Source organism: Populus alba, chromosome 16 (genome assembly GCF_005239225.2).
Source record: "Populus alba chromosome 16, ASM523922v2, whole genome shotgun sequence".
Classification (NCBI taxonomy): Eukaryota; Viridiplantae; Streptophyta; class Magnoliopsida; order Malpighiales; family Salicaceae; genus Populus; species Populus alba.
The window spans coordinates 11,231,941-11,302,252 of record NC_133299.1 but is presented as its reverse complement, the minus strand read 5'-3'; the positions used below and the strand labels follow the sequence as shown (position 1 = coordinate 11,302,252).

Sequence of the window (70,312 nt, the reverse complement as noted above, 5' to 3'; positions counted from 1 at the left end):
CAGTCACATCAGGATCTGAAGTGAAATTAGAAAGCAGAGGCTCAAAACCATTTGCTTCCATAACCATTTGCTGACTCCTAGGGTTGTTCTGGACAATGGTGGTTACAACTTCAGCAGCCTTTGCTCGAACACTAGCATGGGTGTTCTTCAGAAAACCAAGGAGAGGGACCAAACCTCCGATCGAATGAAGATCTGCACATATGCATACGTAACAGAATCTGTACTTGTAAGAGACAAAATCAACTGATTTATTGCATATTGACAAGTACATATCCAAGGAAAGATGCAATCAAATTTTCGTATATAGTAATAACATCACAGGCACATTCATTCCAATTTGTCAAAAGATATGCAAATCATAAAACATGTCATCATGCAACCCATGCAAGTAGATACTCAACAAATTTCCAACTTAATCAGAAAGATCCAAACTGTCACAATTTGCAATAAACAGAAACATAAAAAAGAGCCATAACATTTTAGAGATGTCTTGCACAGTGTTACCCGCAGTACAAAATATTCCCTGCCAAGTGCCAACAATATCAAACTACTAAGATGTTGATAGAGAAAAATATTGACTACAGGGCTGGGAGAAGAAGGGACATAAAAATATGGACTACAAGAGAAAGGTATCAAAATGCAAGGAGCATCCCGATGCTAACCATACATACTCAGATGAGCAGTTTCGATATGCATAAGAAAATAATAAATAAATAACAAAGCCAGCCTGAGAAATGAAATAAGAGAATAGGTGAGAGACAAGTGGGTAGTTGAGGTTGCCAAGATATACTAAGACAAAACGTACCATTGGCCATGTCAATGGACTCAACGTGTTCTTGCAGCTCATCCAACAAATCTGCCAAAGAACAAGTTCGTTACATAAGTAATTACAAATCCAAATCATTAAGACCCAACAAAGAGTACCTTCAATATCAGCAGGAGTAACTCCTTGAGATTCCAACACTTGTTCTGGGGTTTGCATCACAAGAGTTATCTCCTTCATTCTCTTTACCACATCAACGCTCTGTGATTGCATAGCTTCCGTAAACCATCTTCTATCCTCCTCACTGTCATTACACAAATTCAATGCATTTTTCAATCTTTTTCTATAAAACAAAATTAAAAAAAAAAAAAAAAAAAAAACTATTTCTTCTCAACATCAACAAATGATTACCTGAGATTGCGATTTGGAGCAGTCCCATCAGAATGGGCAAGGCTCCACTTGAGCAATCCGTCCCAGTTGGGTCCCTCTTTTGCCATGCCTCTTCCACTTCACTAATACCTACTTCCTTCAAACCCTAAAACTTGTTTGCGCTTTTTAAATTGCGGAAATACAAATAAAGATCAAGGGTATGGAAATAAGCATAAATAGAAGAGAAGAGAGAAGACAAGAAAAGAAGGCGAAGCAGACGAACACTGATTGATTATTTCGGTAACACTCTCCAGGTTTCCAGTCTCGGTCAGATCAGTCCACACAAAAGCAAGGGCTGTGAGCGGTGTACAACAAAATATCATGGGCCTGTTGGGACGTGGGGTCTTGGATCCAAGGCCTGTTAGAACGTGGGGACTTGGATCCAAGGCCTGTTAGAACGTGGGGTTGTCATGCTGCCCGTGTTTTTGGGTATCTATTGTCTATTTAAGAGTATAATTATAATTATTTTTAAAATATATTAAAATAATATTTTTTTATTTTTAAAAAATTATTTTTGAGATCAGAATATTAAAACAATTCAAAAATATAATTAACAAAAAAAATTATTTTTTTTGAAAACATGAATTGGCTCGCATTTCCAAATACACACTTAGTATAGTCTGGGATATGCAATTAATTATTAGGTTGTTATGTCAAAGCACAGTAATTATTAATTATGAGTTGTTAATTTATGTAAGTAGCGGGTTGTTGATTAATTGTACTCTTATTTAAGATGTTATTATGAATGAAAAGGTGTCTAAAATTTCATTCAAAATATGAGTACTTGGAGGACTTAGCCCTCTCGAAGTGGTTATTTATTTATTCTCTATTAACAAGTCTCTTACAAGTGGTAACAGAGTCGTTCGGTCCATGGTTGAAGAGTACAATACACATGAAATATCTTTTAAAAACCTAAATTTAAAAAGAAACATAAAATAAATAGACCTGAGATAACCTGGGTTATTTTCAAAATCAATAAAAAACCTTATGGAAAGCAAATAAAAAAAAAAATAAAGAAGATGGATGATCTCCAACTAAATAAATGTTGAAAGATAAAACTAAAAAAACATGAGCCTATTTAAAAACAAAAAGCAACCAAACCCGGTGAATCACTTAAATCTGGATTAATCTCTAAAACTTGCAACCCATGCCTGTATTCAATTATTAGGCTCAATTCCCTATCAATTTAATGTAAAATGATGAAATTGAAAGAAAAAAATCAATTTAAAAAAAAATATCAAAGTGAAAATAATAGCAATTAAAAGAATAAGGATCAAATTTAATAGGAAAAAAACTTAAGAATGATGAAATTATAAAAAAATAAATTTAAAAATTATCTCAAATAAAAAAATAGTAATCAAAATAATATGGGAAAATTTTAAAAAATAAAAACCTAGAAGGGGAATGAAATTGAAAGGGAATTCAAATTTGATAAATTATTCTAAATAAGACAAATAGTAATCAAAAGAACTGAGACCAAATGCAAAGAAATAACAAATTGAAAGGCTAATTTGAAATTTTAAAGAGATTGACCTAAAAATTAAAGAGGAGAGAGGAAAAAAAAGCCATAGAAGCTAAACCAAATGATCGTAAACTACACGAACTGCCTCATAACTAAAGAGATGCTGAGATTATTCAAACATGGCTATGAAAGGTGGTGTTTAGTCAACGAACAAACCAGTACTTGTTGACACGTGTACCGTATGCGTCAACCATTTTTTTTAATATTAGTAAACTATAAAATATCCCTTTTGATGAGAATGCAAAATGTCATATTTTCCCCCTTAATGTTTAGTCTTTTATAATTATTTGGTGCCTAAATGTATTCCTTATTCTTATATTTTGATTTAAGATGTAAATGGACGCGTTAAAAACAAAACAATGCAAATTGGATAATTTTGGATGGTTTCGACATTGCTTTATAATCTAAGAATAATTCTCTCATCCAAGCTCCAATTGAGATGGTTCAAAATGATATGGAACACTAAGCAAAAGCTCTATAACTTTCATGTGTTGAGTTTTGAGAGATACTGACTGTATTGAGGTAGAAATAGGGCATAAAATTGTTGCACTTGTACTACAAATATGTTGAAACGTTCTTTGGCTTGTAAATCTAATACATAGACCTAATATGATTTATTCTTGAAAGCTTGCAGATTTGATGTATAAATTTTAGCTGAAAACATCATTTCCCTAGATATATTAGGACTCAACTTTATTGTTTAATATTTTTCTTAATTATTCAAATTTGGTTGTTATTATTTAAGGATAACATTTAGAACATTTTAGGAGATTTAAGGGGCTTCTAATATATGGATGAACTTTAAAAGGAAAAAAAAAAAAAAACAGACTAGGGATCTCATTCTTCCCTCTTCCTTAACAACTGCTACAAGCTTTCATTATGGTCTTGCATGCCTGAATTTTTATAATTGGTTGGAGGCATACTAGTGTACTATTCGTTGTAATATGCTACTAGATTAGATATCAAATCCATAATTATTTGATCCCTCTAAGTTGTGAAGCAACTAAAATTTAATGATTTGTTGCGTCAGAAATTATTAAATTTTAAGAAAAATAATCGACTAAATTAAATGCAATTGCTTGTGCTTATACTGTTTTATTTTTATTGATCTCTCTAATTGTTAAGGCATGCTTGTCTTTGAGTTGTTTTAGTAGTTATAATTAATCAAATCACTTGTTTATAATTAACTACACTGATGAAAATAATTCCAATGGTGAAAAATTCAAAGTGTGAAGTGTTGCATTGATGATTAATTGTAAAAATTTTGATGGTGGATATTGAGTTTGTGAAAACTCGATAAATTATAATTTGAACAAAATAAATAAAATATTAAATAGAGTAAATAAAAGGATTTATGGGATACAATAGAATAAAAGAGAAGGTGTTTATAGTGTAAATTAAGTAAAAAAAAAAAAGAATTGACAGACAAAAATAGAAATAAAAAGTAATGAGGGTCATTGTGTAAATATATAGAAATTTTAGACTATAAATGCTTCATTTCTTCTCTCTTGGCCGACGGTTTGAAACAAAAAGAATGAGAGGGTTTGTGTGAATTTTTTGTACTTAAATTCTTGTTGATTTCACTAATCAAAGTGTGTAATCAGAGTGATTAACATAGTTAAACATCAAGAAGAGTGATTTTAATGTGGTGAGTGCTTTGGAAGAAGAAATTCAAGCTGGGTTTGAAGAGATAGGAGAAGAAAAACTTTGATTTTTTTTTTCTTACATTCTTTCCTTGAATCATTATCAAAGTGAGCTAAATAACATGCTCCAAGTGATTAATTTCTTTAATTTTTAAGTTTGATGAAAGATTATATAGAATTGTGATTATGTAAAAATATGGGTTTATGATATAAATTATGGGAATAATGTAAATTATGATTGAATCATGTTAGAAAGCATGAATTATAATTGAGTATGTGTTTAATTTTGAATAAAAAAAACAAAATTCCTTTCCCTTTTTTTATTAGAATTGTCAGCAAAAGAATAAAAAAAGGTGATTTAAGGTTTTTAATGCAATTGTTTGGAGAATGTAGGAAAATAAAGGTTTGTAAGTGTTATTATATGAAATGAGTAAGAATTTTCAAAGAGAAAAAAAAAAAAACCTAACTTTCTTTTTTAGGTGAATTTTGGCTAAATGAAGAAGAAAATTAGGATAATTGAGTTTTAATAAAATTATTAAGAAATCTTGCCATATTATAAATAAATTGATGTATAATAGGTTAATTGAAATAATGATTTTTTGTAAAAATAATTAAAAACACAATTTTATCCTCCTTAAATTAAAATTTTAATCAAACGTAATTTAAGGTGTTTGGGTTTAATCAAGAAATATGTAATTGTATTAGAATTGTATTGGTTCAAATGAATGAACAATGACATAGTAAATTGTGTTGGTATAGAGAAGACTGCAGGACCTAATCAGCAATAAGTGACCTCTTTATGCGTACAGACATGAGGTAAGTGTTTGACACCTTAAATTAACTAAATAGCTTTTTTTTAATGATTGTAAAATGATTTTTTTTTAGATTATAATTTAGTGTAAGTTTTTTTTTAAAAAAAATAGAGACAATTTAATGCCCTATTGAATAAGCGAGTTTAGAAAATTATTTCCTGGTTATTGGAAATAATGTTATGTTGAATGGGCAAGTTGAGAAAGATTATTTCTTGGATAAAATGAATAATGAATACATGAGCAAGTTAAAAAGAATTACTTTATGGGTTAATGGGATAAATACTTGGCATAATAGATAAATTGTAAAATATATGGGTTGTTAGAGACACTCTTGATATTTTCATGAATTTATTTTTATCTGAAAATCATATTAAGAATTTATGAAATTATAAAATTACTAAAGATAAGATAATTTATTTAATGACATGAGAATTACTTTAATATACACGAATAGTTAGTCTTTAATCAATTATTTATCAAAATGTGCAATTTTAATCATCTTTAATATGACCATGTGGTTAAGCACATCGCAACTTTGGCCTGAAAGTAGATGTGTGGATAGATTAATTTTTTTAAGAAATTGATATAAGTGGAAGAAACTATTATTTTGTTGTAATATACTATTATGTTTAAGAATTGTAATGTTTAACTTAATATATATATATATATAACTACAAAATATATGTCATATAATTTGAATTTATATAATTGGGGTAGTTACAGACTTAAACCAAAGTTTGTTCTTTTTGGTTAATTTCGATCTTTTAATTAGAATTGTTTTCAAATTATTTTTCTTGTAATTGTTTTCGTTATACTTGTAACCCCCCTCATCCTTGTTCACTTAGCAACACTAGACTAGATATTCTTTGTGAGAAGGATCTTTACTTATACCACTACATGTATTTTTAAAAGTTTAAGTTTTATATTTGGATGCCTATAACAACACATCAAATCTTTTAAAAACAATCGTTAATTTTTTATAGTTATGGTTTTGACATAATTCTAATTTTATTGGAACTAGGCCTTGATTTTATAGTATTTTAAAGGTAAACAACATTCCAAGCAAGATTAGCTTGCCTTTTATGCCATTAGCCCCACCTTCTCGAAGCCAAATTCCATTGTTTTCTAGGATTTTTAAGTATTTTTGTGTTTTTGTATAGAATTTTTATTTATTTTAATCACTCTAGATATTTTTTTCTTGATTTGTTTTTCATGGTTTATTAAAGTTTCCTTGATTGTTTATGATTGTAACTCAATCCTTTAATTAAGAAGATTTGTTGTGTGATCTAAAAATAGAGAGAACCTTGCACAAGTTAGGGAGGGAAGCTCGAAAAAATCCTGAAGAAAATGATCTAGTTTTTTATTCCCTTTTTGCTAGCGATTTTGATCTAGAAGTAAAGGAAGTCATGTTTGGAAATTGAACTTTGAAAGTACTTATCGCCTCTGATTTGAATCAACAACCCTCATGCATAATATTCCTTACTTTAGATGCTGCTAGCAGAGGAGCTTTGGTGGATAAAACTCTTGAGGCCATAAGAACTTAAGATCAAGATAATTCAACAGAAAATAAAGTGAAAAAATCACAAAACTCAAGGATCAATAACTTTATGTCACATGATAAAATTGAAAAAAATATTAAAAAAAAAGTCAACCAAGGTTAACTCGATTAACCTATGACTTTAGATATAAGATTAGAATATCCATAAAAAAGGCAAACAAAAAAACAATCGTGAAACGTAAAGCCCAATAACCTAAATATTGAATGATAAAATTGAAAAAAAATTAATTTAAAAAATAGACATAAGTTAAATCAAGCTACTCTTCAAAATTAATGACCTTAGATCATAAAAGAAAGATTACTCAATAGAAGGTAAATAAGAAAAAATCACAAAGCAAAATTCATAATCATCAACAATTTAAAAAAATATATATCAATTAAAATAATGAGAATCAAATTTAGTACAAAAAATTAAATGAAAGAAAATAATGAGGGACTAAATTGAAAATAAAATCAATCAAGAAAATGATAAAAAAAAACAGCAATCAAAAAGCATAAAAATCAAATTAGATACAAAAAATTAAATGAAATAAAATGCTGAGGGATAAAATTGAGAAAAAAAATCAAGAAAATAATTTTTAAAAAATAGCTATAAAAAATGATAATAAAATTAGATACAAAAATAAAATAAAATAAAATACTTAATAACAAAATTGAAAAAAAAAATGAAGCAAAACAAAAGGCAAAGACCAAAATTAATGCAAATATAAACTGCTGCATACATTTTAATTTTTGAAAAAATTGGTACAAAATTCAAGAGGTTGAAAAAAAAAAGAGGAAAAGAAAAATTCAAAGGCTCTGATACCAACTGATGCGAACCTCGTGATCACGTGGTCACGCAACCCACAATCAAGATTGAAATCTGATCCCGGAAAGCCGAAATAGGTCTGATATGAGTGTGACACAATGGAAACCTGCCCCAAGACACCAACACTATTGGAATGAGTAGAATGACGCCACGAAGCCAGTTAATCTTCGATAAGTCAGATTCAGTTCGTTCAAGAACTGAAGAATGCAAGAATCACTCTCACACGTTAGAACTGAAAAATTCAGAATAATAATCATCAAAGCTGCCGAAATTTTGGCCTACATGAGTTTAAATAGTTCTTGAAAAGTTAACCCTAATGGACCCTTTATGTGGACTTATATGAGGTCCACTCAAAACTAGCCCAAAACCCTACAATGAAAAGCCCATAACTTAATCCAAACAAGCCTTGGATCCTAGCTTAAATCAAAGTATGAATTAAGCCCAAACAAGCCTTGGGCTGTAGCTAACAAAATAAAATAAAGCCCTTATCTAATGGCCCAAATAAGGTTGTATTGGACCCCTCTTGCACATGGATAAGATGTACTAGGATCTCCTCTTGATACTCTAATGGACCTTCCAATTCTGACTTGGTGGAAACCTTCAAAACCAATGCATTCAATGCGTCTTTCAATGTCTTTGCCTTGAACCGAGTCATTGGTCCATTTGGAACATGTAATGGGTCCTTGCTGGTGTTTCTAGGCTGGTCCGCATCATCCCCTCTCTCCTCGAAAGGATTCGACCTCGAATCAAAATCTGTGTCAAACAAAGTAAGATCAGCAACATTAAAGGTAGCACTAATACTATACTCACCTGGAAGGTCAATTTGTATGCGTTGTCATTGATTCTCTCTCTAAAACCTGAAAGGACCATCACCACGAGGCTGTATAATTTTTGATTTCCTTTGGTTAGGAAATCGTTCCTTATGCATGTGCACCCATACCCAATCACCGGGTTGGAAAACAACTAGTTTACGTCCCTTATTTGCTTTAGAAGAATAAAGTCTGTTCTTTTTCTCTATTTGTAGTCGAACTCCCTCATAGAGTTCTCTCACCATCTTTGCCTTCTTTTCACCATTCTAAACTTACCCTTTCTTCAAAAAAGGTAAAGGAATTAAGTCCATAGGAGTTAGTGGATTTAAAACCATAAACAATTTTAAAAGGAGAAAAAGTAGTAGTTAAATGCACAGTTCTATTATAAGCAAACTCAACAAAAAGGCAAACATTCTTTCGAGGAGAGAGGGGATGATGCGGACCAGCCCAGAAACACCAGCAAGGACCCATTACATGATATTATTCTGAATTTTCAAAAAAAAAAAAAAAAACAGTGATTCTTGCATTCTTCAGTTCTAGAACGAACTGAATCTGACTTATCAAAGATTAACTGGCTTCGTGGCGTCATTCTACTCATTCCAATAGTGTTGGTGCCTTGGGGCAGGTTTCCATTGTGTCGCACTCATATCAGACCTATTTCGGCTTTCCGGGATCAAATCTCAATCTTGATTGTGGGTTGCGTGACCACGTGATCACGAGGTTCGCATCAGTTGGTATCAGAGCTAGGCTCCGAAACAAGGTCATATCATTCTGTTATTTTCGTTTTTTTTTTTAGTGTTCCCTTAAGTTTTTCAGTGTTTGCGTCCATCTTCTTGTTCTTCGTGTCTGTGTCATCTAAGCAAAAAAAAAAAAAAAAACAAGTTTATATTTTCATCTTGTTACTGTCTCTAATCATATCAGTTTGTTAAAAAAAAAATCAGAAAGAAATAGAGAAAAGAGTGATTAGTTGAAATTTGAAGGATCATTCAATTTTTGTCGCAGAAACACAAATCTTGGTGAACCATAAGCAAACCACCTCGGAATCAATTTAAACTTCATATTCAGTCTATTGGGGGTGGGATCGCATCATATATCAAAGGTGGGCTATTCTGATATTATTTGCTTGAGGTTTTAATTCGAGTTTCAATTCTGCCGCAAAAACACTACTCTTAGTGAACCCTAGGTAAAACACCTTGGAATCAATTTAAACTTCATATTCAGTCTATTTGGGGTGAGATCGCATCATATATCAAATTTTGACATATTTCGATATTGTTTGCTTGAGGTTTTAATTCGAGGTTCAATTCTGCCGCAGAAACACTACTATTAGTGAGCCGTAAGAAAAACACCTTAGAATCAGTTGAAACTTCATATTATGTGTATTGGGGATGAGATCGCACCATATATTAAATTTGGACATATTTTGATTCCGGCTTCTGGAGGTTTTAATTGAAGGATCAATTCTGACGCAAACTGATCATACAAGGAGTTTGGGTACCTAGAAATAAGAGAACGACCTTTAAATTTATTTTTGTTGATGTTCATTAGTATTGTAATAATACAAATTAAAATTCAAGGTCATTTGGATATCGGTTTCTTTAGGTTTCCCGAATTAGGTCTTGTTTTGTCGTAACGGGTCTATTTGGTGTTATCTTTCAAAACTTGTTTTGTTTCTCTTGATTTCGTTCCTGCCATTATACTATCATCATATTTTGATATTTGGCTGTTGTTTGAGTCATTTTCATCACCCTCGCATTAGTTTGTTTTTCGATAAGTTCTGGTCCAAACAAAAGTCAGATTTGTATTCTCGAGTCTAAATCAATGTTCTTCATGCTATAAACTCTATTCTTGTCGTCGTCTTCTTGTTTTTTTCCCCTATCTGTGTCATGTATTCACTAAGGGAGAGGGAACAGAGGAGGATTGTAGAATCAACGATGCGAAATTACTAAGCCATGGTTTGGGGGTTTCTAGAACGAGAAGTTGACAGTAGAAGATTATTCTATGATCTTGAAGTTTCATGGGAAAAAGAGGTACAATGCCAAAAGGATGAAAGACGAAGGAGAGTTTCTTGACTTGTGGACTTCCTATTTGATTAGGATTCTTTTTCTCCAAGGATGTGGGAGCTGGTTTTGGGAATTTTCTAGTTCCCCAAGGATCTTTAATGAGTTGCAATATAATCTCCTAGTGTGGCAAGGATTCATTAATGTTTCAGAATCCTTTTCTTATAAGGATTCCTTATTCATCCTAGCTACATAAGGAAAGAAGGGCTGGTGGTATTTAATGACAAGTTACTTATTTTTATTATTTTCTTTCATGTTTGGGCTTAATTAATAGTTTGTTTTCAGCTAGGATCCAAGGCTTGTTTGGATCAGGTTATGGGCTTTTTAGTTTAGGGTTTTGGGCCAGTTTTGAGTGGACCTCATATAAGTCCACATAAGAGGTCCATTAGGGTTAATTTTTCAAAGAACTATTTAAACTCATGTAAGCCACAATTCAGCAGCTTTGATGATATTATTCTGAATTTTTCAGTTTTAACGTGTGAGAGTGATTCTTGCATTCTTCAGTTCTTGAACGAACTGAATCTGACTTATCGAAAATTAACTGGCTTCGTGGCGTCATTCTACTCATTCCAATAGTGTTGGTGCCTTGGGGCAGGTTTCCATTGTGGTCACGCAACCCACAATCAAGATTGAGATTTGATCCCAGAAAGCCGAAATAGGTCTGATATGAGTGCGACACAATGGAAACATGCCCCAAGGCACCAACACTATTGGAATGAGTAGAATGACGCCACGAAGCCAGTTAATCTTCGATAAGTCAGATTCAGTTTGTTCAAGAACTGAAGAATGAAAGAATCACTCTCACACGTTAAAACTGAAAAATTCAGAATAATAATCATCAAAGCTGCCGAAATTGTGGCTTACATGAGTTTAAATAGTTCTTAAAAAATTAACCCTAATGGACCTCTTTGTAGACTATATGAGGTCCACTCAAAAACTGGCCCCAAAACCCTAAACTTAAAAAGCCCATAACCTGATCCAAACAAGCCTTGGATCCTAGCTGAAAACAAACTATTAATTAAACCCAAACATGAAAGAAAATAATAAAAATAAGTAACTTGTCAATAAATACCACCAGCCCTTGTTTCCTTGTGTAGCTAGGATGAATAAGGAATCCTTATAAGAAAAGGATTCTGAAACATTAATGAATCCTTGCCACACTAGGAGATTATATTGCAACTCATTAAAGATCCTTGTGGAACTAGGAAATTCCCAAAACCAGCTCCCACATCCTTGGAGGAAAAGAATCCTAATCAAATAGGAAGTCCACAAGTCAAATGGAAGTAAATAACAAAATCCGTACAGCCTCTGTTGACCAGTATTGGGTGCCTTACCGATCTCCGATTGACCTGCAAATTTAACCCAAGGTAGTAAGATATGTCTGGAGAGTCCACATAAAATATTAGCCCGATCCAACGGTCGGATTGAGAATTATGACTGTTGCCGTAAACCTGGACTATTGCGTTTTTTACGCCAAAATCCGAATCTGACTGATGCGAACCTCGTGATCACGTGGTCACGCAACCCACAATCAAGATTGAGATCTAATCCCGGAAAGCCGAAATAGGTCTGATATGAGTGCGACACAATGGAAACCTGCCCCAAGGCACCAACACTATTGGAATGAGTAGAATGACGCCACGAAGCCAGTTAATCTTCGATAAGTCAGATTCAGTTCGTTCAAGAACTGAAGAATGCAAGAATCACTCTCACACGTTAGAACTGAAAAATTCAGAATAATAATCATCAAAGCTGTCGAAATTGTGGCTTACATGAGTTTAAATAGTTCTTGAAAAATTAACCCTAATGGACCTCTTATGTGGACTTATATGAGGTCCACTCAAAAGTGGCTCAAAACCCTAAACTAAAAAGCCCATAACCTGATCCAAACAAGCCTTGGATCCTAGCTGAAAACAAACTATTAATTAAACCCAAACATGAAAGAAAATAATAAAAATAAGTAACTTGTCATTAAATACCACCAGCCCTTGTTTCCTTGTGTAGCTAGGATGAATAAGGAATCCTTATAAGAAAAGGATTCTGAAACATTAATGAATCCTTGCCACACTAGGAGATTATATTGCAACTCATTAAAGATCCTTGTGAACTAGGAATTCCCAAAACCAGCTCCACATCCTTGGAGGAAAAGAATCCTAATCAAATAGGAAGTTCACAAGTCAAATGGAAGTAAATAACAAAATCCGTACAGCCTCTGTTGACCAGTATTGGGGTGCCTTACCAAACTCCGATTGACCTGCAATTTTAACCCAAGGTAGTAAGATATGTATGGAGAGTCCACATAAAAATATTAGCCCGATCCAACGCGTCGGATGAGAATTATGACTGTTGCCGTTAACCTGGACTATTGCGTTTTTTACGCCAAAATCCGAATCTGACTGATGCGAACCTCGTGATCACGTGGTCACGCAACCCACAATCAAGATTGAGATCTAATCCCGGAAAGCCGAAATAGGTCTGATATGAGTGCGACACAATGGAAACCTGCCCCAAGGCACCAACGTTATTGGAATGAGTAGAATGACGCCACGAAGCCAGTTAATCTTCAATAAGTCAGATTCAGTTCGTTCAAGAACTGAAGAATGCAAGAATCACTCTCACACGTTAGAACTGAAAAATTCAGAATAATAATCATCAAAGCTGTCGAAATTGTGGCTTACATGAGTTTAAATAGTTCTTGAAAAATTAACCCTAATGGACCTCTTATGTGGACTTATATGAGGTCCACTCAAAAGTGGCTCAAAACCCTAAACTAAAAAGCCCATAACCTGATCCAAACAAGCCTTGGATCCTAGCTGAAAACAAACTATTAATTAAACCCAAACATTAAAGAAAATAATAAAAATAAGTAACTTGTCATTAAATACCACCAGCCCTTCTTTCCTTATGTAGCTAGGATGAATAAGGAATCCTTATAAGAAAAGGATTCTGAAACATTAATGAATCCTTGCCACACTAGGAGATTATATTGCAACTCATTAAAGATCCTTGTGGAACTAGGAAATTCCCAAAACCAGCTCCCACATCCTTGGAGGAAAAGAATCCTAATCAAATAAGAAGTCCACAAGTCAAATGGAAGTAAATAACAAAATCCGTACAGCCTTTGTTGACCAGTATTGGGGTGCCTTACCGAACTCCGATTGACCTGCAATTTTAACCCAAGGTAGTAAGATATGTCTGGAGAGTCCACATAAAATATTAGCCCGATCCAACGGTCGGATTGAGAATTATGATTGTTGCCGTAAACCTGGACTATTGCGTTTTTTACGCCAAAATCCGAATCTGACTGATGCGAACCTCGTGATCACGTGGTCACGCAACCCACAATCAAGATTGAGATCTAATCCTGGAAAGCCGAAATAGGTCTGATATGAGTGTGACACAATGGAAACCTGCCCCAAGGCACCAACACTATTGGAATGAGTAGAATGACGCCACGAAGCCAGTTAATCTTCGATAAGTCAGATTCAGTTCGTTCAAGAACTGAAGAATGCAAGAATCACTCTCACACGTTAGAACTGAAAAATTCAGAATAATAATCATCAAAGCTGCCGAAATTGTGGCTTACATGAGTTTAAATAGTTCTTGAAAAATTAACCCTAATGGACCTCTTATGTGGACTTATATGAGGTCCACTCAAAACTGGCCCAAAACCCTAAACTAAAAAGCCCATAACCTGATCCAAACAAGCCTTGGATCCTAGCTGAAAACAAACTATTAATTAAACCCAAACATGAAAGAAAATAATAAAAATAAGTAACTTGTCATTAAATATCACCAGCCCTTCTTTCCTTGTGTAGCTAGGATGAATAAGGAATCCTTATAAAAAAAGGATTCTGAAACATTAATGAATCCTTGCCACACTAGGAAATTGTATTGCAACTCATTAAAGATCCTTGTGGAACTAGGAAATTCCCAAAACCAGCTCCCACATCCTTGGAGGAAAAGAATCCTAATCAAATAGGAAGTCCACAAGTCAAATAGAAGTAAATAACAAAATCCGTACAACCTCTGTTGACCAGTATTGGGGTGCCTTACCGAACTCCGATTGACCTGCAATTTAACCCAAGGTAGTAAGATATGTCTGGAGAGTCCACATAAAATATTAGCCCGATCCAACGGTCGGATTGAGAATTATGACTGTTGCCGTAAACCTGGACTATTGCGTTTTTTACGCCAAAATCCGAATCTGACCTTACTTGGGTCGTATCACAGGGCTGAACCGTATAAAAAAAAACCCTCCGCCATCTTGAATAAAATATCACAACTTTGAACACCATTAAAGTGTGTTTGGTGTTGTGGTATCTGTTGTGATTGTGATTTGAAAAAAGTTGTTTTATAAAAAATACTTTTAGTTGAGATTGATTTGAAAAAATGGATGTTTGGTTAAAACTGTGGTTGAAATTGAGGTTGAAGAAAAAGTAGTTTAATGTGTTTGGTTAAAAAAATACTTTTCAAATTGAGGTTATATAAATCGTCCAGACTCATCGTCAGCAGCTGCTGCCGATTCTGCCGACTTTGCCGATTTCGTCGGAGCTGCCGATTCCAACACTGCCCGCTGTGTCTGAACAGCCCCTGTTCCGTCAGCGCACCCCCTTGACGAATTTTCCTGCCTGGCCTGGCCTGGACAGCCCAGCGTCCAGCCCTTGTTCGTCAAAAAATCTGCGCTGCCGATTTTCCCCGACGGGCCTCCAGGTGCACAAATCTGCGCTGCCGATTTTTCCCACTGTTGGCATCGCTGCCGCTGCCCCAGTGTGTGTCCAGGCCCCCAGTCGTTTTCGTCAAGCCTGATATCAAATATTTTTTATTATTCCATTAAACTATGTGCAATGTCATCACATACGAAATCTATCCAACAATGACTATATTTTTCATGGTTTCTTAAGCGCGCAACAACAAAAACTGAATTTTTTGTTGCGTCATCAAGCAATCTCCTTCTAATTTTTTGAATAGAACACAATAAAAATAAAAGCTGAATTTTTTTTTAACTGGGCCAGACCCGGCAAGAACATAATTGGAATTGCGATCAAATTTCACAAATGTTACGTCATCATGCGATATCCTTCTAATTTATGTAGTGTTATTAAATAATATTAAATACTAGTTTTTCGAGTAAAACACAATTTTTTTTAAAAAAAAAATCAACAATTTTTATGGCAATTAAAAAAAAAAAAACTATTCACGTGAACAGTGAGAGTGAATTAAAATTCACTCGCACTGTTCACTTAGTGAACAGTGCGCAGTGGAGCCATCCTCCACTGTTGAGTCCCTTTCCCACCACAAGAAGCAGCAAAATGCTGCTTCTTAAAACCTGCGGTTCAATCTTTGATTTTAATAGGTCCCACCAACAAGATGCATTTTGTTTTCCTTAACCAAACGCTATCATGTGTGGTTGCGGGTGAACCTCACCCACAACCACACTCTAAAAAAGGTGGCATTTGAGCCACAAGAGATGTCATTAGCGCCACTCAAAAAGCGTGGCGTCGTATTCACATTGTTTATAACTAAAAAGCCCTGATAAAACTACAAAAAAAAAATCCCCAGATGTATTTTTATTTTTTTTGGCTTTTAAAAATAATGAACATTTTATTGTGCTGGCCAAACATTAAAAAATTGAATAACCACCAGGACCTAGTTTTGTGTCTTGTTGTGGTGTTCTGATGCCTTTGTTAATATTATTATATCGAAAGTTGTCTTCGAATCATGTTACCTGTCCACGGGCAACTTCAGGTTTAATGTTACATCTTCAACAATACAGTCATCATCAAATTTGAATCATAGGTAGCCAGTGACTAAATATGGAATCAGCATGCATTCACAAATCCATTAAATCCCCAATAATAGTTCTACAAAACCAAGATGCATCTAAAAGACATGTCACATGAAATCACCCTCACAGATTTTCACCAGCAGCAGATATGGGACAACCAAATTACTTCAATGAAAGTGGCACGCTATCCAGCCATCAATCCACGAAAATTTTCATAAGAAAAATCCAGAGGAACTTTGAAGTACATAGCAAAAGAAACATTGACGAAAGTTATTTCCTATTCAAAAAGACATTCAACCAAATTCATGAGTCAAAATTTACGTATTATCCTATGTGCTGCACTTATAAAACTCTTGAGTCTTGAAAAATAACAAAACAAAACTCATCAACAGCTCTTCAGGCCTCTGTGATGGGGAAATCAAAAACCACATCTTTCCCTGTAAGCTTCCTGTAAACTCCGGCAAATGACTCCAGCTTGTACTCGGTGTTATTGCGCTCCTTGGGATCCAAGAAGATCTGACAAACAAACAAAAAAATAGAGAATAATGAGAAGGGCAAAGATTATGGTGATAGAGAATACAATTCCAACTATAATTTTCTGTTCCTTTGTCTTAAAGTGTGAAAGCTACCTTGCTAATTTTGGATCCATCAATCCTGTATCTGGTGCGCTTTCCAACAATCTCAGCAGGATAAACTAAATCCTCAAGCATGGCTTCATGCACAGCAGTTAGGGTGCGGGAGCGGGGGCGCTGAACAGCAGAGCCTTTCTTGGGTGGACGCACAATCCTTCGGGTAGCAAGCAGAACAACATCCTGCCAAAATATCAGAGGAATTGAAACATGAATCAGAATTCAGATTGAAACAAGTAATGAATTGAAGCTGGGATTGACATAGTATATTAACCACGACGAGGAACTACAAATGTTAAGCACCTCCTTCTATGGACTTGAACCTTCAGCCTTGAGGTTGCAAGCTCTAAGCTTCATATTCCCCCTCTATTATACATGTAGAAAACTAAGAATCTGAAATAACATTACCTTCCCACTAAACTTTTTCTCCAGCTCTCTAACAAGACGAAGATGAATCTTGCGATAAGCCTTCCTTAGTCTATAAGGAACATAAATGACAATAGCTTTGCGATTTCCAGCAACATCTATTTGACTGCAAAATTTGCGAAGTTTAAATTTAGCAAATAGACCTGGCACCAGAGGAAGAGCAGAAAATTGAGAGAAGAGAATGGAAAAGTTTCTTGTAGGGCACACATAAAATTATGTACGTACACTGCAGAATTTATGAAGAGATCCTTTAGATCAGTTTTCAGTTCTGAGCTGGTATTTTCCAAATCAAATAATGCCTGCAGAGAAGAAAGCATTTAGATTTCAACATATTTAATTTGTTTAAACCACGAATCCAAAGAAACCAGATTGAATAGTAAAGAACTAACTTGGGCAACAGTCTCCTCAAACTCGGTGGGTTCTGCATCCTTGTCTTTCTGGATCTTCTTCCTTGTGGTGAACATCTTCACAGATCTGGTTAGCAACAGAACGAGACTAGATTCAATGACTGGGCTGTAATTATCAATCTAATTTCAACAGAATGAATAGCTGGACATCCATTATGAGTTCTCATCCTAATGAACACCTAATTTCTGTCATATATCCATAAGCATGAATCTTTTTCTATTTGTTCAGAAATAAACTAAGAGTTAGAGAACAAAACATTCATGGATAATGAATAACAACAGGTAGTGAAATGTCAAAAGGCAGACCACACTTCAGACCTTAATACACCTTAATACATACTGCATTAGCCTATCACTGCAACCAATGTTGGTTTATATGTCATCATGCTTAAACAAACAAGTGGTAACTACCAAAGGAGAAATTAAATTAATCTACGTTAACCCACATGATGCAGCAGAAATAATTTTATAGATGTGTTTCTATCACAAAATTTAAACAACTACAGGCAGCCTAGCAAATAATTATGCCTTAAAATACAACAATGCAACACCTAAAATCAATCCACACAAGTCCTTCGCCACTAAAAATATTTCCTTTTCCATAATCTTAACACTCAAAAAATCCGTTCTCAATTCTCCGCTGTATCGTCTTTGTTCCATTTACTAACAAACCAATCAGATTGAATCATAAAAACATCAATTGTAAGAATTGACAAACGTAAACAAGATTAATGCATATCTATTACACAGTTGCTGAACTGTACAGCACACAAAACAGCTGCTTCGATCTTTCAAAGGAGTGCAACGTGAACCAATAAAAACCCATTTGCTTTAGAGACAAGATACACCATCATTAGAAAACAGACGTCAAGGTTCAAGCTTCTACGAGAACCCAGTTGACAAACAAGAAAAAAAGAACAGCCCATTCGATATTAGAAGCTAAAAGAATCACAACAAGCAATTATATAGCAGGTTCAATCTGCTTGGCATTGATGAAAAGGAATTTACAGAAAATCCATTTTAGTTTTTGAGACTTACCAGGCAAGCAGCGGTCAGACAACTGCTGATATGGTTGCTTGTCGATGCTACTGCTTTTTTAGGCGAAGAGATCGAAGAGTGGATCAGAGCAGGTTTAATAGTATGGAGGGAGACTAAGGGATCCACTTGCCCTATTTTGAACGGCTAGGATTTATTTAAGGAATTCGACACGATCCGTTGATATTCTTTTGTCTTTTTTTTTTTTTCTTCCTTTCTTTTCCTTTCATGTTTTCGAAAAACCTCACTATTGTCCCTATATTTGTAACAATTCGACAAGCTATCACCGTGAAAATGGTTTTCTAAAACTTTATCCTTGTTATAAAATTTAACAAATTCAATCTAATTAAATTAAATTGCATTACATTATAAGATAAATGCCAGATAAAAATTTAGAAAATGGTTAAGAATAAGTAAATTCTCCAAGAAAATTCATTTTTTTTAAAATGGTTATAGTGTAAGAGACCTAATATTTTCTTAAAAAATAAAATTTTCACAACAAAATAAGAAAATTCTCAGGTACAAAATGTTATAAAAATCTTCTAGTTGATTAAGAGCCCGTTTAGCTACGCGTTCTCGTTTCTTCAAAAACACATGAAATGGCCGTTTGGTTACAAATTGTTAAACAATCAAAACACATGGGTTCCGTCATTTATATGAAGCAGGACCATGATTTTTTAGAAGCAGTAAAATACTGTCTTTTTACGAGAGTTTCAACCTGTGATAGGCACATTGTTCAGTGAATTGCATTGTTCACGTGCACAGTTTTTTTTTTTCATTGTGTTAATTTTTTTTACAGTTTTTTTTTTTTTAAAAAAAAACCAGTTTAGAGTGAATTAAATTCACTCGTATTGTGATGTGAACAATATTTTTTTTCTCAAAAAACTAGTATAGAGTAAATTAAATTCACTCGCACTGTAATATCAATTTTATACCTAATAATATTTTATCTAATTTTATTACACGCTCACAAAATTATAAAAAATTGTAGTTCTTATCGGCTGAATTTTATATGTAATGAAATTATAAATAGTTTAATGGAATAATAAAAAAATATTTATATCAAGTATTATTTATTTCATGATGTAATAGGAGTAGTTAATTCTATAATATTTAAATTTAAAACCATCAATATTAGTATATATATTTTAAAATTATTTTATAACCTCAATTTCAAAAGCATTCTTAACCAAACACATTAAACTACTTTTTCTTCAACCTCAATTTCAACCACAGTTTTAACCAAATACCTATTTTTTCAAACCAATCTCAACTAAAAATACTTTTTATAAAAACAATTTTTTTTAAAACCACAACCACAACAGCTACCGCAATACCAAACACACTCTAAACAAACTTGTGTTGTTGCGAGCAATCATTTTCTTTTATCTTTTCTCGTCAATTTGGACTCTTTTGGGACTTGGTTGATTTCACCGTTAATAATTAATTTTAGTCCTTTTTTTTCTATTTGATAATGGATAATAATATTTTTATTTATTTGACACATGGATATTTATTTTAATATAGACAATTACTAAAAAAATTTCAAACTTTTTAGTTTTTGAAGATTTTTAATGTTTGTATTGGTTGATTATATGATATTGGGGACTTGAAAACAAAATAAAGTTATAACATAAGTGGTTGCATAGTTTTTAAAAGAGACTAGAAGTATTAAGAATCACATTAGTTTTAAAGAAACAAATAAAAAGTGGGTTATGTTTAAATCAAAATAAAAATCATTAAAAAAAATCTTTTTTTCTAAAAACAATTACCCTATATGTCCCCTCGGTTCATTTCTTACAAATTATTATTTGTATGGTTATTTTTAAAGTTATGAGTTTATTGTAAATTTGGAATTAATTTAAGAAAAATAATTCATCATATTTATTGTTTTGGGGTCTTAGAATCCTAAATTGGAAATGTGGAAAGATTGAACTTTAAAAGTTTGTTCCATTTATTTTTAGGGTCTAGTCGCTTTACAAGGCCTTTTTGAGTTTTAACACCATCCTGATTTGAGAAATTTTCTCAATCAAAAGTTTATTATCTAGTTAATCACACAAGTGTTGAAATAATAAAAGAAATAAAAAAATTATTAAAACAAAATAATTTTCTTGTGAGCAATCATGTGATTATTATTAAAACTTTTGTTGCAAATAAGACATGCTTTAGTAAAGAAAGCACACCTAGTGATTGGTGGAACCAAAACAAGAATTAACAAAGAGGGTTTTAATGCTAAAACCGACTCAAAATGTTTTTTAAAAAACTATTTCATGCAAAAACTAGAAAAAAAAAAATATTTAAAATAAAATTTTGAAATCCATCTTGATTAAAAATCATTCAAAAGCAAATTGATAGCCACAAAATTATAAACAAGTATTAAAAATAATATTTCTAAGGTCTACACATGCTTGAACATATTTTGAAGCAAACTAGTAGTTGTGAAAAATAACGATAAATATTGAAATCTAGACTTTTAATGCCAACATTGACTAAAAATCATTTGTAATCAAAATGGTAGGTTTAAGAACTCGGAAAACAAAAAAACCAAAACAGGATTTTGACATCAAAACCCCTTCAATATAGTTTTCAAATGATATCAATAAAAACAATAGCCAAATTTTGTTTGACAATGGTGAAAAAACATATAAAAAAACAGCAAGCTAATATGCAAATATGCATGCCAGCATAAAAACAAAATGAGTAGGAAAATAAATTTCAAAATGAATGAGAACAAAACAACTACACACCAGTTTAATGCAACAACACATCTCATCCTCCTAACTTCATCCCAAAGGTTTGAACACTTTTTTTATGATTTGATCCCTGAGATGTCATGAACCAATATAATAAATACACTTTAAAAATAATAAATATATAAAAATACAAAAATAAAGCAAATTAAAATAACATAATATATGAGAATGATGAATTAGATTATGTTGTCATAGAGATCGATATGTCAGATCATACATTGTCACCATTATTGGCATGTGGGATCATGCATTGTTGTGTACATTTAAAGTCACTCAACTCCCTCATCCTTTCCTTGTTAGTGGTGTAGCTCACCATCACTTGAGCAAAGATTATAATATTGGAAAAGTCATGAATATCCTATTTTCTTTCACCTTAATGCAATTATCATTTTTTATTGTGTTTATTGCTAGTGCTACCATTATTAGATAAGGATGGTGATATTATCGTGCTGCTATTAGTTGTTGGTGTTGTTGTGGATATAGTCATTGGTATAGAAAGGATATGTTGTTGTGCTTGATGAGAAGGATAATCAACAAGGTTTGATGTTGTTTTTTATGTGAGGCTAGCACAACAATGATTCTTGTTTATGGTAGTAACATTTTATATAGAGATAAGGGGGGTTTTAAATGATGATGGTGCTTTGGTGTGGTGCTAGACTTGAAAATGTGTTGATGTTGTCATGAAGTGCACGACATCGAATGACAGAGTAACCTCTTAAAATTGAAGGGGAGTTTTGAGTTTAATCATAAAGTTATGATTATAGGGTTCAATAATCATCACTTAGTATTATGGTAACTAGAAAATCTATTATTATGTCGCCTAGGTAAAGAGACTAGTTTTGTAGGGGAAAACACATCACTCCAAGTACACCGTACTTAAGATAAGCTGAATTGTTGATTGATTATTTTAATAGGTCATGTTTCTATCCGATAGTCTCATCTAAGATTCAAGACAGATTTCCTTTTTTGAGGAAGTTTCTACCTTATTGGATTTAATCATAATCATTATAAAGCCTAGATTTATCATTGTATTTATTTATTTGATATAACTAATTCCTAACGTTTCGAATAACAAACTTATTGTTATGGAATTTTTGGTATTTTGGTTAAATTCTAATGGATAATCATAATTCAGTTAAGGTATCCATTTTGCATTTCTTAAAACATGATAAAAATATGATTTTATCGTTTTAGAAAATATGCATTAAAAACCTTTAAGATTCGGCAATATGTACAAAAACAAAATATTTTTGTTCTTTAAAAGTAAAGTTTATTTTTTTATTTTTGGATTGTTAATTGAATTTTTGAGAAAATAAGATATTTTTAATATAGGATCCGTATCTTATAGTGTAAGTCTATAGCCCGATATTAGACAAAATTATTGAAAAACAAAACGCGTGATGATCCCACAAATAATTTAAAAAATAGTCTTTAAAAAATTCTAATTTTATATTATTATTATTATTATTATTATTATTATTATTATTATTATTATTATTATATTTTAAAAAAATGGGTTGGATGGGCTTAAAGCCCAAGTCCGGCCTAGTCGCAATGGATTGGGTCGACTGAAGGCTCAATAATCCTTTCTTTTCTTTTTTAATAGGTTGCACCCGACCTAACCACCTGAGCTAGGCTGAAACAAGTTTAGTCCACCTACATTACATGGTCACTGACCCAACCTAGCGACCATGTTAATTATTTCCATTGCTACATAACGTGAATTAACATTCTGCATGTAGTGGATGAGAGAAGATTTACAAGGGGGACAAAGAGAAAAGAGAATAAGATTACTTAGCGTGGAAGGTGTTTAGTTCGTTGATGTGGCTGAGGTGCTGCTGGAGTTTCTCCTGACGCCACTACTAAAGATTATTGCCTAGAGGAAGAAGAACAGTCTTATGATGGCTTGGCTATTCATGGGAGAGGTGGAGAGGATGAGTTGGTGAAAGAAGTGCATGAGTTGGTGGAGGAGATTAGTATCAGTAAAGGCACAAAGGCTAAGGTTGCGAAAGAGGGAGAAGAACAATGATGCCAAATAAAAAACATAGGGAAATGTTGGTTCTTTACTCACTTTAACTCCTTTTTTTTTTCTTTCTCTCCCCTCAATGCCCAAAATCCGCTTATATTTATAGGGGTAAAAGAGAGACATATTGTTTTTATTGGGAACCAATCTTGACCCTTAATTCAATCGAGAAGAATCTTAATCATTGGCTCAAAGTCATCATAATGAGCTATTAAAATTCAGCCGATAAAGACTGATCAGGTTAGCCTTTTTATGGTGATGTCGCGGCAACTGTAAAGGCAATCAACTGGCAAGAGTTATGCTGGGTGGTAGTAAAATGTCACATGAGCTCTCATCTCTCTAATAATGCGCTTTCTTGCCCTATCTCTTACTGAGCGCGCTTTTGAGCTCTCACTTCTAACAATTTTAGAAGAATTGAAACATTTCTTGATTTGATAAATCCACAATTTCTCATTCATTTTTCTTCTTTACAAGCTTATTATCTAAAGTTTCTTACAAAACGTTTTGTCATAAGCATTGTAAAGTAGGGACAACTGTTATAACCTATTTTTTAGTTCTTCTTCCTTTACCTAACATATAATTAACACTGAATCTCTATAAACATTGAGTTTTTCAACTCTCGACTCTAAAGCAGCTTCTAGAATAATGATACAAGCTTCATTTTTGTTTGTGTTATTGGTGCATTCAAATTGCAACATCACTGAAACATGGTACTGTTTTTTTTTTTTTTTGAGAAATTATTACCGTTTCATTCTCATTCCATGCTACGTTTATAACTCTATCGAAATACATAATCCATTAGTCATTTGCACCACCACCACTCTCAACCGCTAATACATCTTCATCAAAAGGATCAAAATACAATGGCTCATAATCTTTCTCAATATTATATGCTTGGTGGTCAATAATTACGCTTTTTTTTTTTCACAACTTTTCTTATCATATAGTCAATATCATTTTATTACTGAATGGAGTTAGAAAGATAAAATTGAAGCCGAATGGAGTTGTCACACCAAACCCTAATTCTTAATTTTATTACTGAATATTTTTTTTCAAGTTGTTTCTTAAAATACAATCTAAATAATCCTATTTATGCTTGGAAAAAAATCCTAAACAAAGCTAAAATAATAATAATAATAATAATAATAATTAAATAAATAAAATAATTATAAAACAAACTAGAGAAATATTATAAATTTCAAACAATAGCTCCTAGTATTTATTTTAAGACCTTCTCGTACCCGGATGGATATGAAATTTGAGACCCTACTGGGTAGCCATTTTGTCCATGTGTGGGAGAACAAATTCAGGATTCCGATTGTCTTTAAGCAATCATATTTTTACATCTACGTGATGGGTCTGTACCTTCTTATCTTAGGATTCCAAATATCTTAATATTTTTAAGAAGTTCCCTTCCCCAACTCTGTCAACTGTAATTTCCGTTGAGCTTAAGCCCCTATTTTCACAAGATAAATAAATAAAAAAAATAACAACAAAATAACTGATTATAAAACATTAAGATTGGCCTAGATTAGATAAACATGACTATCAGAAAAGAAGCCCATTAGTTCGGATCTGTCTGGATTTTTCTTGTATGGTTGCTATTAATAGCAGTAAAGGTGCGATAAAAGAAAACAACATAAAACTCTCCCCATTAGACCAAATCCTGCATACAAGTGGACAACAAGCAAGAATTTAGCCTTTCTGTGTCTGGCCAGTCTTTTAGCTTGATGCATGCATATCCATGCTGTCATTTGATCCAGAACATTTACCTTATATTCTCTTTAATTTTTTATTTTGTTTTTGAAAAATAGCCACACAGTACTGGAACAAGCATTTGTCTTGCATGCCAAGCAAGTTTATCCAGTCTCTACGGATCCTTTTTTCTAGATAGGCGAGGCAGGAGTTTGTTTTTGTTCTGGTTTTTGGAAAACGAAAGAGGAAATGAAGATAGATGAAGATCTGGGTCCTGATCGCGAGGACCAATTCCAAACAGACGATGAGGAAAACCAGGGTGAAAGGTTTTGTCAAAGCGATTCAGATTCAGAATCTGATTGCATGGATTCTTCACAGTACCTCTCCAACAACAGTTTTGACGTTACTACTCCATCATGGCCTCAGAGTTACAGGTACTTGTATATATTTTTGGTTTTCTTTGAATTAAACGTGTATATATATGTCAATCTATTTTTATTCACTCAAATATTGATTGGAATTCGCAGCAAATAGCTAGGCTAGCAAGATACTTCAATGCAAACTATTATAATCACATAATCTGCTCTGTTTATTCTATTCTTTTATTGCATTCTTTTCACTCATGGGAGATTGTCTTAACTAACACTGGTAGGTCTAGCGTTAAGATCACGAAACAATTGCATAAGCATCATATGAATGTGAAGGTAGTGCAACTCCATGGATTAAGAGAAGCAAGAAAATATAAATGGTGATGAATTCGTGAAAAAACCTTACATAGAAAATAAGCTTTTCATGGGCCGCGAATAGATATCATAGAAATTAAAAGGTAGAATGACACTTCAATTTGTGCAGGAAGTCGATAGACTTGCTTACCGGTACGACACCTCCTTCAGTTAACATCTTGAAAGGGACCGGTAGTATGGCGGGGAAAACCAGTTCTTTAACTTCAGTTTATAAGAGACGTCAAGGTTCAGAAGTGGATTCTTCTCTAAGTAGCCCATTCATCTCCGAACAAAGTTTAGGCAAAGAAGTACCAAGCTTCATACTGCCTGTGAAGTCATCTGCATCTTCTCATTCGAGATTTTCTGTTAATGAATTGGCACCATCAGATCAAAAAGCTTCATTAGCTCAATCAATACTCAATGGTACATGGAATAAATTTCGTCTCTAAGCTCTTTTTTCTCAGAATTAGTGCGATAATCAAAATCATTATGCTTCAATACAATGTTCATGTGTCTCCCAAACGATTCATCAAATAAGTCCACAAGGACCACATTTATTACAGTAGAGGTGGCTAGCTTTGAATTCGCAGTTGAAGGTTTTAATATTCTATTAGCTATTGGATTAATCATTTTCTGTTTTTCGTCGTCTAAAACTAGGCCACGGAAGAGTTCCTTTTGGCACCATGGAACTGACACCGCTATATTCTAAGAGATGACATAGCTGGCTTTTATCCGGATCCGGAAAACTCACTCTGGGGGTTGTTTTCCACCTTCTTTTGTTCTCTAAAATTTACAATATTTTATGTTTTTCTATCTAGGAACAAATGTTTTGTGCGGCATCGGACTCCTTACAATGCCTTACGCAATCAAAGAAGGAGGGTGGTTGAGCCTCATAATACTCTCACTATTTGGTGTCATCTGCTGCTACACTGGGATATTATTGAAAAATTGTTTAGAAAGCTCTCCTGGACTACAAACTTACCCTGATATTGGACAAGCTGCTTTTGGAGTGGGTGGGCGCTTAGTGATATCAGTAAGTGAAATCACAATGTGATATGTCAACAGTTAATATATAAATTTTAAGAACATTAGCTGGTGGATTTGCTGCATTAAAACAAGATTTCTTGTTGTTTCATATAACTGACAGTTGGGTTTGGGCCAATGCAGATGGTATTATACGTTGAATTATATGTAAGTGTGACGAATTCTTCGTGCATCTCAGCTCCCTATTAATTCCAGTATCCTTTCTTCCCAAGTACTTAAAGGAGATTAGCTTCAATCTGCAGGCTTCGTGTGTGGAGTACGTAATCATGATGAGTGATAACTTGTCAACATTATTCCCAAACATGTACATGAATTTTGCGGGAATACATCTGGACTGTCATCAAATCTTCTCCATCACAGCAACTCTCATTGTTCTTCCAACAGTGTGGCTTCGAGACCTAAGTTTGCTGTCATACCTTTCAGGTTCCATTTCTTTTTTTCTTTTTCTCTCTTTAATACACTATAGTACCATTTCTAGCTCCCTTTTTCTTCAGCATATATAAAAAGTTTATTGTAAACTTAACAATAGCCGCTGATCTCTATGCCTATGTGTTCAGTTGGAGGAGTAGGCGCGTCAATTATAGTTGCTCTCTGCTTGTTATGGACTGGGGTGATCGACAAAATTGGATTTCATCCAACTGGAACAGCTCTTGACCTTGCAAACTTGCCTGTTGCAATTGGTATATATGGTTTCGGATTCTCTGGCCATTCAGTTTTTCCAAATATTTACTCTTCTATGAAAGAACCATCAAGGTTTCCTACAGTTTTAATTACCAGGTAAATTGGTACTATATGCACTTCCTTTCTGCCACCAATCCTATTTGTTCGTTTCAGTATGCTGCAATATGAAAGCTTTATAGATACAAACCTGACTTGTTTCTGAGAAAGAGCATTTGTCTAATTCCTCACTTTTTTGTTAAGGCTTCATCATTCTAGCTAGATGGAAACAATTGGTAGCTTGCACTTCAATTGCCGGAACAATTAATATCGAAAATAAGGATATTGCTAGAGATACTAAAAGCTTTGATCATAGATGTAGAACTTGATAAACCTGAGCAGAAAATCTTCCATCTCCTAGCATATATTAATCATTGATGCTTTAAACTTTCCATCTTCCACCTGAAGAATTCCCACGTCTTGCTTCAAGGCTTTACAGAAGTTTCTGTATTTTCCAATATAAAATTGGCAAATAGAATCTATTCCTTCAGTAACTTGTTTCTCATGTTGCAGCTTCATTTTTTGTTGGCTTATGTACACTGGAGCAGCAATATGTGGCTTTCTGATGTTCGGGAACTCGATCGAATCCCAGTATACTTTAAACATGCCAGCACAATTTGTGTCTTCTAAAGTTGCAGTCTGGACAGCAGTAAGATAAGAAACTCATTTCAACTAATTTCTCCATACTTTCACATTAATCCATGGCCTGATGATTGATTATCTCCCTAAATTACGACCTTTAAGTCATTAACCGCGTATGAAAGTAGGAGACTTGGTTCCTCGTGTTCAATATTTGTGTGATGTGCAGGTTGTTAACCCGATGACCAAGTATGCATTGGTGATGATGCCTGTTGCACTGAGTTTAGAGGAACTCGTTCCTTCAGGCCGGTTTAGCTCTTGCGGCGTGTCATTAATCATAAGAACACTCTTAGTGACCTCGACTTTAGCTGTGGCACTAGCAGTTCCATTCTTTGGTACCAAAAACTTCAATCTCTAACTTGAATATGAAGCAATAACGCAAACGATCCTTTATTTTGTAATTTGGGGTGCAGGTTTTGTGATGGCCTTAATTGGATCTTTGCTTGCAATGCTCGTGGTAAGTTGTCGTTCTTAGACTGCTCGCTCTCGGTATTAACGCAAAGAAACCACAGACATCCATGCATCATTTCTCTCTGATCTTCATTTTGTTGCAGGCTGTTATCTTCCCATGTGTATGTTATCTCAGTATACTCCATGAAAGATTAACCAAGTTGCAGGTAAGAATATGGTCACTCCCTTCACGTTGCTGTCTTCACATTAAACACATTGATCTCTCTCTATGGTACTTTAGTTGCCGATTAATTTTTATTTTATTAAAAAAATGGCATTCTCTCCTATCAGATAGCAGCTTGCCTTTTCACCATTGGCGTGGGGGTGCTGTTTGCTTGCGTTGGCACATATTCGGCGATTACAAGAATAGCCGGCAAACTTGGCTGACGGAAAGAATAAAACAGACACAGAGAAAGACAAAATCTTATTGAAAATGTTCTCACTAACAATAACTCTCTATTTCATATTTTATTCCCTCCTGTAAAGAACGTCGATGACTGATCTTAACAAGGAAAAAAAAAATCATCAGAATCATCTGCATTAAGGAGTCTGTGGATCATGAGCAGAAAAAACCATGTCCATCGCATTTTAAAAATAATTCAATGAGGTCCACCTCAAGTTTGAGAGAAGATTGTGTTGAGAACACTTGAAATTCATATTTATATATTTTTGGAAAGGCTCCATGAGTGGGAACCCAGATGGAACCTTCCTTCACATCATTCTTTAAAGTCTTTTTGTTGTATTATGATGTGAGATGTTAGCATCATTATAATGTCTGGTGACAAAGTAATGTTCTTTAAAATATTCCTTTTTTATTTAAGAAGATAGTAAACTTTATGACAATAAATTGAAACATTTATACCAATAAGCACGCCCTACATAACCTACGTAACCTTTTGAAAATATAGTTATAGTTATTTTTTAAAATATATTTTTAGAATATATTAAAATAATGTTTTTTTATTTATTTTTTAAAATTAATGTATTAAAATAATCTAAAATATTTTTTAAAAATTATTTTTTATAAAAAAAAAAATTAAATTTTTTGAAAACATAGCCCATGTTTCCAACTACTCTAGTTCTACAAACGGCACTAAAAATGATGCAGAAGAGAGGAGGGGGATGGGGGAAAGAAGATAAGATATTTGCTCAAAGCGATAAAAGGCACAAATCGTTATTTTATAGTGTTGAAGAATTTGATAGGTTGTTTTTTTAAAGTATATTTTATTTAAAAATTTATTAAAATAATATATTATAAAAATTATTTTTAAGATTTAAATATTAAAATGATTTAAGAATATAAAATGAAATTTTTAAAAAAGTATTATTTTAAATGTATTCCTAAATAGCTTCTAAAAATAAAAAAAATAGTCAAAATCAAGATTTTTAAATTATCAGAATATAATTACATAATAGTTAGTATTATTATAATAATTTTAAAAAAAATTATTTCTACTCTGAAATTTATTAAAATAAAATTTTATTATTTTTTAAATTAATTTTTAACATTAATAAATTAAAATAATATACAAATTTTAAAATTTTAATTTAAAAAAACACTCGAATTTCTTCCTGCCAGGTAAACGAAGAAAGAAAGAGAAACACCACCCAGTAAATAAAAATAAAAAATAAAAATTAGAACTAATACTACAAACAACACAAAACACCCCTTCCCAGAGACGCCGTCGTTTCAACGCCGGTGCCTCTGGTTTCCTCACCTCCATACGATGAAGCGACGCGTCAGCTTCTCCCTTCCAATAACCGTCGTCGTTTTAGCCATAATATATATTTACTTCTCCACGATCTTTGTCTTCATCGACGGTTGGTTCGGTCTCATGTCTTCCCCCGGCATCCTGAACGCCGTCGTTTTCACAGCTGTGGCTTTCATGTCCCTTTTTAGCTATGCCGTCGCAATCTTGATGGATGCGGGCCGGGTCCCTTCCACTTTCATGCCCGACATCGAAGACTCCAGTAACCAAGTCCACGAGATCAAACGCAAAGTACAGTAACGCTGGGAATTTATGCCCATTGTTTCTTAGATCCTTTGGTTCTGTCAATCTCATTTAGTCAGGTTGTTAGAGTGGTAAGAAATTAGGTCATGCATCGATTGTAGAACTTTCTTGATTTTGTAGGTGGATGAAAGTAAATGGTTGACTTTGGAATGTTTTCTGTTATAATTGAACTGATTTTGATGGCTGTCTCTTGTCATAATGTACTTCTACACACATGCGTAATTGAAGGCCAAGCGAAGGTGTGAACGGCTCCCAGAAGTTGATGTTTAGGAACTGGCGGGGATTGGACAAAAAATGTTCAATGTTGATTATTTTGTTGTGCTGATTGAAGTCATCAACATCGTAGATGCTTCTTTTGGTCCATTATCTGAGTTGATGGATGCTTTGACGTTATTGATTTGTGAAAAATCTTACATCATAGCTAGGGTTTTCCTATGTTATATAGGCATAAATAAAAATATTAGTTGCTTTTTCGTACATCATTTTTGTTTATAACTGCGATAACGTCCTAGAGAAACTTCATTTTTATGTAATTCAGATGCATAATTGTAAGAGAATAAGATAACCCTCTGTTCAAATGACTAAGTGGCTTCAAGTTTAATTAGTCATCATAGCCGTGTGGTTAAATGCCTTTCAAAATACATATGGAAAGAGATTGGATATTTGTAATTAGTTTTTTTCTGTATTTAGACATGTGAATCTGATCATTTTGATGCACAAATATGCTTAAAACCTGAAATCTCAATATTTCTTGAAAGCAAGTGATTTTCTATCTCAGTGAGAACCTCAAATCTTGGCTTCCCATACATTACACTTAGTTGGATGTTTGCAGGGAGGAGACTTGAGATATTGCCAGAAGTGTTCCCACTTTAAGCCTCCACGTGCTCATCATTGCCGTGTTTGCAAAAGATGTGTGTTGCGAATGGTATGCATGATCTCTGTTGTCATTCTTGCCTTATCTCAAATGCCCTTGTTAGTCTGTTAAAGCGCTACCTGTTGATTGTAAGGACCATCATTGCATTTGGATAAGTAACTGTGTGGGCCATGCAAACTATAAGGTCTTCTTCGTCTTCGTTGTGTATGCTGTAATTGCATGCATCTACTCCCTGGTATGCAAAGCTTCTGTCAATGTTTTGGGCACTTTCTCTTGTGAATTGCACTGTCTCTTTATCATTCTGTAACTTTATCTTTTAATTGGCTGGTTGTCATTTTTCTGTATTTCATATGCTGCCATGCCTTTCCCAGTTCGAGTTCTTACACTATTGAATCCGTGGACACCAATTGAGAAAGCCTACAACTTCATTTTCCTTGTGTTTCTCCTTGCTTAAATTTTCAGGTCTTGCTTCTTGGTAGTCTAACTGTTGACCCTCAAAAACATGAGCTGAATAATGGTGACTCTTTCAGAACCATATATGTATGTCCCCATTAAATCATTCAGCTAGCATGTAATACATTAAATTCAGCTCATAACTCAACTATTTTCAGGTTATTTCTGGGCTGTTGCTAGTTCCATTGAGTGTGGCACTTGGTGTTCTATTGGGTTGGCATGTATACCTCATTTTGCAAAACAAAACCACAATCGAGGTTATTGGATATTAAGAAATCATTATTTCACTTTTTTTTAATACCCAATCTATTCCTTAATTTTTATGATGGTCTTCTATGGTATCTTCTTTCAGTTTCATGAAGGAGTGAGAGCTATGTGGCTAGCAGAAAAGGAAGGGCATGTCTATAAACACCCATATGATGTGGGCGCCTATGAAAATCTGACTACGGTGACGACGTTGCGCCTTTTTTTCCTTTCTTGCCTGAAAAATATGTGTTTAGCATGATGTATCTTTGGAAAAATTGTCTGCACTTCATTTTCATCTCCACTCAACTGATTCCCCCTACCGTAGTTCTTCATAGATGACAAACTAATATATTCTCTTTATGAACATGAGAAGGCTTGAATGTATTTCATAGATTTTAGGCTATTGCTAGATGCATCCTGCATCCCATTGTGCTTACACAGTTATGATCATGCAGACAGCTAGCAGTGATCATTTGAGCAATTCAGGTGCATCTTGGTGGAAGCATTGTGCATGTACTTTAAGTGCATATAAATTGAAGTTGTTTCGTTTCTTGATGAACACTATTACAGTTTCCGCATACTATATGTCCTTGAAACTTGGACGATCTATTGTGTAGAATTGTGCATCGTAGTTCAACTTAAGTTAAATGGTTCGACCATACCATCTGGCAAGTTAAATGGTTCGACCATATCAGCTGCAAAGCCAGTCAACTTGCAAAACCATTAAACCTAGAAAAGTCACCCACTCTAGTGACAGGCTTTGCTCCATGACCAGCTGTGGCAGCTAGCTAGACCAAACTGAGCTTCCTAGATATTGTTTATGTTTGTATTGCTTATCATACTTGGCAAGGCCCTGTGGCATGGTTAGATTGGCCTGTTCGGACAATTTTGGTTAAGCTATAGTGGTGAGTATTGTGTGTGATTTGTAAAATAGTACTACTAATGTAGTTGATACTTTAGGATTGGGAAAATTATGTTCTACATATCAATTCATGAACAAGCTGATTATTTTTTCATTTTCTTGCGGGACTGCTCTAGGTCTTGGGTCCAAGTATTTCCTGCTGGGTGTGCCCAACATCAGGACATATCGGTTCAGGTCTCCACTTCCGTACAGCCTATGATGGTATGAGCAGTGCATCTGTGTGATAATCAAGTTCTATTTTGTATCGGAGTCACTCCGTTGGCAATAGCAGGGTGTGCAAGACTGGATGGTTTTTGATTGAGATGCTTTTCTGCAGCCCCTTTTTATCTGTGCGGCCAAGCTTTAGCTTGACTTGTTTCACGGAGGAGAAATGAGCCTTGAATTGTCACCACTCAACCATAGAGAACCAAGGGATGGCCGTTGTCTGCTATATTTCAGGGAGGCGATGTGATGTGATCAAGTGTGAATCAGTTTGGTTTAGAGAGTGCCATTTCCAGTTTGTGTTTGGGGAACTTCGGAATAATGTAGAGATCTTGTGGAGCTGACAAAAGAGTGCCCAGTGAGTAAACAAGGATTTTGAATCCTTAAACTCGCCTACATGAACACCACCATCCTTGTAACTTAGAATTGTAATTAATATTTGCAACAGACAACGAGAAAGAAAATCAAGCAGCTTTGTTTGTTTCTCTTCATTATCGTAATTGAATCATACTTTTCACCAGATATCTTTGATGTATTGCCTCATCCTTGTATTATGAACTCTGCAAAACGCATAAAACGAAATAATCATCATCATCATCATTTAGTATTAAGATATATCATATATAATAACTTTATATGTTTCTAATTAATTATCATTATTGTCATATATTAATAATTATATATGAGAAAGTTTGATCTGAACTGTAGGGATAGTAGGGGTGAAGAATGTAATTTACCCATATGAATAAACAAAATGTCGGGGCCCTCGGTGCGATGGGGGCTCGCGCCATCTCCGAGAATCCCACGTGACACGAAATGATCTTGTCTCGTGTGAGTGATCATCTCCAAAAAAAGCCAGAGCTCCGGATGTGATCCTAGTGCGAACACTGTTCAATCACCCCGTCTCAGTTAATCTTCGGAAAAAGGAAGGAAAAGGGGGAGGACACGCTCTCATTTCAATGTTTCTCTCTCTGCCCGCCATGGATGAAGATAACGATGAGATTAACAGGTTTGGTTCGTGGGTTCTTGGTTCTCTTACTGTTTGACCATTTTAATGACTCTTTCTGTAGGAAAGAAACCTTAAATCAGGTGATGGAAGGCGTGTTAAGACTTGTTTTTTTGTGTGTGTGTAAATCAGCTTAAGAGTGTTCAATTGTTTTTCTTGCATGTCATGTTGTAATTTTGTAGAAATGATCTTTGTATGAACATCAAAGGAATATCTCTTTAATTGTTAAGTTGAAGCAGTTAACAGTAGTGTCGCAAATATTTCTTGCAATTCTATGCACCCGCTGAATGAATAAGAAAACAGGATTCAAAATGGGCTGGCTTTTTTAGTGCAAGTGGCTGGATTCGCAATCTGATGTTTCTAAAGGAGGAGCTCCTTTTCTGTTTATATGTTTTTTAAATGTATGTCCTTTAAAAACAATTTGCTGTTTTCTTTTGCTAAAAGAAATTCAATGATTGTTTTGTGTGTTGTTGGGCGAGAGAGCAACATGGCATGGTTTATAGCTGCTTTTTGGTCAAAGATCTAAGCTTTCTCTCATTTGCATTCTGTGCTTGACTTCAATGCTTGAAGCATTCACACGAGTAGGATTGAAACCAAGTCCATGCATTCTTTATTCATTACAAACAGATGTTTTTAGAATATGAATCTAATGCTTTTACCTGGTTTCCATAATAACACGGAATTAAAGGAGAGGATTATGTCTTGTCCTTCTTCCATCCTGTCTTCTGGTTATCAGTAATGGAAACTTGTCAATTTGTTAATTTTCCTAGTATGCCTTTTTATCCAGACTGATTATGATGCACTTTTGCTTGTCTATATTATTTGAAATGCAGCTTCTTACTTTTCTAGTGGTCTTTTTTGCCTGCTTTTTCTTTCAGCTTCCAGCTCGAAGAAGCATTAAACTCCAAATGTTTTTACTTGAACAAGAAAAGGAAGGCACGGGCTGAGCAATTAGGCTTGCCCATTTCAAAGCATAAATGCTGGGATCATCGTTTCCCTCTCAAAACTTCCAAAATATGTGAAGAAAATGAAGAAGAAAAGGACTTAATCACATGCATAATCGCGGAAAATGCTGAACGACAGGCCATTGATGAAGGATCAGATCCTGAATCTGCCAAAGATAGCAATAGTTTTGTTGAAGATTCTGACTTTGCCATGTCTGTGGATGGTGAAGCTAAATTTGAGATGGAGGTTTCAAAGATATGGCCACCTGACAGGCCCTCAACTTCATCCTTCAGCTGCAACAGTCTCAAGGATGCTCAACATTCTGCAGACAGTGCTGCAGCAGCACAACATGCTGGAAAAGAGGAATTGACATTTGTGAAAGGGGAGATTGATCAATGCGGTCATGATGATGGATTACAAGCATCTCAGAATCTTGAAGAGCCTATCCTAGAATTTGAAAGCCCTTTAGATTACAGTTGCTCTGAAGTTGGAACTGACAGCATCGAAACATGCACAGATAAAGAACTTGATGATATTCTCTATTCCAATGGAGTTAATCCAAATGTGCATGCCCTTTCATCCGGAAGATGGGCTGTCAACCAAGGTATTTTAGTTAGTCAGCATCCCTGTGGTTTGCAGATTCATAGGTTCAAACCATGCTCTCCTATCCCTGTCCCCTTTTGGTGGTTTAAGTGACAACATAAATTGAATGTTTACTTGGCTTTGTATCTACATTGACTTACTTTGTGTCCTTTATTTTGAATGCAGAAGCTCAGTCAGGCCCCAGAAAACCAACCATTGATCAAGAATTTGAGCAGTACTTTTCCATGCTTATGCTGTGATAGTGAGCACTTGTATTTAGAGCTTGAAGCGAATGATTTTTAGTGCATTGCTGCAGTATGTGACTCATTAGAGTGCAAGTCAAAACGTAAAAGTTGCTTTCGTTTTTCTGGTTATGGCAAGCATTCCTCGTGAGGGCTGATTGTGACCAGTTCAGTGAAGCTTTGTCCTTTTTCTTCCAATCTTCGAGCAAGCTTAGTTTTGCTTGCATAATACAGCTGTTTTCTGCTCCTCCACTGTTCTTGTACCATGCAAGTCGTGAACTTGTAGTAGTATTGACAGAGCTCTTTCTTAATGAATCCTCTTGTTGGCGTTATGGATTGAGAATTTGAGGAAAACCCTCACTTGTTAATTTGTTTGTGTTTGGTTATGCAGTTTGAAGGCATGGGTATGTGATTCAGAAAGATAGGGAATAAAAAATTGCACTTGCAGCAGCCGGGAAATAAACGCCGGTATGTACCGTGGCAGGGTAGGTACTATCCTACCAAACCACCGGTGCTTTTTGGTCAAGTGCTTCTTTGCTTTTTATTTAATATAATATATTATCTAGTCAAAAACAATGCTTGGAATGGAGAGTAATGAATGGAGCGGAATAAAGATTATTTTTTAAAGTTTATTTTATTTAAAAATATATTAAAATAATATTTTTTTATTTTTAAATTTATTTTTGATATTAATATATTAAAAAGGTAAAGAAAAAAATTAAAAGTATTTTTAAATGCAAAACAAAAGGTCTCTAAAAGTTTCAAGTTTTCAAATTTAATTATAATGTTTAAAGTGAATTTAATCGATAAATAAGTTAATTTATATAGATAGAATTTAATGCATTTTGTTTTTTATATTATCCTTGTTATATTTATCTTATTTTTTTCAAATGGGTTTTTTTATTTAAAAGGGATGAATTGATTGGTATTTTAAAGAAGTTAGTTTTAACTTTTAATATTAAAATTTTTAAAATGCAAAACAAACGGTTTCTAAAAGTTTAAATTTTCAAATTTGATTAAAATATTTAAATTTAATTTAATTGATAAATAAGTTAATTTATATAGATAGAATTTAATTCATTTTGTTTTTTATATTATCAATGTTATATTTATCTTATTTTTTTCAAAGGTGTTTTTTTTTTTTTAAAAAAAAAAAGGGATGAATTGATTGGTATTTTAAAGAAGTTAGTTTTAACTTTTAATATTAAATTCTCTTTTCAGTGTATTAAATAAGAGGGGTTGGTCTCTAATTTATTTTTATAATATTTTTATAGCTTGTTTCAAACCTTTTTAATTGAATTCAATTCAAATATTTAAATCAATTTTTATATTTAAAATTCTTTTAAGGGTATTAATTTGAATTTTAAATTTAATTTAATTTATAATAAAGTGTGTATAGGAGATCATTTGATTTGCAATAATAATTCATTTTAAAATTAACATTGAAAATAATATTTCAAAAACACACATTTTTTTTCATCTCAGAAACCCTACAAACTTTATCTCATAAATAACTTAATCTTTCCCAAAACCCTGTAATCTTATCTTCAATAACAACAATCTTGTTCTCAATCTTTGTGAAAACCTCTTCCTTAAATCACCATTTTCCTGTAATCTTTTTCCTCGGCTAGCTCTCTTCATCTCCATTGTTTTCGCTCCTTAATGACCTAATTGAAATCTTACAACATAATTCATTTTAAGACTTGCATCACTTGGGTTTCTCGAAAAACATATACACTGTAAAAACAGTAAATCTAAAATTTTTTGAGTGTTCTGAAAATAATATTAGACAAATCTAGAGCTGTTTAGAATTTATACAAAAATTATCTAAAGATCGTATATTCTTTTTTGTTTTGAATAATTGTTTCAAGGTAAGGTTATCACAAACCAAAAGTTATTCAAGTGTTTACTCTCTAATGAAAATTGACACGACAAAAAAATTGATGTCTTCTCCCAAGTGCAAGAGTGTCGAAATAATAAATAATCCGGCAAGACCAGGGTCGAACCACAGAAAGGTTAATTGTATAAATTATAAACAACAATACAACAACAACAACAACAATAACAATAATATTAATAGTAATGATAATAATAATAATACTCAGTACGTGACGTTGTTATACCTGAGAATAATCTAAAAGATCGGATCACGGGTTTTCAGCCTATATATACTGAGTTTATGATAAGATCAAAGAGATATATTATATAATATAAACAAATTTCTTATACGAATGAACAAGGCAAGACCAACAATATTAGGATCCTTGATCAAACACAGAGCATACGTAACGTACATAAAATATAACAAGAATGTAAATAGTAGTAGTCGTAGTATTAAAAAAAAAAAGAGAGAAAGAAATTAATGAGAACTTTGAGATGGAAGATTAATGTAAGGATTAAACAGTGATAAAAACAAATGTCAAGGTTAGAGGATCCACTAATGGTAATTCAAACAAGTATAGTATAAACTCTTATTACTCAATTTGGAAACCACACACGAAGGAGATTCCAATCGGATGATCTGTCATTAATAGCTCATTATAAATTGTTAACATGATCATATTAATTATCTTATTTACATAACACCAAACTTTTAAATATTATCAGGAATTCATGATGCTAACTTATGTTAACAACAAATCAAGTTCCTTTCATAGCACAAGTGTAGGTAATACCATACGGTTGAGCTATGAGAGTGTCAAGCATTTATTGTACCAAGTGTTATACAACACAAATCTAGATTAACCATTTAACAAGCAAGGTATTAAGAATTAGTAAGATAAAAAGATATGATATCAAACATTAAAGTCCATGTTGAGTTTACACTATACTTATTTTTACACCATTAATGTAACATTTTCACCTTGACATAATAAACTTATCTAAACATAATGAAGAAGAGAAACATAAATAAACAAAACAAGAACATAAATAAGATTCAAGTTAACCAAGGAAAGGAAATGAAATGAAAAGCATAAACAAGATATTAATGAAAGCAAAACTTAAGAATTACAAAAATATAAAGAGAGAGAGCAAGAGCAAGTTCTTGATCTGAACAACCAAGCCCCCAAATGCATGGAAAATGCCTCCTTTTATAGGCTAAAATTCGGAATTATTGATTTGATGACTAATTATTGAGTGGGTGGCCAACTCTTGACTTGGTAAAAATTCTTATCTTCTTGTCTGAATAAAACGAAACTACTAGCATTATAAATGGGTCCACCTATACCTATGAAAGTTGTAGGAAATTGTCTTAGCTTTCTAGGAAAAAAAATGGAGGTCATTTGGACTTCTAGAACTCGAGATATGAGCTGAACACTGAACGGTGTTCGGGCTGCAAGACAGGTTTGGACTTCTCCATTGTTGCTATAATTTGGACTTGAAAACAGCCTTCTTAGATCTTGGTGTCCACATGAAAGTTGTAGGCCTATGTCTTACTGAATCTGTGTAAAACTTTAAGATCATTTGGACAACTAGAACTCGAGATATGACCCAATTACCGAACAGTGTTCCAGTTTCGACTACACCAACATCTCTTTTCTAAGTTTGACCCTCTCTTTGTCCTTTCAATTCCAATACTTGAATTTATCAATCAATCCTTTTATTTATGTGATAGGCCTGCATTTAAGATGAACATTTACCATAAATTAAAGGTATCTTATATTATGAGGTATGTTATTATAAAACATGCTTTAATTAAGGAGTTATTGATACTTCAAGTGCAAAATGATGATATAAAACCTTGATAAAATACACTTTTAAGTACTAATAAAAAATCCATAAAAATCACTAGTAAGAAATCTCTTAAACCCTTTTAGATGAGAGGGATTAATATACCTTTTAATTCTAGCTCTTATCTTTTGTGTCGTAGATGTTTTTGTAATAAACATAGTTTTTTTTATTTAAAAAATAAAAGGCATAACATTCTATTTATTGAAAAATCTAAAAATCTTATAAATAAATAAAAATATCATTTTGCCCCTAAAATAATATCACATATATTATTTCAAGATAATTTTAGAAATTTATTCAATCAAATCCATACTGGATTAAAATATCATTCCATCTTGGCCAAGGATTTCACAATCAATACTATTTGAAAACATGTAAAATATTTTTTATAATTCACTTGGGGTGACGAATCCTCTCTTGATTACTCAATTACCTTCATATAGTTTATGTTGTACCCAATATTTGCTCATTTGTTACCTGTGATTAGAAAAACATATGGTCAGGATTAAAGCATAAAACTTCTTATATACGATAACGCAGTGATCTCAAGTCTAAGAATTATTTATATAACTGTCACGTAAACATTTCCATATATATATATAAGTAATCTCTCCATATGAAATTCTTATATGTATTAGTACGGTATACATATCATCTAACAAGAACCTACATGTTAGTTCCAAGTATCACTTAATTATACCTCAACTTATAAAGCAACTACTTCCTTTCATAAAAGAAGAAACATAATACGGTTTCAACAACTGTAATTAGTATTAAGTCTTTATAGAACATTTAATATGAACATTTAGAAAAAATATTTTTGCAAAGTATTTTTGTCCCGTGAACTTTATATTTACTCTAGATTTATAATCAAACATTAAATTCATTACTCAAATATAAATGAATATTAACAATAAAAAAAAACTTTTATTAATAATAAATATAATTTACATCAATAAAATCTGTATTATGTGTAACGAGCATATTAGTATTCACTAACAACAATCACAAAACCCCAATAATCGAACCAAGTTTTGTGGATTTGGGGATGATATAATCCTTAAAAGGATTATGTCCCTTAGATTTAAATTTTGGATAGTGTGATTTTTCTTTACCAAAAAGCATATAAAGAAAACTTTTTTAAAATAAAAATATTTAAATTGTGTAATTGAAGCAAACAAGTTAAAACCGGAGTCTCCTTTTACTATTATTTTGAATCTCATTATCTAAAAAGTAAGAATTAGGCTTTATAATCAAATCTAAATCTAAAATCACTATCCAACAAATTTTTACCTTTAATAAAAATAATATCTAGCTTAGATAAAATATTAGCATTTATTATAATATGTATTGTTATTATTAAAATCATATATTAGATATAATATTTTAGGATAATTTTTATATTCCTTTTAACATAACCAACCTTTTATTTAAGAAATGTACTCGTAATTACTACAAAATCTAGTGGCAACTACTTTTCATATTTTTATTCCCTTTTATAAATATGTCATCAAGATGTCCTCTACAAGCAAAAAAAGTGACCTGCAATGTCAAGTAAAGTGAATTGATTGAGACGTTAAACATTCCTACTTAAAGCGTGTTTAACAGTGTAATAACAGTTGCTTTTTCAAATAATTTTTCGTGCTGAAATGCATGTTAATAATGTTTTTTTTATTTTTTAAAAATTATTTTTTATATTAGAACATCAAAACAATTAAAAACATATAAAGCATATTAAATTTTAACTAAAACTAAATTTTAATTTTTTAAAAACACTATTTACTTCGTGTTTCCAAACAATCTCTTGGATAAACACCACCAAGGTGCTTCCCATGATGATTGAGGCGCGATCTGGGATGATTCTAAAATTTTATCATGATGTTGCTTCGTATTAGATGACGTGGTGTCTTTAATGTATGACGCTTTGTTTCCGCGGCTAAGTTGAGAGGCTGATGAAAATTACCAGACATCTGTCTTGCACATTTCCTGCGGAATCATGCAAATTATTTTGAAGCACCCCACTCAAGCCCATTTGGGCTAAATCGTCATCCAAATTGGTTGAAATGGAGGATATAGCATTACATTATATTATTTATTCTTAAGATTAAAACAAGATTCTTTTTTTTACCAATTTAACCATAGAAAGTTACCTCCTTTCTAGCCAAGAAATTACAATGAATCAATTACATAAGGTAATTTAACGGGTTAAACTTTAAATTTATTTTTTTTAATGATTATGAGTTTCAATCTTGTTAAAATCATTAAAATTTTATATAATTATTAATTTTAAAATATTTAAAATTAATTCAAGTAACACGAATCAATAATCCAATTCTGTGGTAGGTGGAGAATAATGCTAGATACCACCAAATTAATTGCTGAATGTCACATCATGTTCAATGATCCTTCACTCTCTCTTTTCTCCGTAGACTCCTCCATGGCATTAATTCTTTGAAAAAAACTTATAATCTCATGCATACACGACAACAACTTTTCCTGTACATGGCCTGCTTACAGAGATCTGAGAAAAGTTTCGGTGCTTTGACAATTCTCTTGAGATTGGAAAATCAGTAAGTAAATAAATGCATTGCAAGAGCATAAAAACTACTAGAAAAGGAAAAGGCAATGAACAGACCAGCAACTCGAAGCAACGGAATCGTCACCAATTACACTCCCTAGAATCTAATAAATTTAGAAATCTCACTAACATTAACATAACAGGAGACACACATTTATATCTACAGAAATAGAAAAATGCATCTAATGTCCCCATCTCTTGATTACTCCCTTAATTCTAATTTAAAACTAAGCCCCTCCAGTCCCTAAAATAGAATAAATAAACGATATTAAAAATGCATATTTGGGGCGGATTATGCCCAAGCTTCATATCTATGACGTGAAAATAGAAAGCAGAGCATCAAGCTCAGGCGTTTGAAAATACCCGTCTTTTGGTGGGTCTCGTTTCTTTCCAACCACCGACTTCTTCTTGGGAGGTGGTGGACAAACAATGGCAGTCGGAATCTGACATCCCATGCTCTTCGGAGTCGTACACTCTTCTTCCACCTTCATTTTCTACCGTCAATTAAAATCAGACACCGAAAACAACAGAATTGAATTTCAAATAAGTTGATGCTTAAATAGGCAAATGGATTTATTAAAAAAAAAAGTTTTTAAAATTCGAAACGTGAAACGAAGTGGGGGGGGGGGATTGGATCGATGGAGCGCTTGGGTGTTCTTTATTTGGATCGTGTGGTGGGTTCAGATGACAGCAAGAGAAGGAGTGGGTCGGCACCTACGTGGCTGCTAAATACTGGTTTTTAAAATTTGCATGTTGTCAAACGTGGCCCATGTTTCACCGCGTTTTTTGTCCGTCTTTTCAAATGCGGCGGTGGTGACAACTTGAGTCGGTGTTTGCGCGGGAACATTCTTCTTTTGGATATTGACCTCCTATTTTTAACCTTTTTTATTTATTTTTTTGTTTTAAAAGAAATTTTGGGACGGCTCATGTGTGTTGCAATTAACCTGAAACCTTTACAAATAGCTCCTGGGGGTGGCGGTAGTTACCAGTTACCACTACTCTACTAAAATAACGGAATAAATTTACAGTGCTTCACTGTGGACAGTAAATAAAGCATTTTAGTTTTTTTATCATTTTTTTTTCCTTTTTTTAATGTACTGTTTTTTTTTTCTTCTAATTTTATTAATATTGAATTAATTATTATAATATTAAAGTTATCACACTATTAAATAAGTCTTCCGACATTTAATTAGTGCTTGAGTTTTGCAAACATAGATTATTATTATAATATAATCAAATAAAAATAGTTTTTAAGTCGGGTAGAGTTCATAATCTGCATTACAAATTATATAATTAATTTACAAAGCCTGGATTGATCCAATATGTCATCCTTTTGATATTAAAAAAAACATGTCATCTTAAAAAAATTAAAGTTAAATAATATTTTTACCGGTCATACAGTTTGCCTCTAGATATATCAAGTCAACTGGGTCATCTAAAAACAATCACATGTTAATTAATTTTAAAGTTAGACCTGACAAATAATTAGGTTAAAAGGTTTTAAAGTTGACTTGTTGAGCTGAGTTTAATAACAATGTCAAATAGTTTTTTTTATCACTTTTTTTTATTTTTCTATTTTACTTTTTAATTTTTTTTTTAATTTCATCATTCAATATTTTATTAATATTGAATTAATTATTATAATATTAAAGTTATCATACTCTTAAACAAGTCTCTTGACATTTAGTTGACACTTGATTTTTGCAAACATTGATTATTATTATTATCATATTATTAAACAAAAAGAGTTTATAAAACAAAGTTTTTAAACTAGGTGGAGTTCATGATCTGGGTCATAAATTTTTCAATCCAATCGCGAAGTCTAAATTGATTCAATATGTCATTCTCTTAATATTAAAAAACATGTCATTTGAAAAAAAAATAAAATCAAATAATATTTTTACTAGTCATATAGTTTGTCTCTGGACATGTCAAGTCAATTGGGTCACCTAAAAACAAACCATGAGTGAATTAATTTTAAACGTAGACTAGGCAAATAATCAGATCAAAAGATTTTAAAATTAACTTGTTGAGTTGAGTTTAATAATAATGCCAAATAATTTTTTTTTAATTCCATCTTCCATTTTTTTTCTTTCAATTAAGTTCCTTTTGGCATTCTTTTTTTTTTTATCAATTTTATCCTTTAATATTTTGTTGATTTTGAATTGAAACCCATAATTTACTTTGTTTGACTTTCTATAAAGTTATTGCAGTCTCAAACAAAAGTTCTTATTTGGTTAGTTTTTAACTTTGTGAGCGTCTATTTTTTTTAATTATATCATTAAGCTAAAAATAGTTTTAAAAATAAAATTGTTAAATCCAGTTGAGTTCATGATTAAGATCACGAGTTTAACGAATTAAGTCATGATGCTTAGGTCGATCTAATACGTTGCTTTCTTAATATTAAAAAAATCGTGATCTTGAATTTTTTTAAAGTCAAACCATATTTTTTATAAGTCATCTAAATTATTTCTGGACTAGTCAAGTATTGAGCCATGTTGCAACAACTCTTATATGATTTAATTTGAGACTCTGACTTGACAAAGAGTTGAGTCAAGAGTTTTTAAAGTTCACCTACTAGATCTAGTTTAATAACAATATCAAATAATATCTCACGGTTTGAATATTTTTTGGGCTTAATTTTTTTTTATCTAACTTGTAGCGTAGTACAAGCGAGGAAACTAGTTATTAAGAAAATCAACACCAGATGTCAATAAACATTATGGATCAAGAATTATTGTATTGTGGGTTGTTATAGTATAATGAACATCGAAAGCCATTGATGTTCAAATTGTTCTTTTCGCGTGGTTCGCTTGGCATTATCACATTGATAAGGTTAAATCAATTTTTTTTTTTATTTTTTAACACAATAAAACAACTTAACTCCTTTATAAAGCAAAAAAAAATATAAAAAAAATAGCCTATCATCTATGAGCTTCTTACTTTTTTTTTAATATAATTAAATGACTAGATTATATTTAAAAGCAAAAAATACTAAAATTATTGTCAGGGGCTTTTTTATCTTTTTATTATGATTTTTTTATTATTCTTATCATACGGATTGAGGAGTGATTTGATAATTTACTAAATATAAATATTATTAAACAAAAATAATTGACATGAATATTGCACTCATCGGCTTTTAGGTTGAGCTTGTGACTTCGGGTGGTGCTTGTGGTGTTGTCCATTGACCAAATATCATATTCTAGGTGGAAATGGAAAGTTTTCAACATCCCTTTCATGTCTAGGTAATGCGTGTTGTTAGTGGACCATCGATGACCTTTTTTTTTTCTTCCCTTGATTCTAACATCAAACCCTTTAGTTTTTTGAACCAGCTTTTCGATTTGGTTTATCTTTGAATTTGATATTTGTTGTTCTGATTATTATTTTTTTTATTTGAAATAAATATTTGTTTTATTTAAAATCATTTACAAAATCAAAATGTTTTTTCAACTTCATCCTTCTTTAAATTTTGCATCTATCATTATTGGTTCTGATAATTCTTTTTATTATTATTTATTTTATTTTTTAATTTTATCATTCATTGTTTTATTTCATTTAATATTCATATTATATTTAATTCTTATTCTTTTGATTATTATTTTATCATTTTCTTGATTTATTTTATTTTTTAATTTCATCATTCGTTGTTTTATTTAATTTAATTTTTATATCAAATTTGATCCTTATTCTTTTAATTTTTATTTGTTTTATTTTTAAATTTTGAATGATTAGGGATTTTCTTTTGTGATTTTCTGGGTTTGTATTTTATGGGGTAACCAGGTCTCTGATTCAGGTCATGAGTTTTAAAAATTAGCCTAATTTTAATTTGATTTTTAAAAGTTTTTTTTAATTGATTTTTTTAAATTTTATTATTTAATATTATATTATTGGTCCTTTAATTTTATGAGTTTTGTCATTTTTGTTTTATGGAATTACGCGATTTTATTTTCTTGAAAAACAAATAGCAAGTTACCTGTCACTGGTTTACGCTTGCTTTCTCCCTCTCCCTCTCTAGCCCCTTCCTTTTCTTTTTAATGATAAAAAATGGGTTGCTAAAAATAGTATATTTCATTGGAATATACATTAAAATAACTATATTTATGCCATTTAAAATTTTATATCAACCTCTTTAAATGGTTTTTATCGTTGGAGATGCTTTAAAAAAGCCGATGCCGCTTGCATTTCGATCGGTTAAAGGGAGGTCTAATCCTCATTTATTATGGGGACAGAGGACATGTTCATGAGCGTGTTTGGTAGTGTGATAGCGATTGCTTTTCACATAACTTTTCATGCCGAAATACATGTCAATGATATTTTTTTTTATTTTTTAAAAATTATTTTTGATATAAAGCACATCAAAATGATCTGAAAAGTACAAATCATATTAAATTTTAACAATTATTTTTTTTTCAAATTTGATGGGAACGCGGTGTACCGCATTCCCAAAATATGGACATACTCTTCAAAAACGTGCTGTAATAGACATTTATGTTTAGTTTTCATCATTAATTATACACAATCATACAACTCAGAATATGTACGACTTTTGTAATTAACCTTTTTTTTTTTTTTTTTTTTTATCTTCAAGTTGTCCAAAATTATAAATAATAAGTATATTGTTAACTATACTGATTCTTGTATATATTAAAAACAATTTAATTTAAAATTTTAATTTTTTCAGGGGAAGTTTGAAAATATTTATATTATTTTTTATTATATATTTTTAAGTAAAAAAAATTTCAACTTGAAACTTGAATATATATATAATATTTATCAAATTAAATAAAAATAGTAAGGTTTAAACTTGTAACTACTTAATCAACAAAACTCTAATAAAATATTAAAGAATCAATTCAATATAAAAATTTAAATTTTTAAATAATATTTCAAGATATTATTTATATTATTATTTAACATCACGGAATAGTAATCCTATATGAATTCAAGGCAATGTAAGTAACCTTGAATTTCAAGATAAAATCATTTTCTTTTTCTTGTTCTATCCTAAATATTACTATGCAACTAAACTGAGACAATTTGATAGCACCTTCACCTCATTGACAAGTTTATTATCATCTGCCTTTCAACTTCAACGGCTTTAAAAAACAATTCTTTTTCACAGACCGGGACTCTCAAACCAAATATTATTCAATTAATCTCAATTCAATTAAATTTAGTTTAATTAACCACCTTAAATTTGCAGGAGTCACGTAATAAAGACCTAAGAATCATAAATATTAGAATATATCATGAATCTTACCAACCAACGGTGAAAATTAAATCCATAAATAAAAAAACCAAGGGTTTATAATTTATATACCACAATTACCGAATTAGGGACTAAAAAGTATAACTATATAAACAACGTATACTGACAAGTAATAGTTGTTGAGGATAATTAGAAGCCGCGTGTGGCGCATACTCTAGGATGAAAGACTTTGCGTGGCGCGTGCAAGAGCCTACATTATAAAAAAAAAAAGTTATCTCCTATACCTTTGATTTATTGGAAGTCCTAATATTTTTTATAAAAAAACTTAAAGTATACAAGTTATTTTAATATGCTTTTTACATAAAAAAATTAAAAATATAAATTAAAAATTTATTTAGATATCTAATTAAATAAATTAATAATTATGTATGTAAATAAACTAAAACAAATCGTTAATAATAATTAAAGGAGAAACTAGAAAAATTGAGAGATTGATGTAAATTAAAATATTTGATCCTAAAAAATAAAATATTTATTGTTTGTGTCTATTGAATTTTTTTTATTAGAATAAATAAAATATAATACAAAATAGATACGAAACCAAGTGAATATAACAAAAGGAAAAAGATTTATACAAGATCAGACATATTAGAAATATTATTTCAGAATAACTATTTTTTTATAAAATAAAACTTATTTGTATAAAATAAAATAACAATTCTTCAAAAGTTAAATACAAAACAAAACAATTTTAAAAAAAAAACTATATCCAAAAACGACATGAAAAACTCGTGGTCTAAGTTATGAGATCCGAGATAAGCCGATAGAAAACAAATTGAAGATAATCATAAAACTAATTTTTTTATAAAAATATAATTTAAAATCATAAAATAAAATGATGAAAAAAATGATCCTTAACTATATTAACTCTTAAAACTTGTGACCCATATCATTATTTAGAATCATAATAAATAGGAAAATTATGAAGCCCAATCCCAAACAAATTAGATGTTCAAGGATGAAACTTGGAAAAAAATCAATCAAACTAAAAATTATAATTAAAATAATGAAGGTGAAAATAAAAATAAAAAATAGATTAGAGGGCATCCAGATATTTAAATTTGAGGGTTAATTTGAAAAGAAAAAAAAACTTTAACAAAAAAAAAATCAAAAGAATGGGGGCTAAATTGAAAAAAAATAAAACAACATAAAATTTTATTGAATGATGAAATTAAAAACCAATAAAACTTTAACAAAAATGCCAAGAAAAAAAAATCAAAATAATAAGAAACAAATTGAAAAAAAAAATGATAAATGACAAATTGTAATTTAAGGACTAAATTGAAAAGATAATTTTTTTTTTCTAAACAGGCCAAAGATGAAAATAAGCAATTAAAAACATACGGACTGAAATTGAAAAACAAAAAGAAAAAAAGATAGACATGTACTTTTATGAAAGAGAGAAAAAAAATGAAAGAGGAAAAAAAAATGATTGTTGGTGACAAACCACCCATCATCCTTCATCACACGCCACACTAGGAGGTTGTGCTTCAAAGGACATGGCAGAAGGCCATGTTTGACAACTAGGTGGTGTCACACGTGCTATCTTAAAGGTGTAGACACTACTCACGTGTTGGCGTGTAACAAACAAATGCCAGAAGCTTTTTGAAATTAAATATTATAAAATCAAAATAAAAATATCAAAACATCTCTCATAAACCTAAAAATTACAAATAAACTCATGTGAATGACAAAAATACCTCTAAATACACACTTTATTTTTTTTGCCTTTTTAAGGACAAGGACGTATTTTAACTATAGCATAAAAAGGAAAAAACTCTTTGTCAATAGCTCTAGGTTTTTTTTACCTTAGGAGAAAGAAGTATTTTTATTATTCTAAAGCTTGTGAAAAAATAAAAAAAAATTCTTGGTCAACAATTTTAAATTTTGTTGACTTCTAAGATAAAAACATAATTTTACTATGTAAAAAATTTAGAGAAAACTTAGATGCTTCGAATGATCTTTTAATGACTAATAAACCACTGGAAAAGATGAAATTATCAGCACAACCAAGGCTCTTGTTTGTTTACTCAAAAGCAAAATAGTCATTTTATCGTAGAAATCCATAATAACATGTGTCTATTGCAACAATAAAATAACTACGTCTTATAAAATTTATGTTAATATATATAAAACACATAACAAGAAAGTAAAATAAAACAAAATAAAAACAAAAATATGTGCTTTGACAACTTGGATGCACTAAGCTTTGGTTCGTCTAACCCATTACAACAAAAACTAAAAGGTATCAGTTTGTGGATTGAAGTAGTGCATTTTTTAATAACTTTCACTTTGATCCTCAAACTTTTATTTTACACGATTGAATCATTTTGACCTAAATTAGCCCCCAATTACACATTTTTTAGGAGGGAGGATTGAATTGAAAGCTAAGGGATTGAAGTAAAACTCTCGAGTAACATGGGGGGCGGGTTGAAAGTTTGGTTGAAACATTCATTTTAATCCCCTATATTTTTTAGATATTAAGTGACTAGTTTCTTGAATTTGAAAACAATATATTTTGGTACATAACTTCATTATTTTTTTCTAGTTCTTTTCTATTGGGAGGGGAGAGTGACGCTTGGTTTCGACCTAAAGAGAGAAAGTAGTCGTTGAGGAAGATTTTGGCCACCAAAATAGTTAATTTTTATGTCAAAAGGTTTCATATGATGAGGGGATTATATTTATGTTTTTTTTTTTTTTTTTTACCTTGAAAACACCTAAAACAAACGAATCTGAGCCCAAGAAGAATTTTTATTTAAGGTGGATTTCGCCCCATTAAAATTTTTTTTAAAAATAAAGGCTCGTGCACGGACCGTTGCTTCATTGGGCTAAGCATTGGGCCTGGCTTACCATGCCTTGTAGCTTCTTGCCTGGTTCTTTTTTTTTTTTTAAAAATAATAATGCATTATTTTGTATATTTTTTCAAATAAATTTTTTATTTATATTTTAATTAGATTGTGATTATTTTTAAATGATATTGGGTGTGTGTAATTTTTAGAGAGGTAAGTATGATTCATTTGTGGTTTTTTTCTTAATTTTATATAGATTAATTTTTTTAATATTGATTTTTTTATAAAATTTTTCATATGTGCAACCTTGCATTGTTTTTTTATATAACTATTGTTCAATAAATTTTATGTGTATTTCGATTTCTATTATAAATTTTATTAAACATAAATAAGTAAGTTACCCGTGTTGCGATATTAGATATCTTGATCTTCATTTTTTGCTTGGTTTACTCAATTTTTTTTTTATTATTGTTGATGATTTTTTCCCATTACTTTACACAATGGTTATTGGGTTGATAAATCCATAAGTTTTTCAATTTATATCTAAGAGTTTTTTTGCTATATCTATGCAGAATTTATTAGAGGAAACTATTTGGCCAATGCATGCTCAAGAAAGTTTAAAGAGTTTAGATGCTATTAGAGTGTGTTTGGCAGTGTGGTAGCGGTTGCTTTTCAAATAGCTTTTCGTGCCGAAATACGTGCCAATGATTTTTTTTATTTTTTAAAAATCATTTTTAACATCAGCACATCAAAACGATCCAAAAAGTACAAACCGTACTCAATTTTAGCAAAAAAGAAAATTCAAAATTTGGCGAAACGCAGGTTGAAACGCACATCCAAACACTCTCTTAAGTTATTTTCTCTTGGGGAAAAAATTTACCTTATATAGCGAGTATTTAAGGTATATACCATACTCCTTCTATACATTGGGTTCAGACACATTGATAGATACATAAAACATTTTTGTAGACACTTAACTAAGTTATTCAAATCTTTGCAGTATCAAGGAATTGACAAGCATTTGTTACTCTTTACTTGCTAACAGTTACTGGGATTTCAATTCTTAACTAAAATTTGGTCTTCCATACTCTTTTTGTTCATCATGCCATTTTTTATTTTGAGTTACTCAAACAATACCTATGTTAAATTAATGTTCCTTTACATTTTACAATTTGATTCTTATATGAAATTCAAGATAATTTAAGCAAGTTTTTTGCATATTACTTATTTATTGCTTGAAAGCTAAATTATATACATTTTAATGCTATCAGCTCTTTATTGCATGCTTAGAAAGTGTTTTTTCTTCTTCTTTCAATTATCTAACAATTAAAAGCAGTGCGTGTTTCTAGAAGTAGGTTAAGGTAACGCACATGCAACCTATCTAGTTTTTATTTTTTTAAAAAATCTAAAAATAGAAAGTATTTTACACAATTATAAAATCTAATATATATTGTAAAAAATTGGACGATAACAAAAATTATTGAGTTGCGAGACGATATCCTTTATTGGTCCGACAACTTCAATACCAACATCATGGATGGTACTTAGAAAAACCCATACTGAGTTGTTCATAATTTCTAGCTGAAGAGAAATGCAAAGGGGTGATGGCTTGAATGTCAACAATGAGAAGGTTGATGGGGAATGTGTCAGCTATATTATTTTTCTAAAGTCAGTTCAGTTCAATGGGCTGAAGGCCTAAAGCCTAGAGATTATAAAGAATAGCTAATTGTTGTGGGCATCTTTTGAAGTGACTGTTAGACCTTGGAACTATGTCAGCCTTTTCTAGCCCAATTAGTAGGCCTAGGCCTGATACTACAAAAAAGTTAATTACATATAGTAATTCAAGGGCAGTAGAAAACGATCAATGGTGGCTAGCAAAACCTCACACCCAACTTTATTGCGAGGCCGTGCTCGACGGTGTTGTTTCTGGCAAATAGGGTTTGATAACTTTGGTTTGGTACGCCAACGAGGACAAGTCGAACTACTCCATTCATTTCCACATGTGAGAATCAGAAACGAGTAAGACCAAATTAGTAATTTTTTTTGAAAAAAAACACGGTTTCTTAAAAATCTTGGAAGAATGATAAAAGTTAAAAAACTATCTAAGAAATAGAAAATGTTAAGTATAACCATGTTTTTTAATATCATTTTTATACACAACTATAGTCATTTTTCAAAACACATGTGATAAATACAACAAATATTTAACAAATGTTTGTTTCTCTTCGGGTGAGAAAGTACCATAATTATTTGAATACTGATTGATTGCTTCTTCATAATTCTCGGTTGCTTTAAATAAGCAAAACATCTGTGGTCGTTGTTTGATCCAGTGATGATCAATAACCACTTGTGGTGTCAGTAGAACTTCCCCGTCATCATTGAAGGATGGTATCTCCATGTTGTGGTCATTAGCATCTATGTTGGTGTTGAACCGTTTGAGCAGAGAGACATGGAGTATTAGATGAATATGTGACTTTACTGGTAAATGGAGTTTGTAAGTGACGAGTTCGATTTTTTCTAGAATTTCATAAGGTCCATAGAAGCAACTGGCAAGTTTCTGGTATTCTCTCTTAAAAACTGCATGTTAGTGATATAAATGGAGTTTCAGAAGGACTAAATCACCAATATCAAATGAGACATCTCTTCTTTTTTTTATCTGTGATTTGTTTCATCCGATTAACTGAGCGTGCCAAGTTGACTTTGAGCTGTTGGAGTAATTCATCACGGTCCGTTAACTGCTGATCCACTTCATGCACTGCGCGATAGTCCTTCATTGTATGATGGAATAGTGGGTGGAAGCCGGCCATATAGTGCCTGAAAAGGAGTCATTTCGGTTGAGATGTGGTATGTTGTATTGTACCAATATTCTGCTCAAGGTAAGTAGAAGCTCCACTTTTTTTTCCATTGGTGGACAAAGCATCGTAAATATTGTTCAACGCATCGATCGACAACCTCGGTTTGGCCATCTGTTTGCGAATGATACGTGGAGCTGAGCTGCAATTTTGTACTTAACATCTTGAAGAACTCCTGAAAAAATACCACCCGATATAAAATTGAACATGCAACAGTGAAAAAAATACCGGATTTATATAAAATACCACCCGATATTTTTTTCACTGTAAAATTTTTTTTTCTGTCGCACGTGTGCGGCGGCGCGGCGATCGTCCACCATCAAGGAAAAATCGGAATATTTATGCCTTGAAAATAGGGAGGGACAAGGAATTCTTGTCTCTACAAGTGAAAATATGGACTGGGAGTCGCCACCTAGTATTCTGGTTACTAAGAACCTTAATTGGTCTTTAGAGATCGGGTACGGAGACTGGTTGCGTAAAGGGAAGGTATTAGCACCCCAACTACGCCCTACCTAAGGTAGGCTGCATTGTTTTAATGTCTGATAACATCTAAGATCGTGTTTGTGATTTTTAATATTATTGTTCGTTTATGGTTTTAAGAAAAGTCCTCCTTTGTAAGGAGATCCTTTATCTTTATCGGGTAAAAAAAACTGACTATTCGAAGTCGTCAAAAGAAAATATCTTTTTATATCAGGAATACGATTTACGTATAAATTCATAATCCCTGATACTAAAATCAAACAAAATAAAATATTTTGTTGTTTTTGAGATTTTGGCCAATGTTCTCTTGACTTTAATAAACTGGTTATTAAAGCCAAAATGCATGCTAAAATATTGTTTTTTGACATATGAAAAATACGATATGATATTTTAGATTTGAAACACTTGGCCGTATGCACAAAAACATTTTTTTCTTTTTTTTTTAATTTTTTTTTTGTATTTTTAGAAGTTGTTGCTGAAAACCGGGTATTTTAATACCGGATTTGTATAAAAATACCGCCCGATATTAATCAAAATAACATAAAAAACTACGCAGACAAATTATAAAATGCTGAAACAAATATTTTTGATTTTTTTTGCATGTGTGAACAGTACCGTATGAACAGTGGGCTGTGAACAGTACCGCTCCACGAAAATCGGGTATTTTAATACTGGATTTATATTTTTACGATGTAAAATACCACCCGATATTAAAACAAAATGTGTTGGACAAATTATACAATTTTGTATGTATATATATATATATATATATATATATATATAAACAATTGAAATGGGCCGGACCATAAGCAAAGGGAGGCAGAGGCGGGGCAGCGTGATGGCGTACCTGCGGTGGCGTCGAGGCGGTGCTGCTGGCGGCGTTGGCTGTCGCGGTGGTTCCAGCGGCGGTCCTCCTTCTTCATCTTTCTCTCTGTTGCTCCTGCTTCTTCTTCTTATTCTTTTCGGTTTTTTCTTCTATTCCCTTCTCTCTCTTTTCTTCTCCTCTTCGTTTATGTCCTCTCTCCTATTCTCCCCTCTCTTCCCCCCTTTCTTCTTCTCTTCCTCCCCTGTTTTTATAGGCGAAAAACAGGGGAGACGTGGCTGGGGCGGCCACTATGTTGCTGCCCCTCCAATGTTCGTCCAACATGTGGAAATATTTGGGCAAGTGGTGTCCTTGTTTCGGCGTCTTTTTGAGCAAAAGAAGGAAAGAAAGTAGGCGAAAAGGGAGAAGAAAAATCTTCTTCTTCCCCTGCCTCGCGCGTCCAGGGGAAGAAGAAGACCTACAGTGCCGTCAAAACAACACCGTTTTGGGCTTCTTTTTTTTTTTTTTTGTGGCAACAGTGAATGAAACGACGCCGTTTTGGTCAAAACGCGCCGTTTCATTTAAAAGGAAAAGGAGCCAAAACTCGATAGATTCAAATTTTGGCCCTCCATTTGCGCGTGTTTTACAATTTAGTCCTTGGTCTCGGATTTCATCAATTAAGTCCCTAATTGGCCATTAAACTTCAATATTTATGCAATTAAGCCCCTGATTTGACCAAATTAACTTCCAAAAATTATAATTTGACCCCAGAAAATTAATTTCTTCTAATTAAAGCCCAAATTAACTCCAAAATCAATTTTTCTTGCAATTAAACTCTCCATAAATTCAATTAAACCTTCAATAAAATTTAATTGAGTCCATAAACTTCTAATTTTGCATTTTTCTTCTTTGAATTGAATTTCTTTATCATCGGGGCTCTCATCAGTCAATGATATATTGTCAAAAATTAATTTTTATATTTTTTGAAAATCCTCAATCAATTTTTGAGCATTTTTAGGGCGCTCTGACATTTTTTTCACTGTTATATTTTTTGATGATATATTTTTTTGAATTTTTTTGAATTTTATTATTTTTTATGTGGGGACCCAAAAATGGGTTACAACAGTAAATATTGTTCAACGCATCGATCGACAACCTCGGTTTGGCCATCTGTTTGCGAATGATACGTGGAGCTGAGCTGCAATTTTGTACTTAACATCTTGAAGAACTCCTGCCAGAAATGGCTCACAAAAACTAGATCATGGTCGCTGACTATAAACTTTGGCATGCCATATAGCTTCATAACACCTTTCACAAGTTTCTCTGTAACACTTTTAGCTGTAAAAGGATGTTTTAAGGGAAGAAAATGAGCTGATTTGTTAAGCCTATCAACGACTACCATGATGGTATCCTTGCCCTGGGAAGCGGGTAAGCGCTCGATGAAATCAAGTGTAATGTCATCCCATACTTGGAAAGGAATGGGCAGTGGTTGGAGGAGACTTGTGGGTGCCCATGTGTCTGACTTGGTTTTTTAGCACACCACACAATTCTTGATATATTCTTGGACCGATTTATGCATTCCTGGCCAATAGAATTGTTGCCCCAGTTTTTTATATGTGCGCAGAACACCAAAGTGGCCGCCAACCTTGGTATCATGCATTTCGTGCAGCAGCTTTGCACATAGGGTAGAGTCTGTAGGGACAATGACTCGTTCCTTGTAACGAAGTAAACCATTTCACCACACAAAGTGACTGTGTAATTGATCCGCGATTACCTGACTCATGGATTGTATATATAAATCTATCTTTGCCACCTGTTTAATTTCTTCCTCCAAAGTAACCTGAGAAACAAAAAGATGGTGAGGAACAGGACTACCTTGTTTGCGAGAGAGAGCATCGGTTGTATAATTTTCACGTCTAGGATGGTATGTGATCTCATAGTCATAGCCTAAGAGTTTGGCTTCCCATTTTTGCTACTCTAGTGTGGTGATACGCTGTTTTAACAAAAATTTTAGGCTGCGTTGATCCGTCTGAATATAAAACTTTCAGCCTAAAAGATATGGCCGCCACAAACGTATAGCTTCAAGGATGGCCAGCATCTCTTTAGCATAAGTAGACCAAGATTTTTTTGCCACCCCATAAATGCAACTGTGCGCCAATACCATCACCGGATGCATTAGTTTCTACAGTGAAGACATCTTTAAAGTTGGGCATTGCTAGCGTTGTGTAGTTGTCATGGCTTGTTTGAGTGCAAGGAAGGCATTTTCAACTTCTTCATGCCAGCCAAATTGGCCTTTTTTAAAGAGATTGTTGAGAGCCCACACCACAATGCTATAATTTTTGACAAACTTCCTATAATATCCTATCAACCCTAATATCCCATGAAGCTGTGAAATATTAGTAGGTCATGGTCATGCCACCATTGCTGCAATTTTATTTTCATCTACCTTCACTCCATGATTGGTGATTATGAGCGCTAAGTACTCCAGCTCTTATTAGCCAAAAGCATACTTGCTAGTTTTAACAAAGAATTGTTGTTGTTGTAATATCTCAAAACTCTGCCTTATATGCATCAAATGCATGTCCCACGTAAGACTATAGACTAATATGTCATCGAAGAAAACCAATATAAATTTTCAAAAATGAGGTTGAAATATAAAATTCATGATAGCTTGAAATGTAAAGGGTACATTACACAACCCAAATGGCATAACCAAGTATTCATAATGTCCCTTGGGAGTGTGGAAAGCAATTTTTGGAATATGCATAGTATTAACCTGTACCTGGTGATACCCAGCTCGAAGATCAAGCTTTGTGAAATATGAAGCACTATATAGCTCGTCTAACATATCATCAACTGTAGGAATAGGAAAGTGGTCCTTCACGGTCGTAGCATTGAGTGCCCTATAATCTATACAGAAATGCCATGTTCCATCTTTTTTCTTCAACAACAATACAGGTGATGAAAACGGGTTGGTACTTGGTCTGATAAGGCCAGAATTCAACATTTCGTGAACTTGCTTCTCAATTTCTTCCTTTTGATGGTATGAATAATGATATGGCCAAACATTAATAGGTTTGGTTCCGTCTTTGAGGGAGATGCAGTGATCAACGCCCTTGATGGGTGGTAGACATGTCGGTTCCTTTAAAATTTTTTAGAACTCATGCAAAATAGCCTTTATATCAGGATGAGTTGTCTGGCTGTGTGGCTTTGCAGTACTAACTTGTAGACATATTGCAAAAATGGCATGGTTCTGGTGAATTGCTTTGGCTAATTCAGTGATTGATGGAATTTGTATGCCTTCATCGTCCATTCCTTGTAACCGCCTAAGTTGGTTCTTCCACGGAAATTCCATGGTTAACTGTTTCTAGTTGCAAACCACAGAACCTAGCATTTCCAACCATTGGATTCCCAGGACTAGATCCAATCCTCTAAGTGGAAGAGAATAAAGAGTTAATGAGAATTGAGTGCCTTGCAAGTCCACTCTGACCTCTTCAAAATGCCCCTAGCATTTCAATTTTTCACCATTCACTACCCGCATTATGAAGGTTGTGGTTGGAACCACAAGTATTTGTAATGCATTGGCCAATCTTTCACTAATGAAGTTGTGAGTTGATCAACTGTCGATGAGTACGATGACATCGTTGGACCCTATCCTGGTAGTAATGCGCATGGTCTTGGGTGCATCCCATCCTGTCAACGCATGCAGTGTAATTTCTGATTTGGTGGTTGTCTCAAAATTCTCTTGAATTGGTTGGTCTTCACTTTTATTATCACATAAAAGAGTGTTGTTGCCATCGTACCCTTCCAACATTAGGATTCAAGGCTCGCGACATTTATGTCCTGCAGTAAAACGATCATTGCAATTAAAATATAAATTCTGAGCTCGTCGTTGCTGCATTTCCTCCCAAGTGAGGCGCCAAATGGGATTGGTAGGAACCGTTGGGGCAACTCGATTGAAACTGGGAGGAGGAAGCGTAGATCTTATTGGTGGTGATGGTGCTGGTCTGATAAACCTCCTCTATCTGCTAAGTTGATCATCCTTCATTCAGGCTAGACTGATGGCCTCCTTCAAGGTTTGTGGTTTAAACATGTGTATCCCATTTGTAATCTCAGTTTTTAAGCCACCCATAAATGTAACTACAAAAGCCTTTTGTGTCCATCTGTGTACTCGGTTGCCCAGACGCTCGAATTCTCGTTGGTAATCTCACAGTGAGCCTTCTTGCCTTATTCATGAAAAGGGCCTCATCAAAATCCTTACACTCTGAAGGACCAAAACAAGCCTAGAGTTCATCTTCAAATTTTGCCCATGATAGAACTCGTCCTTCTTCTTCAGTCAACTAGCAAACCCATTGCCACCACTGGTTGGCTTCCCCTTCCAAGTGGTAAGAAGCTAGGGAGACCTTCTGAAATTCTGGAGTATTTTGAAATGCAAAAAATTGATTCACGCGATTAAACCACTATGTGGGATCATCTCCTGAAAATCTAGGAAATTCAAATCGTGCTGTCTTGGAAGAGACAATTAGTCGTCCCCCCAATTCACCTTCACATTGTTGGTTGCCTTGGTTTGGAGGCTCCTGATTTGCAAGCAACACATCAGAAAGTCGGTTAAGCATGTCCTCCAAATATTGCAACCTATCAACCATGCCCAGCTCTATTCGGTGTAGTCCATCTTCTAACTACTCAATGCGTTCCTTATTAGTGCCCATAAGATCTTTTAAATTGCTCTGATACCAATAATAAGTACAACAAATATTTAACAAATATTTGCTGAGAAATATTTGTTTCTCTTCGAGTGAGAAAGTACCATAATTATTTGAATACTGATTGATTGCTTCTTCATAATTCTCGGTTGCTTTAAATAAGCAAAACCGATACAGAAAACTAAAATTAAGGAAAAGCTGGTAGCTTACGATGTGAGTTTACCCATATAAAAACTGAAAGTAACATGTACTAAATAATAAGCGAAACAACTATAACAAACTAAAATAAAAGTGACAGATAAATCACAACTGTAGAAGACCCAATCTTGTATAGAAATCACTTCTCCTCAGCACAATCTTTATCTCTTCTGCATACCTGCATGTCCATATAGATACTGTTCACGTTCAACTATTGTTGCATGGCACATGCAACTAATATTTCACGTTCACATCTTCCCGCGTGCCACATGCAGCTAACATTCACGTCGACACACATACTTAGGATTTGGCCTAATGGCCTTGGCTGATCTACGTGGCTTATCAATATGTCTTTTACAAATTAATTAGCCTAAACAAAAATCAACTCAAGATTCTATAAAGATCCAATAAACAAAAGATGAGATTTAAGATCCAATATATAAGACAGAGAGAGAAGATAAAATGATGTGACAGAAGAGAGAAATAAGAGATAAAAAAAGGGTTACCGGATACATAGTGGCTTTATTTTTACATAACCAATATCGTAAGAAAGAGTGCAACAAGATAATTTTAACCACACCTTGAAAAACCACCAAACAAGTTCGTAAGTAACCATAAATTAATCCCGGACAAAACCCCTAATCAATTAAGACCTCGTTTGGTGGTCTTCAATATATAAATGGAATCATCTTGTCATAATCTTTATATCAGTATTGTTGTGTTGAAAATAGAGTATTGATGTAATCCTTGTAACTTATTATTTCTTTTTTTTTTTCTTTTTCTCATGCCACATTAACTTACATTTTTTTTATATCATTTGGATCTTAAATGTTATTTTTTGGTTATTAAGTATTTATAAAATTTTAGATTGAACCTCATACATAATAATAATTAATTTAAATAAACTATAACTCTAAAATTTTAATAATAGTTATATTAGAATTGTGTTATTTTCATAATATTTTTTCTAACCCGTGCGTGTGATTTTTCTAAAACTTTTATCGAAATATTGTTAGAACGGTAAAAGGACCAAAATTAGTCACACATCAGCCAATCAAAGACCACGGCCCCACGTGATAAGGGGTTGACATTTTAGAAAACCGACACGAGGATTATATTATATGGAGTAGAGTATTTGGTTCAAAACAAGTTAACCTGCGCCCACTTCACTACTCTCTTTCGGCCTTGCTTGCAGATTGCGACAAAGCAAACCTAAGCCCACTCTGACAGTCAACCACAGCTTTGTCCTTAAGCGTGCCATTTCTAGAACTCACAAAAGTCAAAGCCAAATAGAGACATAACTTCCCTCACTTTGAAGCGACCACTCAAATTCTACCTAAATCTGGCTAAATGTGATCATGTGAAGTGCATTTTGACGGTGAATTCTCACCACTTCCTCCTCCTCGCAAAGACTGTCTTAAAGGAAATTGATGCTTATGATAACATAGATTTTTCTTTTTCCAAAACTTCTTTTTTATCCTTACTTTAATCTTTAATTGAAATAATGTCTAATGATCTTAGGAGTCAACTCCTTAAAGATCAACTACTTTACATTACTTTTATGGAGTTTAGAGTTAAGGGAACATGAAATTGCAGTAGAGATTTTGTCCTGCCTTTTGAAAAAAAGGCATAAACAACCATGTAAAATTTGATCATAACACCTTAATTCATCATCATATCATATATATCATGCTTTATTTATTGACTTGTTTTAAACAAAAGTGTTCTGTAACATCTAATATTTATCTGTTAATTATATTTTACTTGTAGATTTAATAAATTTCAATAAAATTAATAATGATTGTGATGATTAAACTATAAAGAAATATAATAATATTTTAATAGGCTTTCATGAGGTTAGTTTATATCAAACTTGAACTATAATGTTATGGAATCTTGAGTTTTTTTTATAATGAAAATTTTGTTTGTGATGAAGTATCTATCAAAAATATAGGATTTAGAATTGTAATTAATTAATTGCTCTACCCTTTAGAATTGTAGCTTGCTTAGTTTTTTTGTTTTTTGTTTTTTTTTAAATTATACTAAGTGTATTTCAATTAGTTGCTTTTGTTAGCATGCTATTCTTTTATATTTTTTTTTTATTAAAAAATTAATTTTTTTAGCAAAAGTATATTAGTAAAAGAGATTTGCATTATTTATCATTTTGACCTAGATACAAGGAGATGCTAGAGTGATTTGTAGTGAATATTTTTTAGTTTTCCTGAGTCAATCTAGATATTAACACATGAGCTAGCTTCTTAGCTAGATCAATCCCAAATCGAGTTATATAACTATAGAACCATCCAACAACTAATAATGCATGCTCAACTGCCATAAAGTTAAAGTATTTAAGAGAGAATGTTACCAAACGACAACACTTGATCAGAATTGATAACTTAGATTATTCATGTAAAATCTCTCTCTCTCTGAAGTTAATTAATGGAGATGTATAATTTGTATTGATTCTTTAGTGGTTGACTCTCGCATGGGTTGAACAAGGGTCGTGGGACAGGTAGATTAGGTTCCCCTTAATTCATCTATCCCCTCGAAACAAGAGTACAAGACAGAGAAGACAGAAAATGAAATTTCAAGGAAACACAAACGTGCAAGAGATTAGTTCTGCAAACGAAAAAAATGGCGAAGCGATCAATCATTTTCACATAATGAAACGACACCACTCTACAATCAACCACCTTTCCACAGAAATTTTTACATGCTCAAGAGCATCATAATTTCTCCCTCTGGATGGTAGATACTGTCGATACAGACGGTAGAATTCTTGCAGAAGTCAAAGCAGATGATAACATACAAGATAGCAAGACAGCTCTTCTTTTTTGTTTTTTTCCCCCTTCTCTCCAACAAAAAAACAAAGTAAAATATTGCTTTAAAGGTCAAGAGGGCACGTAGAGGTCACAAATTATTCATCTTCATCCACTCCACTCTCCTCTCCTCCTCCCAAACCTCTCTCTTGCTCACTTCTCTTATCACTTGCTAGCTCTCAGTTTCTTGTGCTGTGAGGTAGACGTAGAGAGCGGGCATGGAAGGAGAAGTAAACAGTAGTAGTTGGTTTAGTGAGAGTGAAGAAGACGAGCTCGTGAGAGAGCTCCTTGATGATGCATCCCCTTTCTTTTTCTTGCCGGAGGAAAGAAACCAATCCAAAGCAGCAAGTCTCCCTCCAAGGAATGAAGAAGCTATGAACCAGCTCATTTCCAAAGTCTATTCAGGGCCAACAATGCAAGATATTGAGAATGATTTGTCGATGACAAGCCGAAGAGACCAACCCCAGCCAGTTTCACAAGCCAGGTTTGGAATCGATCCCCTGTAGATTAATTATCCTTAAATAAAGTTGAATTCTATATATAAACCTATAAATTAATCAAGGTCTTGTTAAATATTTATTATATATATATATTCCCAGATTCTCATTGTTGCAAAAGGGTTTGAGTAAGATTGAGAACAACAGGTACACTGTAAAACTGAAGAGCTGTGACAATGGTGTTGCTGGTGATGGTTATAAATGGAGGAAATACGGGCAGAAGTCTATCAAGAATAGCACACATCCCAGGTAACTAATCAACCATCTCCTTAATCTTCTTTTCTTTACAGTTGATACAATCACTTCTAACTCTGATGAATTAACAGTTACTGCAGTATATAATTCCATAGCTTCGCTGACTGTTAGGATCAATCATCAGATGAAGAACATGTATTCGAATTTAGAATTTTGTTGATTTGTTAGCCAGCAATAGTTTCTAAAACATCACCTTCTCAGGGTTCCGTCACCAGCTTAAGGAGTTCTAGTATAATATCCAAAGGATGACAGAAATTTGGAAATCTTCTCTGGTCAAATGCGAGGGAAGTCAATCCACCATAAAAAAAACAAAAAAATCAATAACAAAAGCATGAATTTACTGTTTTTTTTTTTTTTTTTGCTGTGGAGAGTTCTATATATCTCACAGCAAACACAAAAGCATCACTGAATTGCTGTTCTAATTTCTTTCCTTTTATTATAATCAGACCGTGTATCAAACAAATACAATTTCTTTTTTTTTTTCTTTGTGTAAGTTAAGTAAGTCTCTAATATGTCTCAACGATCTAATGATATTTGTTAATATATTATCTTACCAATTTTTCCTAATCAATTTAACATAATCATATTTTTCATTTAAGAAATATCCTCGAGCTATATTATAATTAAAAACATTTTTTATTTTTTAAAAACAATATATTTATTTGCTACACTTTTGATGGTTGGGTAACTTTTTTTTCTTAAAATAGTTTGAGCAATTTTTTTATTCTATCTTTATATAACAGATCAAAACTATTTTCGAAATGAAAAATATAACTCAAATATATATTACAAAAACAAAATATGAATAGTATATAAGAATATAAATATATAAAATTAAAAATATAAGGACATACTAAAAATTTGTTTAAATTATATAAGTACATATTAAATAATTTATGTTTGCTTCTTTTAGAAGAAAAAAAAATTCGTGCTAAAGACGGTGGCTACCGCCGGTGACAAACCATAGTTTTGGTACGTTTGTCTAATAACAAAAAAAAACTTGCTAACAACATATATCTTTGTTGTGGCTGGAACAGAAGCTATTACAAGTGCACGAACCCACGGTGCGGTGCAAAAAAGCAGGTGGAGAGGTCCGGCGAGGATCCAGACACGCTCGTCATCACCTACGAAGGGCTCCATTTACACTTTTCTCACCCATTTTTCTTATCGAACCAGCCACAACATTTTGATCCACCTTCCAAGAAACCTAAGAGGACCATTTCAGAGGACGAGTTTCAAGCACATGAAACCCGACAACCACCAGAACAAGGCCAGGAATGCTCCACACATGTGACCAGTTCTGGTTCCCTGCCTAGCTCAAGCACAGCTAATGATTACATGCAAGAATCGGATCTGGAAGCGATGGGTCCTCGAGGGTTGCTTGAAGATGTGGTGCCTTTTATGATTCGAAACCCGTCAAGCTACAATGTGTCTTCTTATTGTTCATCGTCGTCCCATCGTTCTCCCCCTACCTCACCATCTTCCTCCTTGTCTTGGTCTCCCAATCTTTCGCATTCGTGTTTCGATGTTGGCTTAAACACTAGCATTGGGTGAATTGGCAGTGTATAAGTGCGTAAATTGACAATAAAAGATTACTGCCCATGTTTTTTCCTTTTATTCAATCTCTCGACCCCATCGAATTCGAATTCCAGTAACCCAGATTTAGTCAAAGTAAAAAATTGGATCAAAGAAAGCCAAATAAAAAAAAACTGGTTAGGGTGGTTTATTCAGGCTACCTTAATGATAAAAACATTCATGATATCCAGTATCTTATCATTAGTTTTTCTTGCATTATTGGGCATGAGCAGGTTTTTTTTGTAATTAATAATATTTTTTAGAATAATTAACACCAAAAAGTAATCTTTAATAGTAAAAATAATAATTATTTTTTGTAACGGAAGTTAAAATGATATTAATTTTTATTTATTTATTATCTATGTTATATCAAATGTTTCGAATACAAGCTCTTTAATGTCACAAATTCTAATTAAGGGTGCCTTTGGACACATTGCACTATGAACAAAAATATTATAACTACCATCTTTCCGCCAAAAACCAATAAGCTTAGTGTTAGAGGTAGTTTGGTCATTTTCATAGTATTCATTAATCATTATAAAAGTAATGAGGGACAATATTTAAGTCTTTTTAATTTTTAAATAAACATCATAAAATCTATTTTACCCTTGAAAATTAATTTTTTAAGAGGTTGATTAGGGGCATTTTGGCATTTTTAATTTTTTATATGCATAATATAAAAAACTTTATTACACTAATAAGAAAAATTGTTAAAGGGCTACTAAAGGGATATTCATTTTTTTTATATGTTTTTTAAGCATAATATAAAAACTAAATTATCCCTAAAAGTAAAACCTGTCACCCTTACATCTCGAGGCTTTATCATAATTTCAAATTGCTTTTTTAATGGATAACAAGTTTGGCTTTGAGGCTGTTTGGCTTTTTAACATTTTTTATATATATATTTTTAAAAAATCCTACTAATAAACACGCGATGCATGTAATGCCTCCCAACCATCAAACATTGCATTTCCGGGTGACATTTGAAGCAACTCCCAATCCTTTTTTTGTCGGTGTCACGTGTGTATATGAAGGAGTGGTGGTTGAGCTTTGATAAACTTTTTTTTTTCTCTCTTCTCTCTTTTCTCTCTCTTCTCCTTGCCAAAATATAGATGTGTCATTTCATTTGTTTTCTGTTATCATTTTCTTTATTGCTATTTTTTTTAAACTTTCTTTGATTGATTTTTTTTTTTTAATTTCACCTTTCATCATTTGGTTTCATTTAATTTTCACATCAAATATGGTCCTTATTCTTTTAATTGTTGTTGGTTTTTTGTTTTTCTTTTGCTAATTGTTTTTTTTTTTTTTTCAATTTCATCTCTCAACATTTGATTTCAATTTTTTTTATATCAAATTTAATCTTCATTTTTTTTATTACTATTTTTTTTTGTTTTGGATCTTATTTTATTGTATTTTCTTTTCAATTTCATTCATCAATACTTTTCTAATTTAGAATTTTGCTATGTTATTTTTTAGAGTTTGCTTTCTATGTAGTTAGTCTCGGACTCATGACCAAGATCACAAGTTTTGAAAGTTAGCATGAGTTGATTTTGGTTTTCTTAGGGCTCATAACCAAGGTCACAAGTTTCGAAAGTTAGCACAAGTTAACTTTGGTTTTTTTAGGTCGTTAAATTATTGTTTTTCAATTTCTTTCCTCAAAATTTGATTTATCGAAATTGGTTTTCATGTTTCTCTCTCTCTCACTTTCCTTTCTATGCAGTTATTCTAAGCTTGTATCCAAGGTCACAAGGTTAGTGGGTTAACCCAAGTTGATTCGAGTCTTTTTTTTCATTGATTTTTTTAATTGAATTTTCTTATTTTTACCTTTTAACATTAAGTTGTTTGATATTTAAACTTCATGTTATTATTTAATTTGCTTTCAATGAACTTTATAGTTTTTTTTTACATTGTCAGTTTTTTTTTTTCCAGTTTCATTTATTGTCGTTGTATTTTTTTTGGTTTGTATTATTTAAATTAACCAGACTTATTAAATCCAATCAATTCAATAACTTGAGTCTTATTTGTTTTAATTGTTTTGAAAATACTTACGTCATCTTAATATATTTTTTTACCTCAAAAATACTTTGGATTAGCTCGCAATCTAGTAATATATATACTAGAGTTCTAAGAAAACCTAGGAAATCAAAATGTTGAAAACAAAATAGGAAGATGATAAATAACTTATAAAGAAAGACTAGTTACTTGACTCGCGCCCTGCTGAGGTCAAATATTTTTGTTTTCCATAAAAAATTATATATACAGGTTTTTTTAACGTATTTTTGTAGTTAAATAAAATTTAACAAATCAAAAGGTTTATTCATACATGTAATCAAATAAACTAAGAATTATATGCGCTAATAAATAAATAAAAAATCATTAATGACACCTAAAAAAAAAACTTTAAAAAACCAAGAGACAAGTATAGATCAAGATATGTAATCTCGAAAGATAGGACATTTACCTGATCATGTTTGCTAATTAATCCAAACGATAACAGAAATATATAAACATATTAAATTGATTGAATAATAATAATAATAAAAAAGAAATAACATGTTAGGCTATACATATTGGAAATATCGACTAAAATAATTTTTTTTTATTTTTCAAAAAATATTTTATCTATACAAAAGATAAAACAAAACCATAGATGAATATAAAAAACCTCTCTAAAAATTAAATACAAAACCAAAAGGTCATTATTATTTTAAAAAGGCTTTCTAAACATAATAAAAGAAAGAGGATGTATTAATGTAAATATAATTAAGTTTTTTTTAAAAGCATTAATTGAAATAAAAAAATTAAGAGAAAAAAGGGCCTAGCAAGCCAAGCTAGCCCGCGTTGCCTATTTCACCAGGAAGGCCGCGCGACTAAGCCCCCCCCCTTTTTTTTCTTAATTTGGGCCTAATTTTTTTTTCTAAAAAAAACAAAGAATGTATCGCCTTCCAAGGCAGATGACAAGTCGCTTGTTTTGCTCAATTTTCGGCCACTATGGTGGCCGGAAAATCAAGGCCTATGTTCTTTTGATTTAAAAACCTGTTTTCAACTAGTTTTTCACCTAAAACATCTTAGGAAACCATGACACACCTATCCATGGTCTTAAAAAACCGCCCAAAAAACCGAACTCAACTCAAAACCAAAAATCAACTCGAGCTCAAATCTGTCTTTTCATAAATTTTTAAGGTGCAAAAACACCTAATATGAACTTTTCTCGTCAAATGGAATCTGGTGTCAATTGGAATAACTTGACACAAACATCACTCATTTTGATGGTCTAAACTGATGTAAATGACATGTTTCTCGTTGTACCGTCGGAATTTGGCAACCCTTCTCTCTCTCATCTCTCAACTATAAATAAAAAATAATAAAAATATACCTCTACCAAAAATTGAATTGGAATAATTTCGAGGAACTAAAATTATATAATTTGCATGATTGTTGAATTTAGAGGATCAAAGTGTATTTTTTCAAAATTTATGGTATGTCACCCATGTTTGCCTCGTTTTTTATTTCGCTCCCTTTTAACTCCATCCTTTTATAAGAATTTAAAATCAATTACTAGGATTTAATGCTCAAAAAAACATAAAGTTTAAGGAAAAAATTAAAAAAAAATAAAATTTTCCACAACCACAAATACACAGTGAAAATACCAAGTATTTTAGAGTATAGAATAATATAATAAAGCAGATAAAAAATCTTATAAGATAAATTGTAGGGAATAAAAAGTGTTTATTGGGTCAACAAGCCATTTTATCTATTTATGTAAACAGACACTTCATCACTCTCTCGGGTTTAAGAATTTAAAAATCAACCCATTTTCTCATCATCCAAACAGACACCCTATCAAATATCAATCTAGGGTTTCACTTCTCAACAACAAGTCTCATTCATTGATGTTCTTACGATTGCCACTATGATACTGTCAAGAATCGGTCGCTCTCTCTCTCGCTCTGCTCGTTCAACATTACAAAGAGTAAACGAAAAAAAATAAAACCACTACTCTTTTATTTACTCTCCGTGTTCCTAATTTTTTTTTTGTATTCTAATTATTTTTTTGTGCGCGCGCTGCAGAACGTAATTAACACAAATAATTATCTTTATAATGCGAGAACTGTGTTAGATGACGAACTAACTTTGCGATTTGCGGCAATAGAGAGTAATGGCTTACGCGGATTAGGGATTGTAAGAGGTTATTTATCGTATTCTGGAGCTGGGAAACAGATTGTTTCAAGCACGCAGTTGTCGAATTTGAATTCTATTCCTGCGAACCCTAGGGTTAGACGCTTTTTCTGTAGCGAAGCTCCCAAGAAGAGAAGTAAGTTAGTCATAATTTATTCTCGCTCCTGTTTTTTGAAATGTTGGTTTGATATTGCGTGCTGATATGTGTTTTTTATTTTTTTTTTTTTTTTTTTTTTTTTATTTTTTATGATGGTTACTTATAGAGTATGAGAATTATTACCCAAAAGACAAGAAGGAAATTCCCAAGGCAAATGAGAGTAAATCGGAGTCCAAAGGTTTGTTTTTATTTTTTCTTTTTCCCTCCTATTATTATTATTATTATTATTATATTATTATTATTATTATTATTATTATTATTGTTGTTGTTGTTATTGTTATTTACATAGCTTGTTTTGGTTGTTTAAGGGATATGAATTATTAATTCAAGGTGGGATCATTTGTATGTCTGATGATGTTGAAACAATCAATTTTTTAAGTGCTTGTTGGATTGTTTATTTTTTCTTTTTAGGAAGAGATACATTGCATATTAGCCAAGGCAATTTTGCTCCCTGAGTGATTTAGGCTCTTTGTTTATTGTTTTTTTCTTCAAGATGTTTTGGGGGGCGGGGGGTTTCCTTGAGCAATTTTATGAGTCTCAAATTTTGTCTTTTGTCTTTATTTCCTTACTTACCTAGATTCTGTTTCAGGAACTTTTAACATGAATATCATCTTGTTTATCCGAACCAATTTATGCATGAGGCCGGGAGTTTCAGTTTATATTTGTCCATCTGTAATTGTTTGTCCATCTCTAATTGCATGTACTTTATGCTGATGACGGGGACTTTTAATGAAGCCAGGATTTCTACTTTGCATGAACAATGAATGTTGTTTTATATGAAATAACCGCTTGACATTGAGGAAGTTTTAACATGGTTTACTTTTTGACGAAGGTTTTGTTTCATGTTAGTTCCCATCATGGTCCTAACTGAACACAGTTATATTTAACTGTTAAAGTCTTTGGGAGTGTGTGCATAACAGCACAAGCATACACCACTAGGAGAGGATGCTACAGGTGTTTCTGAATGATGATATATTTGGGAATATTATTTCTGTATATGATGCGCAGAAGAAAGACAATTGGTGGGTCGCTCCTCTAAACTATTGTTGTGATTGGATGCATAGTTTAAATCTTTACTCAGCTTACTAACAGAAGATAAATGCATGATTATATCTAAATCTTTTTATTTAGAAAAAAAGAGGGAATATTTTTCTAAATCTGTAAGTAGTTCAGCATTGTTTAATATTATTCAAATATTCTGACATTTGG

The 70,312-nt window shown here is 32.5% G+C and overlaps 8 protein-coding genes across 15 annotated transcripts in view; 5 read left to right on the top strand and 3 right to left on the bottom strand.

Annotated features, from left to right (window-relative positions):
- The window catches only part of LOC118044999 (hsp70 nucleotide exchange factor FES1), a 3,704-nt gene extending 2,221 nt beyond the window's left edge, over positions 1 to 1,483 (bottom strand). For both annotated transcript variants that reach the window (XM_035053476.2, XM_035053477.2), the window contains exons 1-4: positions 1,175 to 1,483; positions 925 to 1,067; positions 806 to 856; positions 1 to 192 (exon numbers count right to left, since the gene is read on the bottom strand). The exon at positions 1 to 192 is cut by the window's left edge and continues 30 nt beyond it. In XM_035053476.2, coding sequence (XP_034909367.1) covers positions 1 to 192; positions 806 to 856; positions 925 to 1,067; positions 1,175 to 1,260 — 472 coding nt within the window. In that variant the 5' untranslated portion in view covers positions 1,261 to 1,483. The remainder of the gene's footprint in view (positions 193 to 805; positions 857 to 924; positions 1,068 to 1,174) is intronic.
- Positions 1,484 to 16,383: 14,900 nt separating this feature from the next.
- On the bottom strand, positions 16,384 to 18,842 carry LOC118044998 (small ribosomal subunit protein eS7). Of its 2 annotated transcripts, XM_035053474.2 has the most exons (6): positions 18,693 to 18,842; positions 17,637 to 17,721; positions 17,473 to 17,546; positions 17,230 to 17,353; positions 16,822 to 17,004; positions 16,384 to 16,708 (listed from the first exon to the last, which is right to left on the bottom strand). In XM_035053474.2, the coding sequence occupies exons 2-6, from the start codon at positions 17,709 to 17,711 to the stop codon at positions 16,589 to 16,591; spliced, it is 576 nt and encodes a 191-aa protein (XP_034909365.1). In that variant the 5' UTR covers positions 17,712 to 17,721; positions 18,693 to 18,842; the 3' UTR covers positions 16,384 to 16,588. The 2 variants fall into 2 exon arrangements, with proteins under 2 accessions (XP_034909365.1, XP_034909366.1); XM_035053475.2 differs by lacking the exon at positions 18,693 to 18,842 and having other exon boundaries at positions 17,637 to 17,734.
- Positions 18,843 to 25,132: 6,290 nt separating this feature from the next.
- LOC118044995 (amino acid transporter AVT1E) lies at positions 25,133 to 29,425 on the top strand. The gene is made up of 11 exons (XM_073405313.1): positions 25,133 to 25,594; positions 26,013 to 26,305; positions 26,701 to 26,915; positions 27,050 to 27,073; positions 27,169 to 27,349; positions 27,484 to 27,703; positions 28,157 to 28,292; positions 28,452 to 28,617; positions 28,696 to 28,739; positions 28,837 to 28,899; positions 29,024 to 29,425. Exons 1-11 carry the CDS (start codon positions 25,410 to 25,412, stop codon positions 29,117 to 29,119), a joined length of 1,623 nt encoding a protein of 540 aa, XP_073261414.1. The 5' UTR covers positions 25,133 to 25,409; the 3' UTR covers positions 29,120 to 29,425.
- Positions 29,426 to 30,332: 907 nt separating this feature from the next.
- On the top strand, positions 30,333 to 33,962 carry LOC118044997 (probable protein S-acyltransferase 16). 4 transcript variants are annotated; one of them, XR_012168221.1, is made up of 7 exons: positions 30,333 to 30,732; positions 31,577 to 31,669; positions 31,752 to 31,853; positions 32,081 to 32,158; positions 32,230 to 32,328; positions 32,424 to 33,222; positions 33,356 to 33,962. XR_012168221.1 is itself a non-coding variant. In XM_073405314.1 (7 exons), exons 1-7 carry the CDS (start codon positions 30,460 to 30,462, stop codon positions 33,461 to 33,463), a joined length of 849 nt encoding a protein of 282 aa, XP_073261415.1. In that variant the 5' UTR covers positions 30,333 to 30,459; the 3' UTR covers positions 33,464 to 33,962. The 4 variants fall into 4 exon arrangements, 3 of the variants coding, with proteins under 3 accessions (XP_073261415.1, XP_073261417.1, XP_073261416.1); XM_073405314.1 differs by having other exon boundaries at positions 32,424 to 32,519; XM_073405316.1 differs by lacking the exon at positions 31,752 to 31,853 and having other exon boundaries at positions 32,424 to 32,519.
- Positions 33,963 to 34,152: 190 nt separating this feature from the next.
- Positions 34,153 to 36,547, top strand: LOC140954135 (uncharacterized). The gene is made up of 3 exons (XM_073405317.1): positions 34,153 to 34,449; positions 35,325 to 35,995; positions 36,160 to 36,547. Exons 1-3 carry the CDS (start codon positions 34,400 to 34,402, stop codon positions 36,231 to 36,233), a joined length of 795 nt encoding a protein of 264 aa, XP_073261418.1. The 5' UTR covers positions 34,153 to 34,399; the 3' UTR covers positions 36,234 to 36,547.
- A 6,008-nt stretch (positions 36,548 to 42,555) lies between these two features.
- Positions 42,556 to 43,231, bottom strand: LOC118044994 (cyclin-dependent protein kinase inhibitor SMR4-like). The gene has a single exon (XM_035053467.2). The coding sequence runs from the start codon at positions 43,014 to 43,016 to the stop codon at positions 42,837 to 42,839; it is 180 nt and encodes a 59-aa protein (XP_034909358.1). The 5' UTR covers positions 43,017 to 43,231; the 3' UTR covers positions 42,556 to 42,836.
- Positions 43,232 to 62,557: 19,326 nt separating this feature from the next.
- Positions 62,558 to 64,820, top strand: LOC118044968 (probable WRKY transcription factor 49). Its single transcript, XM_035053435.2, has 3 exons — positions 62,558 to 62,924; positions 63,040 to 63,186; positions 64,230 to 64,820. The coding sequence occupies exons 1-3, from the start codon at positions 62,659 to 62,661 to the stop codon at positions 64,744 to 64,746; spliced, it is 930 nt and encodes a 309-aa protein (XP_034909326.1). The 5' UTR covers positions 62,558 to 62,658; the 3' UTR covers positions 64,747 to 64,820.
- A 3,701-nt stretch (positions 64,821 to 68,521) lies between these two features.
- LOC118045015 (ATP-dependent zinc metalloprotease FTSH 8, mitochondrial) overlaps positions 68,522 to 70,312 on the top strand; it is a 7,752-nt gene continuing 5,961 nt past the window's right edge. Inside the window, exons 1-3 of one of the 3 annotated variants that reach the window (XM_035053493.2) lie at positions 68,522 to 68,740; positions 68,839 to 69,082; positions 69,210 to 69,281. In XM_035053493.2, coding sequence (XP_034909384.1) covers positions 68,681 to 68,740; positions 68,839 to 69,082; positions 69,210 to 69,281 — 376 coding nt within the window. In that variant the 5' untranslated portion in view covers positions 68,522 to 68,680. Of the gene's footprint in view, positions 68,741 to 68,838; positions 69,083 to 69,209; positions 69,282 to 69,368; positions 70,126 to 70,312 lie in introns of those variants that run through there. The other 2 variants (XM_073405280.1, XM_035053496.2) reach the window with 2 other exon arrangements.

What these genes read in the sequence shown, in the direction of transcription:
- LOC118044998 (XM_035053474.2), bottom strand. Translation starts at nt 17,711, where the DNA reads ATGTTCACCACAAGGAAGAAGATCCAGAAAGACAAGGATGCAGAACCC. An exon ending in AGAAAAAGTTTAGTGGGAAG is followed by an intron (nt 17,005 to 17,229) that starts GTAATGTTATTT and finishes ATATTTTGGCAG; the next exon opens with GATGTTGTTCTGCTTGCTAC. An exon ending in ATGGATCCAAAATTAGCAAG is followed by an intron (nt 16,709 to 16,821) that starts GTAGCTTTCACA and finishes TTTGTTTGTCAG; the next exon opens with ATCTTCTTGGATCCCAAGGA.
- LOC118044995 (XM_073405313.1), top strand. Translation starts at nt 25,410, where the DNA reads ATGAAGATAGATGAAGATCTGGGTCCTGATCGCGAGGACCAATTCCAA. An exon ending in TCATGGCCTCAGAGTTACAG is followed by an intron (nt 25,595 to 26,012) that starts GTACTTGTATAT and finishes CAATTTGTGCAG; the next exon opens with GAAGTCGATAGACTTGCTTA. An exon ending in AAGTTGCAGTCTGGACAGCA is followed by an intron (nt 28,293 to 28,451) that starts GTAAGATAAGAA and finishes TGTGATGTGCAG; the next exon opens with GTTGTTAACCCGATGACCAA.
- LOC118044997 (XM_073405314.1), top strand. Translation starts at nt 30,460, where the DNA reads ATGAAGCGACGCGTCAGCTTCTCCCTTCCAATAACCGTCGTCGTTTTA. An exon ending in ACTCTTTCAGAACCATATAT is followed by an intron (nt 32,159 to 32,229) that starts GTATGTCCCCAT and finishes AACTATTTTCAG; the next exon opens with GTTATTTCTGGGCTGTTGCT. An exon ending in AAAACAAAACCACAATCGAG is followed by an intron (nt 32,329 to 32,423) that starts GTTATTGGATAT and finishes ATCTTCTTTCAG; the next exon opens with TTTCATGAAGGAGTGAGAGC.
- LOC140954135 (XM_073405317.1), top strand. Translation starts at nt 34,400, where the DNA reads ATGTTTCTCTCTCTGCCCGCCATGGATGAAGATAACGATGAGATTAAC. An exon ending in GATAACGATGAGATTAACAG is followed by an intron (nt 34,450 to 35,324) that starts GTTTGGTTCGTG and finishes TTTTTCTTTCAG; the next exon opens with CTTCCAGCTCGAAGAAGCAT. An exon ending in AAGATGGGCTGTCAACCAAG is followed by an intron (nt 35,996 to 36,159) that starts GTATTTTAGTTA and finishes TTTTGAATGCAG; the next exon opens with AAGCTCAGTCAGGCCCCAGA.
- LOC118044994 (XM_035053467.2), bottom strand. Translation starts at nt 43,016, where the DNA reads ATGAAGGTGGAAGAAGAGTGTACGACTCCGAAGAGCATGGGATGTCAG.
- LOC118044968 (XM_035053435.2), top strand. Translation starts at nt 62,659, where the DNA reads ATGGAAGGAGAAGTAAACAGTAGTAGTTGGTTTAGTGAGAGTGAAGAA. An exon ending in CAGCCAGTTTCACAAGCCAG is followed by an intron (nt 62,925 to 63,039) that starts GTTTGGAATCGA and finishes ATATATTCCCAG; the next exon opens with ATTCTCATTGTTGCAAAAGG. An exon ending in AAGAATAGCACACATCCCAG is followed by an intron (nt 63,187 to 64,229) that starts GTAACTAATCAA and finishes TGGCTGGAACAG; the next exon opens with AAGCTATTACAAGTGCACGA.